Below are 60948 nucleotides of genomic sequence, written 5' to 3' on the forward strand. Positions count from 1 at the left end.
CGGTGCTGAAGTGGTGGTTTTACGGGCGGTGATGGGGCCGCTGGGTGAAAGGTGGGATGCTGAGGGTGGTAGAGGTGGTGAGGCTAGGGATGGAGGTGACTGGGCAGTGTTGGTGGTATGGTGATCATGAGGTCAATGGAGGAGGTCAAGGCAGTGATGGCTGCCATGATGGGAATGACAGTCACCGTGACCATGGGTGGAGATGGTGGTCACTGGGTCGTTGACGGTGAGGTGGTGGTAATGGTGTTAGTGGTGATGCTGTTGGCAGTGGGGCATGCAGAGCTCAAGTTCTGGAGACTTGGGGGTAGGGGTGGTGGTGAGGTGGTCCTTCTAGTGATGGGCGTGGTGTTGGGGTTGGTGGGATGGGAGGAGGGGACTGTGATGGTGATGGTGGGCGGAGTGACGGTGGTGAGGATAATGGTGGCATGGCGATGTGCTGTAGCTGTGGGCCTGTGATGGTGGTGTTGATGGCGATGACTGTGGCGGTGGGCTGGCCTGTGGTAGCTCACACACAGGACGCTCACCATTCTGCCGGCACCTGAGCCATTCATGAGAAAGCAGTGGATTGTAGGGGGGCCCATTTCTTCTTAGACTCTCAACCCCCGCAGCAGCACCTGGAGCGCACAGTCCTGCTGGGGAGGCTGCAGACACCTCCTCCTCCCTCCCTCAGGCCCAGGCTCATCTGTCCTAAGATGGCATTTTATGTTAATTTGGGAAAAGATTCCCTTGGCGTGAGGTTTCCTTGTGGGGTGGCTTGGCTATACACCCAGGGTCGGTCCTCCATTTGCTCCTCCTGCTGGTGGAGGGGGGCGCTGGAGGAGAGTGGCTCCTGGAGCCGGGGTGGTGTGTGCTAAACCACACAGCTAACGAAGCTGCTCCGAGCTGGATCACCTGGGGTCTCCATCTCTGGCCTGGGCATGCTCAGAGGGGCATTCCTCTGCTCCTCCCTGGGAGGGTGGTAGTGCCTGGGCCCAAGGACCCCATTGCCCACTGGTCCGGCTGCCATCCAGCCTCCTCTTCCCTGATATCCTCTGCCCCAAGCATGGGAGGCCTGACTCCCCAGGGTGGGGCTGTGTCTGGGGCTGCTAGAAGTTCCCTGGATCTCCCCAGGCCTTGCCTGGGCCTGGTAATGAGGCATCACAGACCAGAGGAGGACAAGAGCCCTTACCAGCTCCTGCCATCACCGTCTGTGGCTGGCAATGAGCCATGGGGACAGCCTGAGGGTACTAGGAGGTCTGATCACACGGGTGAGGTAGGGAGAGCAACTCAGTGGCCTGGGTGGTGCTGATACCCCCTGATCTTCCCACCCACCTCAGGCTCCCTGGAGGGTATATTGCTCTAGGGCCAGTGGGCACAGGGATGGGGTGCTGTTCCACCACGGGCCCCCAGCCTTGCCCAGCACACTGCAGGGGGCCCCTCCTATGGTGGCACCCACAAGGAAATCTGGGTATGTCCACTCCTGGCACCTTCTAGGTGCTCAGGAGGCTGTGGCTGTCCCCACCTGTTGGCTCCACATCACCTCGGTGCAGAGCCTGGGACCCTCAGCTTGTGGGAAGCTGCCTGGGACAGCCACTCCTCCTGTGATGGCCGAGACCTTCCTGGGCCTGACGCTTTGGGGTGCTGGTGGATAGCTGTGGAGGTTCAGGAGCAGGGACCTGCTGCTGTGGCCACACAGCTGCCAGAGGCAGGGGCAGGGGCGCGGCTTCTGGCCCCTCAGCCTGGGACTCTGGCCTTCCACTGCTGGTGGGCGCGGCAGGAAGGGGTCTCTTTAGGGCAGCCCCAGCAGCGGCGGCTGACAGGTGGCGCAGAGCCTGCCTGCGTGGGGAGCTCCTGGCTGCGTCACAGCCGCTATTCTCAGCAGCTCTCCTTTTATGGCTCCGGAAGTGAGCAGCTGATGCAGGCTGGCGGGGAGGTATTTAGATGGAGATGCAGAGCACAGCGGGAAGGGCAGTCGCCAGGGTGGGGGCGGTGGGCTGCCCAGGATGCCACCTCCCTCCCTGGCACGGGCATCCCAAACCCCCAGCTCCGGGGGCGTCCACATAGGCCAGCTGGCAGCGAAACCCCCGTCCTGATGGAGGGGCCCCCACCCTGGGGATTCCTGCAGCACGATCCAGGCTGGGTGGGCATCCAGGAGGCGGCGGGGTGGGCCTCAGCCTGGCTGGGGGCCCAGTAGGGCAGGAATGGGGTGGCCACCTGGCTCCAAACCCTTACCAGACCTGCCCCCAGCCAGTGGCTTCTGATGAGTCCTCCTCAGGCCCTGCCCATCAGGCAGCTCTGCTTAGGCTCCCCAGCTCAGCACTAGCCACCTGGACATTGGGGATCCTAGTGTCCCCTCATCTCTGACCCTCTCAGCCTACTCCCCACGACTGGAGGCAGCTAATTCAACTGGAGTATTGACCCTGAAGCAACTCCCCATCTGCCTGTCCCTCCCTGTGCCCTTCTTCCCAGGTCACAGTGTCTCAGGTCCTGGCTCAAGGCCTTCATCTGGCCACGACGAGGTGGGTCCTGCCGTTGTGCCCCTCTCTGGTCTCCTCTGCTCCTCAGCATCAGCCCTGATGAACAGGACCCGGCAGCCACGCTGCTCCCCGCTGGCCAGCAGTGCCCGTGCCCCTGGGCCATTTCCCCTACCTCATGGGCAGGAGCATTTCTGACCCACAGACTCTGAAGGCCAGAGCAAGCCCAGGGCCGGCAGGCAGTAGGTGTGCCCGAAGGAGGCCCACCAGGGGACCCATGCCCACAGACACCATCAGGCCCTGGGCTCCCAGGAGGTGCACACAGGGGAGGGCGAGGCACAGGGAGGGCCCAGCAGTGGAGGCAGTGACACTGAGGGACCGCCACTGGGCCTGTGTGTGTCCACTGAACAAGGGGTGGTGGGAAGCAGGGAGGATGGGCCAGCCCCGTGTGGGGAACATGGTGGTCACAGGTGCAGCCGCGGCTCCTCACCCCGCTGCACGGCCCACACTGAGAAGGGCCAGGCAGCCCTTTAGAGCAGCATGCGGAGGAGGAGAGGGAGGCCAAGGGCAGGGTGGTGCGTGAGGTCCCACATACCCCAAGGAGGACCAGGGCAAGAGGAGTCTGCTTACCACCCCTGACCCTCGGCCAGCCGGAGGGGCTGGCTCTGCTGAGGGGCCATCTCCCCTCGTCCCATCCTCACCCACCTGCGAGGCCAGGGCCCTTTCTCCCTCCTCCCAGCCTGGGCACTGCCAGCCAGAGGGCTGGCCTACTTCCCGGCAGAAGACCCCCAGGAAGCGAACACCCACAAGTGTCCTTTGGAGAGCTCTGATGCTTAGAGCAGGGCCACCTGCTGGTGCTGATGGGGCAGAGGACAGTGGCCCTGCTGGCAGCACAGGTGAGGGCCCCTGGTAGGGCCACTTAGGCCAGGGAAGGGTGAGGGCTGAGGAGAGCTACCCAAGGTCCCAAGTGAAAGTGTCCAGGGGGTGTGTCTGTGTCCCCTGCCCCTCCCATCCTGGCTCTGGCCCCCTCCTCCTCTCAGGGCCCCCTCCATTTCCCTTTTGAATGAAAATTGGGTAGTGGGTGGGAGCAGCTCCTTTGAGGACAGCTGCGCAAGCCCTGTTGCCCAACAGGCCAGCAGGGGTGGCCAGCGGGGCTCCCTGGGCCTCTGGGCTCACTGGGATGCCAGGGGCACTGGGAGCTGCAGGGCTGCGCAGGACCAGTGGAAAAATACCACTCTTCCCTCGGAGGCTGGACGGGAGGCACCGAGGCAGGCGGCAGGAAGGAGGAGGGTCTGGTGTGTGGGGGCCTGGAAGGCACAGGCTGCCTGTTCCGGGGACAGGGATGCGGCACACAGCCTGCCAGACGGAAGAGGAAGGAAGGAAGGGGGCAGAGAGAAAATGTTCCCGCAGCTCCGGGAGGCGGGGCTGGCTGGGGTGCTGGAGGCCTCCTGTTGTCCCCGCACCCGAATGGCCAGCCTTAGCCACTTGCCAGTTCCGCTGGGGCAGGTCCCCCACCTCTCAGGACCTCTGTGAAAACATTCAAGGCAGTCTTCATGAGAAATTAGTGAGAACAGCCTCTTTTCTGGATCTTTCTCTGCCTCCCCTTTCCCCCACCTCCACCTTTCTTCCTTCCTTGGTCTCTTCTCCCAGTCTCAGCCCAGGCCCTTGGTGGGGTCTGGACCCTCACCCCTCGGTCCCTGGGCCTGGCCTCCCCCGCCCCCACTCCTGCAGCCCAGGCTGGCCACAGAGATGGCAGGGGGCTTCTGTGCGGGGCTGTGGGAGGTCTTCTGCAGTGACCCGCCCCGCCCCCGGGTCAGTACCAACAGCCAGGGGGGCAGAGGCAGTAGGCAGGATGTACCCGGGGCCCTCCCTGAGGAGCCAGGTGAGCCACCTCCCCGCCTCTGTTCCGGGGTGACATTCTGAAGGGGGCTCCTGGCAGGAGGCAGGAGATCCCTGGCTTTCCGGGCGGCTCCCTGTGTCCTGCAGCCTTACTGGACACCTAGCCCTGGCACTATGACCCCTTCTACAGAGGGAAAGGCTGGGCTCAGGTGAGCACCTACCAAGTCCTCTGACTAGAAAGGGAGGGAGAAGGTGCCTTTCTCGGTTCCCCAGACTCTGGCCAGGTGCCTGGTCTGGGTCAGGCCCACTCCCGACCCCAGACACAGCACCTTGGGAAGCCCTGCCCTGTGCTGAGGAGGAAGGGCAGGGGCTGGGGGCAGGTTGTGGGCCGAGGCCAGCAGGCCTTGCAGTTGGGACCCCTGGGCAGGACAGTGGAGAACACCTGGCTTGAAGCAGTGGCCTGGAGACCATCTCCAGATCTGGGCCAGGACCCTGGGCTTGGAAGGGTTCTCGGGGGGCACAGGGTCAGCCTGTCCTTTTCTCCCATCCCCACTGGGCAGTGGTTGGCAATAGAATGAGGCCACCTCACCTGACCCTGCAGGGCAGCAGGACTAGGGAGCCTGGACATGGGGGCTGGACAAGAAGTTCAGCCAGAGCCAGGGCCAGGAAGCCTACATGCCCAACCCCTGTGCACCCCCCACACCAAGATGTAGGACCACTGCCATCATCTGGCATAGACAGACCACCCCCACCTCCCTGGCCTCCTGCTTGATGAGGACTGGGTTGGGGGGCTACAACCCAGGCCAAAGTGGGCAACAGGGGCCCTGGAGCACAAGGCAGTTGACCGGGGAGTTCCTGATTGTACACATACTAGTATGAGAGTATACATGTGCATGCACACATGGCCAGCCTGCCTGGGCACAGGCTGAGCGTACACACCTGTGAACATGGGCATGAGATGTACACACATGTGCGGGTGCCCTCACGGAGTGTCTTCACACCCTCGGCTGCTCCACAGCAGGGTCAACAGGAGGAGCAGGCTGGACTTGGAATGGCCCCCTGGGGCTGGCCAGGTTGTGTCCAGGCCATAGCCTGTCAGGGAAACACCTTCCTTGGAGTCAGGGAGGAACAGCTGGGCACCCCTACAAAGGGGCTGGGAGCAGCTTGAGGAGCGTGTGCCCTGGGGAGTGGGGGGAGATGCAGGAGATAGGCAGTCCCTCTGGGGGCCCAGGCTGTGGGGACCCTGGGGGCAGGTGTGAGTCCTATCAGAAAGCATGTCACCAAGCAGACTCAGGAAGGGAGGAGGCTCTGGAGATGGGGGTAGAGAGGCCAGACACTGGGGGGTGAGCTCTGTGAGAGAGGGAGAGTCCATCTTAAAGAGGCATGTCAGCGTCACAGGGTTAGAGCTTGGTGCTAGGCACCTGGAACCCCGGGGGCAGGTGGGGAGAGTAGCTTGAGCCAGGGGCATCTAGATCCTAGTGCTGTGCAGACCCTCTGTGGCCACTACCTCGACCTCTCCCCGCCCTGGGGCACCTCCTTCTTCAGACTAGACCTGAAGAAACAGCCCACTTTGGCTCTGGGAGTGAAGGTCCCCCAGTCCCCTCCCAGGCCTGCTGGGGCTGGGGGTCAGCATTTGGTGCCCTGCCCTCTTGGGGGTGGACAGCTGTGGGAGTGCAGGCCCTGTGACAGAAGGCCCATGCCCAGAGGCAGAAGAATAGAGCCCCAGGATCCAGCCGGAGTTTGCTGAAGGCTTCTGGGGTGATAATTGGGCAGCGATTAAGTGTTCCCAGAGCAGCTGCTATTGCCTGTCACCTGTCACCTGTCACTGCAGGACCTGCAGTTCAGAGCTTCTGCAGACGTGGTGAGGGGGCGGGGACTCCTTTGCCACCAGCTTTTGTCCTTGTGCTGTACTGACCAGAGTATGCACTCCACCCACAAGGTCTGCCTGGGGCCACCTGTCCAGCTCTTCAGTGGTCAGGGGAGGGGTGTGAGTGCCATGCGTCTGAACACACGACATCCTCCCTGGGCCACCTTGAGCACTGCCTTCCCTGTCCAGGCCTGGCCCCGGGGGGACTGGCCTTCCAGACCAGCACCGCAGGGCTCCATGCCTATGGCCATCCCAATCTTTGCTCCCTCACCCCAACCTCCCACTCTGGGAAGCCTGTCTTTGGCTTTGACCTAGGGTCAGAGTAGAGAGGGGAGCTGGAGACCCCTGGGGGCTAGAGGCCTGAGAGCCATCCACCCAGGGCCACATGGTCAGGCCTTTAAACATGGAGGCTAGCCCTGGTCACTGAAGCACTGGCTCCCACACTCAGAAACAGGATCGGTCTGTGTCCAGCTGATTCATCAGCTCAACCCATCGACACTGTCCTTTGGTCCCCTTGGGGACCCCTGCCCAGACCAGACATCTCGGGGTCAGGCACAGGACCTGTGGCCTCCTGCTCTGGGAATCCTCGGTGTGAAGACTCAGGGTCCCTGTTCTCGCAGCTTCTCTGCCTGGCTCTCCCTCTCAGCTCCGAGGTGCCCCTCCGCCCTCCCTTCTCTGCCCGCCCACTTGCCTTTAATTAGAAATGCCAGGAGAGCCATTTTTGGGGAGTTTTTTTTTGCCAGAAAGACATTCCCCTCAGGGGCGGAAGCCCAGGGGGGAAAGGAGGAGAAGGCTGGCTGTGAGGGGGGCTGAGGCTCCAGAGACAGGGGGTGGGGGCAGAGGGTTCAGGCCAGGCATGGAGATTGCAGCCAGTGTGTGAGCAAGACAGCGTGGGGCATGAGCGCGTACGGGGCTCTGAGTGGGGGGCATGAGTGTGTACATGGGTGCTGAGTGGGGGGCATGAGTGTGTAAGTGGGTGCTGAGTGGGGGGCATGAGTGTGTACGTGGGTGCTGAGTGGGGGCAAGTGCTGGGGGTTTCTGAGTGGGGGGCATGAGTGTGTAGTGCATGAGTCTGAGAGAGGGAAGGGAGTAGCAGCGGGGGATAAGGTATCCTGGTTGTCACTAAGCATCTGTGGCTCTCTGAGGGGTATTAGTGTGTCACCTGCTTCTAGGTAACATCAGAGGATGTGAGAACCACACTAACCCATCCTGCATTGGAGTAATCCAGAAAGGATGTCCCTCCCCCACGGCACTGCGGTTGCCAGGGAAGCGGAAGGGGCCTCCCTCCCGAGGGAACCGCAGCTTCCGGAGCCCCGTTCCTTATATGGTTCTTGCTTTCCTCTGCATCTCCGTGCTGCCAGCATCCCTGCCCCTCCTCCCTGCCCCTCCTCCTGTCCCATCCTCAGTCTTGCAGCTTCTGGACAGGTTATGGCTGTAACCTGGGGCTTTGGGGTCAGCACTTTGGGAGGCTGAATGACCCCGCATCTCTTCCAACCTTCATCCCTTATCCCCTGGTAGCAACTTCCAGATCACCTGGAGGCCCAAGTAAAACCTGTGGCTGCACCAAAGACCTGGCTGCGGGCACTATGCAGTCCTGTTCAGCCATGGCCACGCTGCTGGGTGTCACACAACCAGTGCCCAAGCAGACTGCCTGGGTGCATGTCTCACACAGAGCTGGGAGGACCAGGCCAGCACCTGGACTCAAGGAAGTGGGGGCAGGGACGGGCAGGAGTGTGTGTGTGTACCACTGAACCCGCAGGTGAGGACGGAGGGCTCCCCAGGGAAAGGGTCCTGCAGGGCTCTTCCGCTGTCGCTCATACTGCAAAGCCACGATGAGCAGGGGCAGAGGCAGCGAGGATCTAGAAGGGCAGTGTCCAGCGGGCCCCGCTGCTTTGAGGTAAGATATTCTGAGACCTTGGGTGGTCGTAGCGGGTAAACAACCCGGTCCTGCCCACCCTCATTGCCCAGCGCTGGCTAGGGCGCGGGGACTCGCTGGTCCCCAGCGCATCCCCCGAGTGCCCGCAGGGTGAAGGCGCCTGCGTCTCGGGTGGGAGGTGCGCAGGGGAGCGGATTAGTCACCCCGCGTGCAGAGGGCGGGTCCTCGCTCGGCGCCCGCCCGGGAGGTGCGAGTGGGCGCGGGAGAGGCGGGGCCTGCGGCGGCGGGCGCGGGCGGGACGCTGGCGGGAGCCTGCGGCTGAGCCAATGGGAGCCGGGCTCGGCAGGGGCCGCCCACGGGCCGCGGGCAGCATAAAGAGCCCGCGGCAGCGGGCTCGGCGCAGAGCACGGGCGCCGCGTCCTCTCTCAGCCTCTGCCGCAAGGTACCTGCCGTACCTGCCGCACCTGCCGCAGCACCGCGGCTCCCGCACCCGGGCTCCCGCCGCTCCGCAAGCCGCCCCGCGCCCCGCCGCCGCCGCCGGCTCCCTGCGCTCTCACAGCGCCTGTCCCAGAGTAGTTCGTAGCCTGTCCGGAGCGCGGCCACCTGCGAGCAGATGGAGCTGGACCACATGACGAGCGGCGGCCTCCACGCCTACCCTGGGCCGCGGGGCGGGCCGGCGGCCAAGCCCAACGTGATCCTGCAGATCGGTAAGTGCCGCGCCGAGATGCTGGAGCACGTGCGGAGGACCCATCGGCACCTGCTGACCGAGGTGTCCAAGCAGGTAGAGCGCGAGCTGAAGGGGCTGCACAGGTCGGTGGGCAAGCTGGAGAACAACTTGGACGGCTACGTGCCCACGAGCGACTCGCAGCGCTGGAAGAAGTCCATCAAGGCCTGCCTGTGCCGCTGCCAGGAGACCATCGCCAACCTGGAGCGCTGGGTCAAGCGCGAGATGCATGTGTGGCGCGAGGTCTTCTACAGACTGGAGAAGTGGGCCGACCGCCTGGAGTCCATGGGCGGCAAGTACCCGGTGGGCAACGATGCAGCCCGCCACACGGTCTCCGTGGGCGTGGGGGGTCCTGAGAGCTACTGCCACGAGACTGATGGCTACGACTACACGGTCAGCCCCTATGCTATCACTCCGCCACCCGCTGCTGGTGAGCTGCCGGGTCAAGAACCAGCTGAAGCCCAGCAGTACCAGCCCTGGGGGCCTGGAGAGGACGGGCAGCCAAGCCCCGGTGTGGACACTCAGATCTTCGAGGACCCACGGGAGTTCCTGAGCCACCTGGAAGAATACCTGCGGCAGGTGGGTGGCTCTGAGGAGTACTGGCTGTCCCAGATTCAGAACCACATGAATGGGCCAGCCAAGAAGTGGTGGGAGTTCAAGCAGGGCTCTGTGAAGAACTGGGTGGAATTCAAGAAGGAGTTCCTGCAGTACAGCGAGGGCACCCTGTCCCGAGAGGCCATCCAGCGGGAGCTGGACCTGCCACAGAAGCAGGGTGAGCCACTGGATCAGTTCCTGTGGCGCAAGCGGGATCTGTACCAGACCCTGTACGTGGACGCTGAGGAGGAGGAGATCATCCAGTATGTGGTGGGCACCCTGCAGCCCAAGCTTAAGCGCTTTCTGCGCCACCCACTGCCCAAGACCCTGGAGCAGCTCATCCAGAGGGGCATGGAGGTGCAGGACGGCCTGGAGCAGGGGGTTGAGCCAGCCGGCCCCCAGGTGCCCACTGAGGACGAAGCAGAGGCCCTCACTCCCGCCCTCACCAGCGAGTCTGTGGCCAGCGACCGGACCCAGCCTGAATAGAGGGCAGCCCAGGGCCCCCAGCCTGCCCACCACAGCCATGCTGTGGCTTTTGCTAACCAGGACTTGATCTGGCACTGATACCCACTGGGGCATTCCTCATCCAACAGGCACCCTCAGCCTCCAGGCCCTAATCACAGACATGCCACCCAGATGTGTGCAAAGCCCTGAGCAGCCAGGAGCCCCTCCCCTGCAGGGCTCCTGCGTCACCCCACCTCTGTCTTCCTGGCCTCCTGCCTGGGCCTGGGGGCAGCCCTACCCTCTGCACTCAGGCCACTGCAGAACATCTCCAGCTTCCTCATTCTGCTCCAGTGCTTCTGGGCACACAGGAAACCAAGTGTCCAGAAGGCAGAGACCGCTCAACAGGGCACCCGGGCAGAAGGCAAGGCAGAACCAGTGCTGAACCTCAACTTCTGGCACACCACCCACTCCTGGCAGACACTGCAGAGCCAGCTGGCACTCCCGTCGCCCCCCCGGGGCAGACGGCCAGCCTTGGGCAGCACAACTCCCTTCTCAGGGAGCACCTAAGTTGCACATGCAGCAGCAGCAGCAGCAGACCTGACATCCTGGCGCCTCCTGGCCCCTAGGTGAGTCCCCACCTCTGTGGCATCTTAGAGCTGGGAGGGTCAGGGCCCAGTTCATTCTCCAAATGAGCCCACTGAGGCTCCGAGGCAGCAAAGATGGGGTCGGGATGGCATCGTGGGGGTGCAGAGAGACCCCCAGAATCAGGAGTGGGCTGGGGTGGGAGGCAGTGCTGAGGAGCTGGCTCATCCCGCTCACCGGGACCCTGTGCTTCTCATCTCAGATAGTGATTCATGCCAGACGCGCAGGGTCTGAGCTCTGCTCAGTGACTCAGCTGTGGCGGGCACACAGTCCCAGAGGGGCCAAGTCCTCAAATCCGGCTGAGGCAGCAGCCAGCACTCGGAGCCAGGAGAATCACAACAGGTAACAGAGCCCCATTCTTCCTGCCTCAGACTGCCCCTCTGCCATCCTGCCCAGGCAGGCGCTCACCCATCCCCTGGGAAAGCTGAGAGTCTGTGCCTGGACCCTGGGGGCTCCAGCCCAAGAACCTGCCCCCGGTCCTGCCTGTGAGCCCACTGCTCTGTTGCTGATGGCTGTGCTTTCTCTCCTTCAGGTCTCTGACTGCCTTGGAGTCTTTGCTGCTGAGCCTGGCACTGTCTTCCCCTCTCTCGAGGCTGCCAGCCCCAGGGCAGCTGAGAGAGGGCAGCTGCAGAGAGGAGGCGTTCTGGCACTGGGCAGCACCCCAGCTCGGCCTGAGAGCTGGTGGTGAGGATGGACCGGCGTGAGGGCCAGGGCCTGCCGCTATGCCCGCCCCGCTGGCTGCCAGCTCCCTGCCCCTAGAGCCACTGCAGCCAAAGCCAGGGTCCACTACCCTGGCCCTTCCAGCAGGGAGTCCCTGCGTGCTGTGTGGCTATGGCCTCCTGCCAGATCCTTTTAGGAGCCCCGAGGCCAGGGCCCCAGCCCCTCCAGCAGCCCCCAGGCCAGCCCCAGGAGATCCTGAGGCCTTTGCTCCTGGGCTGTCCCAGGCTCTCTGTTCTGCCCTGGCCCTGCTTTTGCTCAGGCTAGACCCTGGGCCACTCATGTCTGCAGCTGGAGCAGCCCGGAATGAAGTTTTGGAGGTTCCTCTTTCTGCCTTGCCCATTGGGGTTCCGGATTCTGGGGACCAACTCTGCACATGATCTGATGAATCCTCCACCCTGTGCCCCTGCCCGTCCCCACAGATTTTATTTTTGCACATAAGCCATAACTCATACTCATTGGCCAGCACAGGCTGCAGGGAGGTCCTGGGGCCTGGGGAGACCTCAGAGGGTGTGCCTGCCCCCTACACAAACTACGCCTTGAAAGTCCTGCCAGGCCTGAATCCCTGCCACCTTACCTCGAAGACAGACTGTTTTTATAAGATTTTGTTAATAAAACACTGAAACTTGTGGAGTGTTCCTGCTGCCTCTCTGGGGGTGTGGGCTGGCTAGAGGGGAGCTTCGAGGGAGGCCCTGTGGCCTGAGGGGTAACTGTGGATCCTGCATGGTGCAGGGAGGGTCTGGGGGCAGGGGAACACTGCTACATTTCCCCCCTGCAAGAGAAACCCCAGGGTCCTGTCCTCAGCCTTTAGAAACCTGAGGGCTCCACCCCAGAGACCATCCCCTGCAGCCCCAGGCCCGAGGCAGTGGGGCAGGAGCCCTGTTCACGCTGAGCAGAGGACAGTCCCCAAGTCCTGCAGGAGTACAGGCTGTGCCAAGGCTGGATCCACAGCCTGCTCAGGCCCTGGAGCAGGAGGGGTGTGGCCAAAGAAGGGTCCAGCCAGGAGGGGCCCTCGGTCCTGGCTGTGGGATCATGACTTGCTGTCTCTGGGCTTCGTTTTCCTCCCCTACAAGGGTGAGCTCTCCCTGCGAGGGGGAAGCCAGCCTCCTGGCCTTTGTGAGGAGGGAGGGGTGGCCTGTGGGGGCTGTGCTGCTCACACCTACCGAACACTTTCAGGGCCCCGCTGGATGAGGGCTTGACTGACTGACCACCAGGTCATCTGTAGGTACTGCTCTGTGTAGGTGCTGACCCATCTGATGGTGTTTCTCTGCTCACAGGGGTGCGGAGGGGGGCAGCCAGGGCAGGGCAGCAGCCTGCCCTGTCCAGCCTGGGTAGAGCTGGCCCTGCTGGGTGCCTGGCCATAGCACAGCCCTCGCTGCACCTGCTGAGGGCAGGATGAAGCCTGCGGGGACACAGAGGAAGCCTGGGGGCCAGGGCACAGATGGAGTGTGTGTCCTGGCCACCTGCCACCAGGAAATGTCACCCTCCAGGCAGGGCTAGCAGGCAGCCCTGAGTGTAGCTCTCCATGGTAAAAGGGCTGCCTCTGTCCTGTTCGCCTTCGTTTCTTTTAAAGAATGAAACTGCTGACAAGAATGGGGAGAGAGAGTGACAGGGACAGCAGGAGGGCCCCCATGGTGGGACAACACTTTGTCCCCACAGGGACTGCTCACACGAAAGGTGGCAGCCCAGGACGCAGCGTTCCCTGTCGTCAGTCACCCCGTCACCGACGAGGGCTGGAGGTGCAGCTCGGTGCCTCTGCTCCCAGAGCAGGCAGAGGGCCTGGCCGCAGGGCGTGGGGCGGGGTGGCCCAACTGCCCACGGACCTCCCAAGTCCTGTGGCTCAAGTCCCCAGGCTGGAAGTCTCCCCAAGTGGCCTCCACCCTGGTCACCCTGCTCATGAGCACCACTGGCCACTCAGCCTCATCTCACTGTGGGGCAGGGAGACTGGGACACAGAGAGGGCCACCTGCAGACCTAGTTTGGTGGGAGGCCTCTGGCCAGGTGGGCACAGGCATAAAACCCTAGGGCGGCCCCATGCTGTCCAGTGCTTTTCTCTAAAATCAAGTCTGCCTCAATGAGCGGGCAGCAGGATGAAAGGGCGGGCGTCAGGCTGCGCGGGGCCAAGGGTCTCACCAGCTGTGCCCAAAGGTTCAACCAAGGAGCCTCCTTGCTTGCTGGAGTGAGGCTGTGCACTGGCCCTACCTCTGGGGTCTGTGAGAGGGGGCAGAGGCGCCAGGCCAAGGAAGGGGCAGTGCCACGAGGCCCCGTGGACCCGCAGACAGCTCCTGAAGCAGGCCGCGTGGTGGGGCGGGGCGGGGGTGACGGGCACTGTTCAGAATGGGAAAGGAGGTGCAAGAGAATGCTGTGGGGATCCCAGGTGGGGAGCCCAGGCCAGGAGGGGCAGGAAGCCATGGCCCAGTGGGCCCAGTCCTGGCTCCCCACCTCGACCTGCTGCAGATATGCCCTCTCCATGGAGCCAGGGCCTGTGGGCACAGAGACCACCACCCAGGATCTGGCCCTTCAGAGTGTGGGGCTGAGTGTTGGGCTGCCCCCTCAGTGAGGGTGATTCTCTGAGGGGTACAGACTGGGTCTGCAGGTGGGGAACCTGGAGGTGAGCTGGGGGAGGAGGAGAGAAAGAAGAAGGTGGACGAGGGAGGGGGCCCAGAGAGCAGCATGGGAGGCCATTTGGAAACTGCATGCTAAACCCTCCCTGGGTTTGGCAAGACCAGTGCACCCCAGGGCAGTGAGGGTGACAGGGGAGAGGCAGGGCTGCAGAGGCACTGATGTCCTGTCTGAGTGACAGGTGATGAGCGCCTGCCATCAGTATGCCCTTCCAAGCAGAGCCCCTTCCCAAAGATCAGAGAGGGCTGGGCAGGCCCTGCCCCTCCACCAGGGGTCCAGTGATGCTCGGAGGCCACGCCTGGCCCTGAAGGTGCATAGCTCCCCTCTGCTCCTCCTCCCCAGATCACACCAGCGCTTGGCTGGGTCCCACAGGCCGGCAGAGCCACGTCCAGTCAGGATTTGAGGCTCCACTGTTATGATCAGCCACTGCCCAACACGGAGGGAGGGGCTTCATCACCAGACTCCTGGGCCGGCCCCGCACTTGCTTCCTTGGTGCATGATGGGCCCTGACAGTGCCCTTTGGAGGTGGCACCTGGTGCTCTGTTTTGGGGATAGAGGAGGTCAGTCCTTCTCTGCAAGGACAGATATCTGATGAACAAATCACAAGGTCTGTGTACCCAGGTCTGATCTGTTGACCTGACTCTCCTCACTGGGGCCCAAGGTCAAAGGCCCAGCACTACCCAGACAGATACAAGCCCAGCCTCCCCTGACCAAGGATGGGGCAGCAAGGCCACAGAAGCAGGTGGAGGTGTCCAAAGAGGCCACCGTTCCCTGGCTGGCCTGTGAGAGCAGCCCTAGCAGCTGCTGGCCCCTAGGTGATCCTGGCCTGTCAGTGACCCGCTCTGCTGCCATCGCTGCGGGTTTGGGGGACTCGGTGCCTTGGGAGGTGGTGTAGCCCATGGCTCACCAACGTGGGCTCAAAGGGCCTACCTGGCCCAAGGGGAGCAACTCCAGGGCGCCCTGACACCAGAGCCGCCCAGGATGGCCGAGGAGCCGGACGCCCGCCTGCCCCTCCCTCCCCAGCCCATGCTGGAGACCTGGGCTCTGCTTCAGGAGCCACCGCCTGTGCCCCTGTCCTGGGCTCTGCTTCCCGGGAAGACCGCCTAGGACCAGCAGGAGGAGGCAGGCAAGTCTTGGTTGGGCACAGGTATGCGCAGCACCCTGGGCCTTGGCCGGGCAGTCAGAACACCCGAGGCACAGCAGCAAAGGTGGTCTGGCTTGGAGACTGTCCCCCAGAGACAGCAGTCACCTGAGGAGGGAGTGACACCTGCCCAAGGTTATCCAGTTGGGGGAGAGTTGAGACCCTGCCAGGAGGGCCCAGTGTCTCTTCAGCTTGGAGGAGGCTGGCGGCCACCACTGCTCCAAACTCTGGGTGTCCCCTGGGGACCTTTGAGCCCTTTTTGTGGGGAATGGCCACCGTCTGACGAGCTCCTCTCTCCCCAGGGCCCTGCCCTCGTGCTTCCTCAAGGAGACCAGTTCCCACCCAGGTGCCACTGCTATGCAGCGGGCACCCCGGACCCCGCTGTTTGGACTGACCCCCCGAGGAAGTCCTTGGTGCCCCCACCAGCAGGATCCCGGAAGTGGCCTCACAATGAGGCATGTCCCCCTCTCTGGCCGGGACTCCAGGCTCTGCTGCGGGCTCTTCCCTGGAGGAGGCTATTCTTAGCCTCGGCCATCCCTGTAATTATCTTGCCTCTGCTTTGCCCAGTACCTGGTAAGATCTTGCTGGAAAATGTCAGTTCATCTCTCCACACTCAGGGCCACTGAGGAACAAGCCTCCCCATCCCCACTGGAATGGGAGTGGGGGGCTGTGACGGGGGCCAGGAACCTCCTCCATTCAATGCCCCCATCTCTGTCCACTCCAGAAGACACTGGCCCAACTTAACAACTCAGGAGGACTTCCCAGGAGGCTCTGACACCCCCTAGCAAAGGGGCTGAGGAGAGGGTGGTGCCCCAATAGCCCTTAAAACAGGGCCTGCACTCAGAGAGCCGAAACTCAGATTCTGGATGAAGCAAGAGGCTGGTGATCCATTCGGACCTCCACATCTCTGGGGCCCTCTCTGTGTGCAGAGAGCAGAGGGGGTGTGGGCTGAGCTTCCTGGGCTGGTAGTAGGTCCCTGGGGGAAGCGGGACCAGATGAGGCAGGTTTCTCAGCCAGAGAGGGAAGGTGGCCTGCTAGTCCCCAGCAGTGTTGACTGGCAGAGTAGGGACCTGGATCCACCAGGGATTCCGATCCAGCCCTGGACCACAAGGGCCTCCCTGGCATCTGGACCTGCAAGACTGTGGGTGCCCGACTCCCTGGCTCCCAAGCCTCAAGGCCCACCAGGTTGCCTCTCCCCACTGGGCAGTGGGATCATCTGCTTCAGGCACATCCCCATGGACTGGTCTCCCCCTGCAGTCCTCCAGCCAGCCTCTGCCCCTGAGGCCTTCTGCCCAGGCCAACCCCTGCTGTGCCAGCCCTGTTGCAGACCCCTGGGTACTGCCCCTAGCGAGGTCCCCTGTCCTGCACTCCTACCTGTGGTGGGCGGGACAGCCCCCAGCATCCGCACGCCCCTCCTGTCGGGCTGCTGGCCTGGCATGACCTTGAGGTCAGGAGCCGAGCCAGCCCCCTGGCTGGACCCAGTGTACTCACCAGGCCCAGGAGAAGGGCATGGGAGACCGTGAGAGCTGGACTGAGGACAGAGCCCGGTCAGAGCATTCCCCCAGACGCCACGGCTTCCCGTCACACACGGGGAGCTGCCTGGGCCGAGTGTGGGCCACTCTGGAGGCTGCGGAGGTTGGGGGTTCAGGTTCAGGCTCTCCACCGAGCCTCCGCAGGGAGCTAGCCAGCCCTTCCACTGAGCCCAGTGGGGCAGGGCAGGGCTGACCTACAGACCCCAAGAAGATGGACGTGTGTTCTACAGGCCACAAGCTTCTGTCTCCTTTGTTAGGGAGCCCGGGCCGCCCTCGAGGCCTTTTCTGAGCCTGGCCGCGGTGCCCCTGCTAAGTGTGGCCACTCTGTGCTTCACGCTCCTCATCTGTGAAGGGGGTGATGACCACATTGGCTCGTGGACAGCTTGTCAGCAGGCTGGTGTGTGCCCTCCCGTCTCCCCGCCGCCAGGGGGTTGAGGTCTGCCTCCCCTGGCCTGGCCCAGGCACTCCTGGGGGGAGTGGCTGCCCTGCCCGGGCTGCGCAGCCCTGCGCCTGGTGGCCTCAGCCCAAGCCCGGGGCTGTCCCCACGGCTGTCTCCCCTCTGGCTGTTCAGTTTGAAGCCGTTGATCTTTACGAGAGATCTCTCTGCATTTCCACCTTCCCCTCTCTCCACCATCCAGGCGTTGCCATGGGAACCAGGCTGGGGTACCCACGGCATCCCTGATGGATGCTTTTAGGTCCCTGCAGGGCCACAGGTATGTGTGGTGTGCGTCGCAGGCACACACGTGCGTGGGCTGGAGGGTCGGCAGCCTGAGAAGGGTTCCTGGGATTTCATCACAGGGCCAAGGGCAGGGTGATTAGAAACAGCCTCTGCCGCATGTCCAGCCCCCCACCCAGGGCACAGCCCACACTCCCTTTCCTCACGGCCACTCCTATGTCACCCCTGTGGGTGGCATCACTGTCTGGGGACACCCCAGCACAGCAGCCTTGACTCCCTCCCTGCTGCCTGTCTTGACCTTGCTTGACCCCAGCATCCGGCTGGGTCCTGCCTCCTGCCCACCAGGTCCACTCACTTCACCCTGCTGAGTCTTGGCCTCCCCAGCAGTATGACCCGACTCAGGGCCGTGACAGTGGCCTGGGTCCTGCAGCTCGTCCCTGTGAGCCACCTCTTGGCCCCACCCTCTGCCTCAGTCTCCCCATCGCCGCAGTGGCAGCAATTGGGCTGTTTTCGGGTCACCAGAGCCCACCTGTCCCCAGTTGCACACCCGCTGGCCGCTGGGGGAAGTGGGTAGCGGCTCTGTGCCAGGCACCTCCCAAGGCCCCAACTCTGAACACTGCTGCCTTAGGGACCAAGCCTTCAGCCCATGAGCCCTGGGGGGACAGTCAGACCCAGAGCGTGACACAGTCAATGTCACCAGCATCTCTTTATTTTCTGCTGGGGCTTGTGGGACATGCTCAGTCTCGTTGGGCTCTTTGCATTTCTGTCGTGTGGTCCTGCTGAGGCCGCCCCTATGTCCTTGCCCTCAGAAGGCTGGTGGGGACAGCATGTGGGGCTGCTCTGGCCCCAGTGAGCCCAGAGATCAGGGGCTGAGGCTGCTGATCTGGACTCCCTGGGCGGCCCTGGCACCCCACCCACAGCTCCCTCACCCCTGGGCCAGGCAGGTGCGCTGGAGAAGGCTCTGCTCAGGCTCCTGGGCCCTGTGGGCCAGTGCGGGTGGCCTCTGAGGCCTGGGGTCGTGAGGTGGCCAGACAGATGAGAAAGTAGGGTGGGTGCCATCTCTGAGGTCCTGAGCATCGTCTCCAGAGACGGTGCCCGTCTGCGGCGCAGGCCCCGCCCTGGAGCTTGCCTCGGCTCCTGCCCCAACGCCACTGACCTTGGTCTCCCCTCTACTAGATGGGCAGCTTAGGGCCAGACCCGCCTCTGTCCTTCACAGCCATCAGGGCCTGAGCCAGACTTTGTGGACAGTCAGGGACAAGACCAGGCCAAAGGACAGCAGGGCCTGCAGCCGGAGTCCATCTCTGGCCTCAACAGTGGAAAAGAGATGTCGGAAGAACGTCTGCGTAAAGTAAAATCACACTTCATTCCAACATCAAGGGCCATGCTGAGGCCTCGGACTGCTAGTGGACAGGAAGCCCATCAGAGATGACAGTGAACTTGGGATCTAAAAACCCACAAAAAATGGTCTCTTACAGCTCTTACAGCTCCACAGCCACAGCCCAGCCAGGGTCCAGAGAGGGGCAGCGCCGGTTCTGCCCTGTCCACTCCACAAAATGCAAGAGGGACCATGCCTCATCCATCCTGCCGCTGGCATCCCTGCTGCCACGGCCACTCAGGCAGCACTGGGAGGAAGAGCCGGTTCATGCTGACCAGAACCACCCGGGGAGGAGGCTTTATTTTGGCTCACGGCTTCAGATTCAGTCCACGGCCGGCTATGGGCCCCAGGCGAGGCGGAACAAAGAGTGGGGTGCAGGAGCGCTGGCCAGAACGCGGGGGGTGGGGGTGGTGACAGAGCAGAGCACCCCTCCAGGGCACACCCCATGACCCTCGACTCCAGCCACTTCCCACCTGCTTACAGCCACCACCCAGTCAGTCCCTTCAAACCAGGATGGACAGATTAGACCCAGCTCCCACAGTCCCCTCACTCCACCTCTGAACGTCCCAACCAACTCAGGAGCTGCCTCGGGCATGAGAGCAAGAGGCCCCAAAGGCTGTCTGAGGAGGCAAAGGAAGGCTCGGAGGAGGAGGAGGAGGTGGGAGGAATGACCTGTCCACCCTGCTTGAAGTCACTGAGCAGCCAAGAGGCTGGTCTTCATGGAGGGACTGACAAGTGACAGAAATGACAGAACTCACCATCCACACAGTGGCCCCTTCTGGTCCTCTCTGCTGAGTGATGGAGACCCCTGTGAACCTACTGGGCCGCCCAGTGCCCTGCCCTTGGCTGCATGCCCTGGGGACAGGGTGGATGGGGCAGCCCGGGGACCCCCCGGTGGACAGCTGTGGCTTTTCCCCGAGGTTGCCTGAGACCCACCTTTGGCCCTCTGCTTGGTGAACCTGGGCAGCTGTCGCCGTCTCCGAGCCGCGGTCCTTTGGAAAGCCTCCTCTGTGCACACAGTGCCCTCCTGCCACCCGGGCTCCAGCCCGGCCTCCCCAGGTGGGCAGCGGCAGCGAGCAAGCCCTTTCTGTGGTGGCCCGTTCATCCACCCAGCGCACCCAGCATCGCAAAGGCCCAAGGAGTGAGACAGATGCTTTTATTGCCAAGGTCTTCACATCCTGTGCCAGAGAGACTGAGGGAGGACCTCCCTGGGTGCTGGGAAGGGAGGGAGGGCTTCCTGTTCTCTGCTCCAGGCCTGGTGGGCACCCTTGGGGCCCCGGAGCCACCTCTGCTGCAGAGGGCTGGAACATGGGAATTCCTGAGGGCGGGGAGCCCAGGGAGGCCGGGGAGGCCAGGGAGGGAGGAGTCCCAGGCTCAGCTGTGTCCAGGCAGCTGTCCCTCTGTCTCCACCGCCTCCCTCCCTGGAGTGCCCGCACCAGCTTCTGCCGCTCAGGGTTGGAAGGCCCAGCAGTCGTGCAACCGGAAGCCGGGAGCCGCTGGCTCTGAGGCCTGTTGGCCCTGGGAGGCACGGCCTTCCCTCGGCTGTGCCCAAGTCCTGCTCGGAAACTCATGGTAGGCAGAGGCAGGCCCCCACGGCAGCTGGGCCGTGGCCTCCCTCCAGTGCTCTGCACGCCCATGGCACATGCTTACTTGTCAAATGCACAGAGGCAGCAAGAGAGTAGAGACTGTCCTTTGTCCTGCAAAGTGGCCTGTAGGCCTCTAGCTGCCCCCCAGGCCCCCCAGGCCCCGCCTCCCCACTGCCCATGCTGGAAGCCCCTCCCCTTGGGGCACAGCTGTTCTGTCCCCCTTCTGTTACCTGCTCGGGCGTGGTCCCCCAACCCGAGGGCAGCAACCCTGCGGCCAGCCCATCCCAGGTGAGGCTGGCGCCTGCCCTCTCGGCCCTGCATTTCCTCACAGGGAAAGGCTCAGCGACCTCCTCCTGGCCCCACGAGCAGGGTCTCTGCTGGAGGAGCTGAGAACCAGCACTCGGCACACGGCCCTGACGGCTCCAGGCTGAGCCCCGCCCCTGGCGGCCTGTGTCCCTGCCGGCTGTTTGCTTTCAGGGGCTGTCACCACAGAAGTTGGAAACTGAGGGCTCTGATGGCCACCACCCAGCTGTCACCTGAGGGGGGACTCTGGATGCACTCTCCCTGGTCCCGGTGCCATGTTGGGGACCCTGGACTCACAGCCTCATCATAGTGACAACACCACGGCCTGTGAGAGAGCCAGCCCTGGTGCCCGAGTCGCCTACCTGCCCCAGCACAGCTGCAGAGGGTGTGGACATCACACGCCCCTCACCAGGTGAGAGGGCCAGACCCCCGACCTGGGGGAAGGCGCTGCAGACACTGGCGAACCAGCCCAATTCCCTCTTAACATTGGGAGCCATCTAATCACAAAGTCATGAGAAGTTCGTGTCTGTTTCACTATAAGTTACTGCGATTTCTAAACTTGCTTGGAATGCCTGCCCGTGCCTGGAACTCACCCACGCCTGGCTTTCCCCGACAGATAACCCTCTCTGAAACCTCAGGGGTGCGTCATAAATCCTGGGCTGGGATCTGAACCTACACCCTGCCTTGAAACGTTGAACCATGTAGACCTTAACCTGCTCCCTGCCTGGGTACTGTGCTCGCCCAAATCCTGTCATCTGTAAGTTCTCAAGACACCCCCCTTTGCAGCTTTGTGTGCTCTAAAAGCTTGTTGTTGGGGAGCTGGGGGTGCTCTCTGGCCTGGGTTTCGGGTGGGACTTCGCTGGCCAGCTGTTGTGTACACAGACACAAGCTGGCTTTGATTTAAAGGTGGAGTCGGGGGTCTTGTATTTGTGTCGGGTTCAACAGCGCAGCCCTCCTTCTCCAGGCAGCGCCCACTGAGAGGAACCCGCGGCGCTCAGGAGTTTGGCTACTTGCCAAGGGCGCTGATTCGGTGAGAAGGTCACTCAGCACTTAGTGGGAGGCTGGGGTTTAGGGCTGAGCTCTAAAGCGCTGTGGGTGTGGCCCCCTTGGGCTCAGGAAGAGGGTGCTGCACAGACTGGCTGCCGGGAGCCTGGCCAGGGTGCCTGGGGACTCCTCACCCCACCCCAAGCCTCCCCAGAGGCTCTGCCTCCCAGCCTCCCTCCCTGCCCGGTCGGCCTGCTCAGCTCTGGGTCTTGGGGGCAGTGAGGGTGCGGGCAGGAGATGGCAGTCGTGGTGGGCATCTGAAGAGGTAGAGGGCCGGCAGGGGGCCCCTGTGGGGCCTTCCTCCTGCTGCTTTCCTGCCACACGTGACTGCTGGCCCAGGGCCACCTGGACGCCTGCTGGGAAGCTGACCTCCGCCTCCCCTCAGCAGGCCTTTTCCCCTGGAAGGGCCCAGGGAGCCTCCTCCCCCTCAGAGGCCTTCCTTTTGCCGTAAGATGCCCTGATTTTAAAGGGCGCTGCCCTCTGTGCCGTGTAGCCCACATGGGCCTCCCATGAGGGGCACACCCACCGTCACCCTCAGCCCCACGAGTGCTGGGTCCTCGCCTCAATGGGCCTCCGCGAGCTTGTCCCTCTGCTGTGGGACTTTTCTCTCCCCACCGCTTGGCAGTCTCCTCTCTGTGCTTCAAACCCCACTTCCAATGCCCCTTCCTCCATGAGGCCTGCCCAGGTCACCCAGAGGCTCATGCCACAGAAAACACAGTGTCAGAGAGGAGTGCGGGGGACCGGGGGGGCTGTGTTCAGAGACCCAGTGGCGGGCAGCAGGGACCTCTGCTGCCGATCGGCTTCTGCTCCTGCAGAGAGCCAGCCGGGCGCCGGCTGAGCGGCTCCACCACGGACGGAGCAGCGGTTCTCAGGCTGTGCCTGAACCTGGGCTGCCCTGGTTATGAAGCAGCAGCCGGCCCTGGGCCCTCCATGCAGAGTTTCAGGGCTGAGGGGCAATGCTCCACACCTTCTTTGTACCAGTCAACACCACCATCTGCCAGGCACAACCACCGTGCGGCACAGACGGATAAATCAGTCGGGCTGCGAGGAGCGACCCAGGAACTTGTCTGCTCACCAGAAGCACAGGCGCACGCGCCTCGCAAACTCAGGGGGAAAAGCAGGCCCGAGAGCTCCCCATGCAGCACCCCCTCACTCGAGGTCCATCAGAAGAAGGGTACCCTGTGACTGTACACCCTGGCACCCTGGCCCCATCCCCTGGTCACTCGTCACCAGCCTGGCCCAGGAAAATCACAAAGAAACTCCAAATCCCTGCCCTTGGGCTTTAGCAGAGTGCGGTTTCTCCTGCCGGTGATGAGCATGTCCAGGCTGACACCCCAAGGTGACCATCCAGGGTGACGCTCTGACACTGCCGACCCCCAGGACCCTGGCTGGGAGGCACTGACCCACTCTTCTGTCTCATGGGGACTGCCACCTCAACTTTCCTCACCGTCCCTTCCGCCATCATCTGCCTGCGGCCTAGTGACCTTGAACTTGCTCAATCTGTGGCTGGTCAGTTGGTCAGATCTATAGCTCATTAACTGTCTTTTACTTCATTTTTGCAAAACAAAAAGTAAAATAAGAACACTGTTCCAGGAACAAGAGGTCTCTGGTCTTGGGTGAGGGATCCTGGGAGGGCTGCTGGCCTTGGGCTGTCTCAGTCAGGGCCCTGACTGTCCCTCTGTTCTGACTTGCCACCTCAGCTGTGACATGCGTCCTCTGAATCTTTGGGGCTGTGTCCAGATGTAATGGACACTCCCCATCTCTGTCCTGGAGCTGAGTTCCTGCCACAGTTCACCAGTAGCTCCCCCAGCCTGAAGACCTGTAAGACCTGAAGACCACGTAGACACACTCAGGCCCCGGCCACTGGGCCTGAGCCTGCCCCCAGGCCGGACCATCTCCCTTCTCCATGGCCCAAGGGAATCACAGGCTGCTGGTGCCTGGGAAGAGGAGGCCCACACCCCAAGACCTTGCCAGGGGGGTTGACCCTACCACAGCCCCTGAGCACGCTTGGCATCACTTCTCAGAGGGGGAGGGGGAGGGCAGCTGGACTCCGGGCTGCGGCAGCTCCTGCCCTCACAGGCCTCTGCCAGGCCTGGCGGGAGAATGAAACCAAACCAGCCTCTTGCTGCCACCACCACAACCCCGCAGACCAACAGGTGGTGTCCAGCTGCTCCTGGACTCCTTGGCAGCCATGATCGTAGATGACCAAATCGCCCCGTTTCCCTGGCAGACAGTCGGGCTCTTTTTACCTTAATGTGTCAGGTCAGAGGACCAGAGCCACCAACCCTTCATAGGAGGCCCCTTGGATTGTGCCTCAGGGAAAGACCAACTCTGTACACAAATTTGGGTGCAGATAAAAAGGTCTCTCAAACTGCACCTGGTTCCCCCTTTCTTAGGCCTTAGGTAGTCTTGACCTCTGAACTGTGCACCCTAGGTCCTCCCTGAGGAGGAGGAGGACAGTGAAGTACCATGTCCCTGGAGCCCCTCGGCATTCCCACAAACCTGGCCAAGTCCCGGGAACCGTGAGTGGGTCTTGAGTGACACTGTGAGAAGCAGGGCAGCTGGTGCCATCTGTAGAAGCTGCGGTCCTTCACGTGGGCCAGAGCACCTGCCCTTGGAATGGTGGCCAGGCAATGGGACTGAGAATCTTGGTGAGGCTGCTGCTTACATGGCCGGACCTCGAGCCCTCCCTGCAGCAACTGGCAGGGAACAGAGCACCGTGGAGAGGGCAGGCGCTGCGCATCCAGCCTGCCACCGCCGGACTCTCCCCAGCAGCTAGTCAGTGGGTCTCAATTTGCTGTAAGCCTTGTACGTCCCCAGATATTGTCTCTTAGCAAACTACCAGTGCCCTAGTGCCGCTGGGCTGCGGATGGGACATCCTTAACTGCCTGGTGTCCTGGGTTCGTTGTAGATTGGAGGCCACAAATCTCCAAGCAGTAGTTGTTCAGGGGCAAACAGATCGAGGTTTCCCCAGAGAGTCGGCAAACTCACGTAAGGCTAGCAACAAGGGGCGTCCACTCCCAATCAGGACTCTCGACCAGTGTCCCCACTCAGCAGAAAGCAGTTTCAGAGGAAGGACCTCCATCCCTAAAGCCTCGAGGATGAGGGGTAAAATGTCTCAGGAGGGGGTGTCCTAGCAGAGAGCGTCTGGGAAAGGAGGCTGCGACTCCCTCCCCACTCTACCCCGTGTCCCGGCATAAAGTCCCTGGCAAGTCTCCTCGAGTTGCTTTCCAGACGGAGTGTTCTCAGGAGCAGGCACCAGAGACCCCAAAGTGGACCTTACTTCACGGTGACACCCAGAGCTCCACCAGGGAAGAGCAGCAGCCTTGGTCCCACGACGTGGGAGGCACACAGGACTGTCCCCACCCAGGGGGTGACGACTCCGCCCTCCTGAGGACGCGTCCCTGCCCAAATGAGCCGCAGCGTGCCCTGGTTTGGGGTGGTGGTGGTGGAAGCGATGGCCTGTGGTCTCCTTACGTGCTACAGATCAGCTCCTTTCCCTGTGGTGTTCCGTTCGGGTTCTGTTCCCGCAGGAGGGAGACCCAGTTCCAGCTTCTGGGCAGGGGGGCACTCTTCTCCACAAAGCTCCTCAACATGGCCTAAGCCACTTGAGCCAGTTGCCCAGAGGTCCTCATTGTGAAGCTCTCTGTGGCTCAAGACTGGCCTTCAGGTCCTGGATCCTTGGTTCTCTTCAGAGCCTGGGTCCTCTCTCGGGGGACAGACTGGAGGTAGTGACCCTGCCTGTGGCCCTCTGGGGGCTCCCTCAGGTTCCCCTCACAGCTTCCAGGGTGGCCACGGATTCTGTCCACCAGCCTGCCCTGATCTCCGTGGAGGACAGGTCCGGCCCTTGCTCTCCTGGGGCAGCTCTAGACCAGGGACACCTCCACACCCGAGCAGCTGAAGCCGCAGGGTCTTTTCTGCCTCGGATATGGACAGCCGTGCCGGCCATGGAATTCCTTCAAAAGACCTGAGGCCAGGTACAAGGCTGCCCTGCCTTCCCCAGAGGCTGCTTAAACTGGGTTCTAGGCACATGCTCTGCCCCGGAGGAGCCACGTCTCCAGCTGGGGGTCATTCCCAAGGCTGCCCAGCAGCAGTGGCCAGGGCCCTGAGGGAGGGTTCTCCTCAGGATGGTGACTGTCCTCACCCTGCCCAGCTGGGGCATCTCTCACCAAACGTCTGAGTGGCGGTTCGCGGGAGAGCTCTGGGATCCGAGGGTGGCAGTTGGCCTAGCCACACCCTCTCCAACTGTAGCTTGGACTGTGGGTCCAAGGGGGCCCTTAGATGAGCACAAGGGACAGTGCCTGTGGCCTAAGGGCGTCCGCAGGAATTTACTCTTGGCTCTCAGGACTTGGAGCACTCTCAGAACTTGATCTGCAGGGTCCCCGGGAGCCGAGCCGTGGGAGGACAGCAGTCAGCCCAAACCCGTGGAATGAACTCAGGCTGCGGAGCTGGACGAGATGCTCCAAGGCCTGCTCGGGGCAAGCCCCCTCCCACTCCTCCTGCTGGCCCTCAGGAGACCCTCCTCGCACGATGCAGGGCTTGGGAGGCACCAGCGTCATCAGAGCCATCACCAGGGCAGTCACCTCGCATGCTGGGAAGTTCCCTAACTGCCCTCCACGTCAGTTGAGGGCGGAATTCTCAGGGCTGAATGAGCCTCTGGACCTGGGGGCCTCCAGGAAGTGACAGTTGGGAACTAGTCCCTGAAGTCTCCCCTGGTCCTCTGCTGGGGCTCTCTCTGGACGTGATCCCCACTGAGCACTGGGGACAGTGACTCGCTGATTCAGACTTGAAGAAGGGCCTCTCTTTGGGGAGGTATCTGCCCCACTCCCACCTAATGACAGTTGTGAAGCTGACCTGGAGCAGGCCTGGGCATGGTCCAGTTTTACGTCCTGCCAGGACACCTTCAAGCCTGTCCCCTGCCCCCAAGATCCAAACACCATAGTGGGGGCTCAGGAATCCTTTCAAAATGTTCTCCGCGGGCAGCTGGTGGAGCAGAGGTCTCAGGGACACATTCCTGCCTCCAGCCCTCGATGGGGGCCCGTTCCCACCTCTGCCTTTCTGCCTCCAGCCCCTGACTCCTGTGGTGTGGACCCTGCCCACCCGCCCACCCAGTGTCTCTCCCCGCCCTGGGGCCTTTCTGAACATTCAGATGACATTCAGAAAACCCCACCAAGTTGCTCCATGGGGGAGTGTCAGTCCTGTGGCCCGGGCTATTGGGCTCCCTGCAATGGCGGCCCTGGGAACAGGTGCAGAGAGAGCCCAGAGGACAGCCGCCTCCCACCCTCTCCCCTGGCAGCCCTCTGCCATCTCCACTAAATCCTCCTGGATCTCAGCACAGCCACAGAACACACCCGGACACCCGAGTGCTCAGCAAGTCTGTCTACGGGCCGAGGGGCAGAGAGCCCGCGTCCGACTTGCCTGGCCCCTGCTGGCCAGGCAGCTTGGCCCTGGAAGGTCTGAGCCTCCCATCTTCCCCTCAGGCTGCCAAGGTCACCAGGCCCGGACCTCAGGACTGGGCAGAGCCCTGGGCCAGGTGCTGCTGCCCAGCTCCCCGTGGGGCCAAAGGTAGTGAACGATGGCGTCTCTTTCCTGTCTTTTGAAATCTCGCGTCCTTCTGGTTGTTAAGTAGCATTGTTAGCTATTTAGTTTTACTGACGAGAGTAAGTCATGCTCACTGTGGACCCATTGGGAAATTTCAAAAAAGATTCAGGGGAAGAAAACAAACTGGTCTCCTGGAATCCAAGCCCTGGAGAGAAGGTGGATCTTGAAGTAGAATCCCATGACCTTTCCTTGCCTTCTTGAGAATCAGGACTCCCAACCCTGCCGTTCTTGCCATTTTAAGCGTGTGGCTAGTTAACCTGGGGAGAACCTGTGTCGGGGCTTTCTGGGAACTTCTAATTTCTTCTACAGTTTAATTCCTAGCAGTGGGACTCAGGGCCCAGCCAGCTCTGCCCCTGGCTGGGGGTCTCTGGCAGCGCAGGGACCCTGGGGTGCTGGTGGTGGTGCTCCAGGGCCTCATGTCTTTAATAACGTCCACGCCGTCTGTGCTCAGGGGGACACAGCGTTCTTTCTCTTATTGGCCTGAAGGTCGTGGAACACCCCCTAAGCCACCTGGGCAGGGTGCCTGTCCCTTTCACGGGCCTTGGGGAGCTCCTAGCCGAAACCCACCAGCAGCCACCACTCCAGAGACAGGAAGGGAGCAGGGGAGAGGGCAGGGCCGAGGGTGACCAGGTTGGCCAGGACAGGGAGCAAGGGGTGGGGGCCGCCTGGAGAGCACTTTCCTGGTAGTGGCACATGGGAGCAGAGGTGCAGGGCCGGGCCCCAGGTGCCGCCTACGGAGACCTGAAAAGAAGGCTGTGTCCTCAGCAGGTCGGGCAGAGCTGGCCAGGGGAAGGGCAGGGCTGTGGCTCTGCAGGTGGAGGGAGCTGGCCGTGGACCGGGCTGCTGGTGTGGGCTCCTCTTCCTGAGAGCAGGAGGGAGCTGGGAAGGGTCTCGGGCTGTCTCTGGGTCACTCTGGGCAGCTGGACCAGTTCAGGGCCTGGCTGAGAGAAAGGACAGAAGCTCAGTGGGCGAGCTCAGGACAGGCAGGACCTGTGTAGGAAGGGCAGAGGCAGCAGGTAGCCTGGCCCAGGCGGAGAGGCTCGCTCAGCTCCCTGCCCTGGACCTCCTCTGGCCAGGGTTTTTTTGGGGCTCAATTGCCTCAAGCCACCCTAACCCCAGCCCCTCAGCTAGTTGTCCTGACTTTGGGCTCCCTGGTCTCATCTCACCTCCTCCAGGAAGCCTTCCAGACCCACTCCTGCTGGCATTCCAGGTTTGGAATGCAATGAATCAGGGACGGTTTTGCGCCTCCATGAAAAGCATCCGAGGAACTGGTTTCCAGAGGGATTTTGACCTCCCAGGAAGACCAGCTCCTCCAAATATCCAACAACCCCTGAGGGGAGACCTAATGGAGGCCCTTGAGACAGGTGCCCAGGCCTCACCCGGCAGCTGAAGGGCAGGGGCCATGGGTGCTCAAGAGGGGAAAATGGAGGGATCCATAGAGGCCAGGCATGAGGGAGCCGAGGCCAGGACTGAGCAGGGAACAAGCCTGTCCCTAGGCTATGGCTCCTGAGGGGTTCAGCCAGTGCACCTTGGAAAGCAGATGGACAGCTCAGACTGGGGTGGACAGGGGCTGAGAAACCTGGGGTGGGTGTGGCGTGGCCCAAAGGCCTGGGATGGATAGAGAACGGAGGTTCTGGGGACATGGAATGAGCTTGGCTTATGGAAGAGGGCACCGAGGTCCTCAGCTGGCAGGACGGTTAGTGCCGCTTAGCCAGGCACCCCACGGAGGTGCCCGTGCTGCAGGGAGGTGGACCTGTCCTCTCACTGGTGGCCCTGCTGTCACCTGCTCACCCTCGTCTCCCACACATGGGTCTGCGCCCCGCACTGCTGTGCGTGCTGAGTCCCACCAGACCAGGCGCTCTGCGGGGCACAGACCTGAGGTGACCAGGCCCAGCTTCCACTCCCGGAAGAGGCAGGGGCTCAGCGGCTCCTAGCAGAGAATTCGTGTGGGGGCTGGGAGCACTCCAGGTGGTGGGCAGGGGTGCTAAAAGCTGCCTGGGCCACCAAGCAAAGGGCTGCAGAAGGAGGCCGTGGCCGGGAGCAGGTGGCTGAGTGAGGGCCCGGGACAGGGGGAGTGACCGAGGCTGCCAAGGCCCCACTGGGGCAGTGTTTTTGCAGGGTTCAGTCCCAGGTCAGGGTGGAGAAGTACCAAGGAGGGACCTCAGGAGACACATGAGGGCTTTTGTTGGGTGGCAGCAGGGGTGCCAGGTGGACAACTGTGGGCTAATTCGTCAGTTGGACGGCCTGCTCACCTAGGGTCGAAGGCAGAACCTGGCCTGGTAATCCTGGCTGAGTGGGCAGGGGCTCTGGACCCTGAGGGAGGCCACCCAAGCATGGGTGTGGTCTATGGCCAGCACCTGGGGCAGGTGTTCAGAGAGTACCGAGGGCTTGCAGTGACCCTGGATTCCCGTAGGTCCTCCGGCGGCCAGTTAGACATGCAGCTGCTGGTCAGACCACTGTTGCAGGAGGACATGCACTTTAACCCGGTTCCACGTGACCCTGCTGTGCCCGGGGGCAGGGCGGACCATTCAGGGAGGGGCTCAGGGGGACCAGAGGAAGGTGCTGAGCAGAGCCCTGATGGACATCAGAGGAGGGACCAGGTGACCAGGTGGAGGCCAGGACATTCACCTGGGTCCAGGGGCTTCTGGCCTTGCAGTGCCCACAGATTGGCCCTGTTTCTTGGAGATGCTGGGCTCCTGCCCTCTCTCAGCTGCTGTGACCAGGAGATGGCTGTGTGAGTGTGCACCCTCGTCCCAGCCAGCAGACCCCAGGCCCGGGCCTGTGAGGAGGGCAGCACGGGCGCCTCCCCTCCCCCCCAGGTCCTCCCCTGCCATGGAGGCTGAGGGGCCTGTGGACACGTTTGGGTAACTGAGGGAGCACTGGTCAGGAGCAAGGAGGCCGGGGTGGGCCTGACCAGGGGGGTGCCTGGGGAACTCACGTGGCCTGGCTCAGGGTAGGGTGCAATGCGTAGCCTTCCTGTCCCTGCCAGGTCCCGAGGCATTGTGCTCCATGTTGGCCCCCACCAACGATGTCTTCCACCGGCCCCTCTGGTTGTCCAAGCGCCTGTCACCCAGGGAGGAGCAAGAGCTGGAGCTTGGTGAGCAGGTGGGCAGCGGGCAGAGTCTGGGGTAGGGGCACGCTGATGGGCACCAAGGCTCCCAGGCTCATCTGTTCCCATTGCACTGTGCAAGGCCATCGCTGTCCCTTCAGACCCTGCCTCCTGGTAAGGGGACTGGGCAGACAAGCCTGGGACAGCTTCAGTGACCCCCAAGGGCCTGAGGTGGGGTGTGCTGGAAGGCCCCCTTCTGGCCCCTACCTGCCCAAACTCACTCCCCCTGGCAGCTGGGGGCCGGCCTTCCCGGCATCCAGGGACAAAGAGGGCTCCGAGGTCCTGGAGCAGGCAGGGCCGGCTGGGGGCCACCTCCTAGCCAGCTTCACAGAGAGCTTGCTGCTGATCCTTGGGGTCCTTGAGGCTTTGGGGACAAAGGAGAGGTGGCATGGGTCTTCCAAAGGCCATTACAGACTTAAACATCTATGCTGACTGGCAGCCCCAGGGCTGACCAGGGGGTAGTCAGGGATTTTATGGGATGAATGACCACATGGATCTATGAGCAAGAGTTGCAGCCTACCACACAGCCTCCTGGCCACCTGCACAGGTCAGGGCGGGCAACACTCTCAAACGCCCAGAGCAGGCTCCTCCTCAAGATGGCACCAGGCCAGGGCCAGGGGTTGGAAGGTGTGGGGGCTCCCTGAGGCTCAGGTGAGTGTCCTGTCTGGCAGTGCTGATGCTCAGTCCCCAGGGGGTGAATGGCAGGGACTGAGTCTGTTCATTTGCAGCACACCAGGTGGGGGCCATGGGCCACTGACCCAAAGACCGGGTTGCGTGGCTGGCTCACAGCCTTCTTCAAATGGAAGCAGGGCTGATTCTCCTGAGAGCCCCAGGGCCACATGGTGTCCACACCGTCACTGCCACGCTCCCAGGAGAGAAAAGAACCCTGCGCCTGCAGTTCTGAGCGCACTGTTATTTGTGCTTTGGGACCTGCGGTTCAACGACTTGTCACCCTTCTGGGGGTGAGAATGGTTTCTTCACACTGCCTTGTGTTTGTAGGGCTCTCCGTCGGGCTCTCGTAGGGTCTCTGTTCTGTAGGGCTCTCTGGCCTTGGTTTGGGGTGCAGAGGGGATCCTCTGCTGCACCTTGGATGAGGCTTCGGGGTACCCCTAGCCCCCTAGGTGTGTGGCAAGCACCTTCTTAGCTCGTCTTTGCCGCGGGGGAAGGTTTATGTGGCTCATTGCAGAAGTGGTCTCCCTGTGGCTCTGTCGGTTCCACATTCAGGAAGCCTCCGCCACCCTGGGTCATAGACAACAAGCCCACGGCTTCAGTTCTGCCCTTGGGAAGCTGCTGCTCTTTGCTGTTGGTTTTGGTGTGAGGAACAGGAGGGAGCCAGCTCAACTTGTTCCAAACGATGGGAAATTACATGGCACCCTGACCCACCGTGTTTCCCTCGCTGATCTGAAGTTTTGAGTTCAGGTTGTGGATCATGTCTCTGTGCCCTGGGCTGTGTCGGAGCCCTGTGCCCAGGTCATTTGGCTGCACACTGGCCCTACTCTGAGCTGGTCACTGTGCCTCTGTGACATGCCCCCAGCACATGCTGCACTTTCAGTTCTCTTTATTTTAAAGCAAGTTTACAGGTCCAGGAAGGGTCCTCGCGGGGACAGGCTTGCCTGGTAGGGGGTCTCCACTGCAGCCCAGTTTCCCTTGGCTTCCGCGAGGGTCGTGGTCCTGGGTCTCTGGGACTTGCGGCCAGACTGCACTGTTTCTCTGCAGATTACTCAGACTCGAGGTTCCCAGGAGACACAGGGAAGCACTGGACCTGCGACCCATCCTGGGAGGCCCACCTGGTCAGCAAAGCCAGGGCCATGCTGGTCACTGAGCAGAGCCTGGTGTTGGACACCATCAGCATCTACCTGTATGCTCAAGGCCAGGTAGGCCAGAGTCGCTCCACCTGACCAGAGTGGGCCTGCTGACCCACCACCTCCTGCCCCTGAGCCACTGGGCCAGGGAGGAAGCCTGCTTCTGGGCGCATCTCATGGCCATCCCCAGCATTCGGCCGTCCCTTGGCTCCCGTAGGCTTTTGCCATCCCTGAAGGTGCCAGGTGTGAGGGAGTCAGGGCACAGGAGCGTGGAGGCCCAGAGACACCTGAGGCCCAGGGTCCTGCCTGCTCAGGGCTCCTCCCGACCTGCCCGCTAACGCTCACTAAGGCTCCCCGGCTCAGGCCTCCTGCAATTGTGGGATGGGGGGCAGCAGAACCCAACTTACTCCTCCTCGGGGAGGCCCCTGCCCCAGAGGGCCACCAGAGGGCCACCAGAGGTTCCTGAAATGGATGAAGTTGTTCTGGCCCCAGCCTCCAATTTCTGCTCCAACCTTGGTTTCCAGCCTCTGGAGGCTGCTGGCCACACCCTTGGGCCACTCAGGAAGAGACTCTTTGAGGTCTGGGGACGACAGAGGCAGGAACCACATCAGGGCCATGGCTCACAGAGGGAGGCTGCCCCAAGCACTCCGCTGGGTATGAGGGCTGCCAACCTAGGCTCAGGGAGCTGGGCGTGGGAAAGCGTCCAGTCCGAGGGAGCAGGTTGTGCAGGGACCAGTATGGAAGCAGCACGGGGGTGGGGAGCGCTCCCGGAGCAGGCAGGGCTTCCGGCCATGTGACGGGTTCAGCCACTTTCCTGCCCTGGCAGGGTGGGTGGAAGCGGAGTGGGACTGAGCACTGAGCTCTGCCCACAGCTGGTGGAGAAGCATCGGATGTCAGACTCTGGCATGGACATTCAGAGGCTGCTGGAGTTCCTGAAGATGGACCCCCAGAAGGCTGAGGACAAGGTCAGTGCCTGGGCCAGCTTCTCAGGGCCTCCCTCTGCCATTCAGAGGCCCTCAGCAGGGTGACCCCCCGGGCCCCACACTGCTGACGGGACGCAGGAAGCACTGACGGGAGTGAGGGCTGACCTGAGGTCTCCACCCATTGTGTGTTGGGGACCCAGAGGACAGGCCTGGGCTAGGGCCTGAGCTAGGGCACTGCTGATAGAAAGTCTGGACATCACCTGCAGTAGCCATTACGTGTGAGGCTCCCACAGCAGCAGGAGCAAGCTGACCCCTCCCGTTGATGGCCATGTACTGAGCGTCCAGCTGGGTGCTGCCCATGGGCCAGCGCTCCCGTCCCTCTGCCCAGGTCTTCCTCTTCCAACTGTACGGGATCTTCCTTCGCGAGTGTGCCGACATGGAGCTGGTGAAGTGGCACCTGACCTGCCTCCTGGAGTCCTCCCACCTGTCCTGCAGCCAGCGAGAGGTGGGTGGGCACTTACGGGCTTCCCCTCTTCCAGACCCTGCCTCATAGGGCCCCTGTCACTTCCTGGCCCTCAGCCCTTGCTCCTGGAGATCTGTGTGGCTCTCGCAGTGGGGGACCATTGCATCAGGTGCTAACTGGTCCTCCTGGGAGGACTGGGCCTGCAAGGCTGGGAGGACCAGGGCCCTGACCTGGGGCCACTCACAGGATCCTCTGCCCACAGGGCATCGCCCTCTCTGTGGGCTTAGCATCCACCACGCACCTGGAGGAAGCGTGGGCCCTGCTGGAGCACATGGGCCGTACCAGGTTCCTGAGGTGGGCCCTCCCGTCCCCAGACAGCCAGGTAGAGAGTCCCCAGAGGCTGCCGGTGTGGGGGTGTGGGGCTGGGAGAGCCTTGGCCTCCAGCGCTCACGGGTGACATGAGGGTTCTGGAGGGGCTGCTGTGGGGGACGCAGGCCAGCGAAAGCCCTCGTCCCTGCTGGGCAGAGCACCTGGAGTGAAGGGCTCCCCCGACCCCAGGGGCTGTGTGAGGCCTGGCCACCAGAGCTAGGAGGGTGTGCTGAGAGGTCCTTTCTCCAGCACTCCCTGCCCAGAGTCCTCCCTGGGAATGCAGGCCAGCTTGAGGGGCTTCCTGAAGGAGAGGGCTGGTGCCAGGCCTAGGACTGGCCCCGAGAACCTGGCCACTGCCAGGAGCCAGGCAGAGGACTCGACCCTCTCCTGGGGCAGGAGACAGGTGCAGGCTGGGAGGGCAGCCGGTGGGCCTCTGCTAGAGCCCCCAGGACCAGCTGTGCCTGCTGCCTGCAGCCAGAGGACCCCGACCTACACTGGAAGTGGGTCAGCAGCACCTACCTGCTGTGCTACGGACAGATGGCCATTCATGCCAAGGAGCGGATCCTGCCCTGGGTGGACAACATCATCTCCAGGATGGTGTACTACTTCTCCTGCAGCTACTACGTGAGCCCTGCCCCAGCCCCTCCAGAGAAGGGCAGGGAGGGCAGTGCACCCCAGTCCACGTCGCCCCAGGCCACACTCACCACGGAGACAGGAGACTCAGGCACAGGGATGTGGCCGGGCAAAGCCCACCGCGGGACTGCTTCCCATGTTCCTGGGCCCAGGGCTGTGACTGCAGGGGATGGCGACCAGCCTGAGGCTGGTGGAGGAGGCGGCCACCTGCCTGCACTGTCCTGAGCCACAGGCGAGTGGGAGCACCTTCAGATCCCTGCAGCTCCTGCTGGGCGCTCACACTCCTGGCCCAGGGTGGATCTCACCCCTGCCCAGAGCCGCTGGCACCTGGGGCTGTGGTGTGAGTGTGTGGGTGGTGCACACGGTCCTGGGCTGTGTGCTGCCTGCAGGCTGGCGAGAGAGTGTGTGTGTGCTCTGTGTCGAGGTGTGTCACACGTGTGCACCTGTGTGGGTGTGTTTGTGCATGCACGCGAGCTGGGCCCCTGGTCAGGGTGGCTGCTGGGCTGCACAGCAAGCTTTGGGGGACTCTGTGCCACTGTCCCCTGACCTGGCCACCTTTCAGGATGAAATCCTAGAATCGAGCTTCCTCTCCGCATCCATCCTGCTCACAAGGGTGCTCAGGAAGGAGTACGGCGCCCAAAACTACAAGTTCACTCAGACGCCAGAGCTCATCCAGTGTCTCCTGGTGAGTGGTGTCACCAGGGCCGCCAGGGTGGGTGGAGCAGGCAGGCCCGGCCGCTGGTTGGGTGCCACTGCCACACTGGTCCCTCCTCTACCTTCCCAGTGCATCCTCCAGAAGGAGCCTGACTTCCTGGCCACCCTCTGCCGGCAGAAGATCATACTCATCATTGTGGGTCTGAGGTGACTCCCCCTGGGGTCCAGGAGCAAAGACAGGCCAGGTCCTCGAGTGGAGAGGTCATTGTGCAAAGGACTCGAGCTGGGGCAGACCCCAGGGCTGGGCCAGGACACGGCCCGTGTGCAGGGCCGGGTTGCTCTGTTCCCAGCCCAGAGGTGGTTGTGCGGGCACATGCTGAGCCCTGACCCTGGTCACACAGTGAGCCCTGACCTGTGGCACGCTAAGTTCTGGTCCTGGTTTCGGGCTGATCCTTTCCCCACACAGAGCCCTGATCCCAGTCACATGCTGAGCCCTGACCCTGGTCAAGCCCTGGCCTTGTCACCCCTTGAGTCCTGACATGGCCACAAATCAAGTTCTGATCTCGGTCCACTCACAACCCTGACTGACCCCAGAGCAATCCCTAAGTTTCTCACAAATACCAAAGAACCCAAGAGAATGAAGCCAATGAGGATGGCCTGCTGCAGTCCCTGTCACCGGGGGCCTTGCCAGTCCAAGTAATCTCCGTTTCCCCCATGCCTCCCCACCCTGTGCCAGGTGTGTTGCTGTCCAGGTCCACTCCCAGCCAGGCTTTGGCCCCAGCCCACTAGTCCTGCAAAGCCTGTTCTTCTCTGGTTCCTTGCAGCAACCTGCGGCCCAGCCTCAAGCCCCTGGTCAAGTCCAGGATTCTGCAGACCTGCCTGCAAAGTGTGTACCTGCTGCCCCCGATAGAGGAGCTGAAGAGCAAGTCCCCTCTGCCGGAGCCAGCCCCGGATGTCACGGTGACCTTGTGCTTCTGGCCATTCCCCTTCTTCCTTCATGGTGGGTGCCGGGTACTGGCCCAACTGTCCAGCCTTGCTTGGTGAGGGCAGGAGAAGGAGTTAGGGTCCAGTCTTGGTTCCATCCTGGCTGACTTTGACCTTGGGGAAATCCTGGGTCTTGGCGTCCTGCCCTCCCCAGGGCCAGGGTGCTGTGGTGTCCCACGAGGCGTGGCTGCCCAGTGCCCACTCAGCAGCCTCTGCAATGCTGGCAGCACCCACAGCCTCGAAGCACTCCTTATCCTGGCCCCTGAGGCCCAGGTCTTTCCTCTCCAGGACCCTAAGGCAGGGACAGACTGATGGTCCCGCACAGACCTCGATTGCTCCTGACTGGACCCAGGATGCAGCAGAGCCACGTCACATTCGATGACCCAAAGCATCCCAGGGTGTACCCCAGGCTGGGCCAGGCCCTTCTGTCCACAGGACAGCAGGGAGGTGCAGTTGAGCTTAGAGGTGGCCTCAGGGGCCAGGTTGCCAGGGCCAGTGGCGGACTAAATCCTGGCCGGCTAGGCTTTGTTCAGTGGAAACAGCAAAGCCAGTAACACACCTAGTGACCAGGAAAGCCTGGTTAGCAAGGACAGTTGAGAGCCGCGGCCGCAGGCCAGGTTGGGTAGCCCTGTGAGCTCCAGGCGGGGTTCCCCTAGCAGACCCTCAGGTCATCCGGGAAAGCTGCAGAGAGCAGAGGAAGGCGGCTAGGGCCTGGGGAAGCCCACCTCTGTGTGGACACAGACCATGGTGGGCAGCACCCAGGTCCCACGGCAGGAGAGTGGTGTCGGGACCCTTTCCCACCACCCCTGTCTGGCTAGTTGGAGCCAGCTGCGTCTCAGCAGGCAGAGCTGCACGTTGAGGGTATCAGAGACAGGGCCTGGGATGTGGCAGGCAGGCAGGGCTGTAGAGGTTGCACGAGGCACCACGGTTGAGCACACACCTGTGCCCACTTCCATGTGCAACTGTGAGCCTGTCGTCCAAGACACACCTGCTCAGAAAGCCCCTTCGTGCCTGAGGGGATGCCCCGCTGCCTGTGGGTCCCTCCCTACACCCTGGGCATGTCCCTGTAGGACCCTCTTCCGTCTCTCTCCTCATGCCCTGCCCACCCATGCTGTCCCACGCAGGTCTGTATAAATGGGACCCTGGTGACGCTGTCTGGATATGTTACACGCACTGCGAAGGTCTCCAGAGCTCAAGTCCTGGCTCGTCAGGCGTTCACTCCTGGTACAGCTGGGTGGCACCAGGCTGTTCCAGTTTGGGGCTGTCAGCCAAGAGCATGTGGCTGGGTCTTTCTGTTGAGTGTCTGGTGAGGTCACTGGGGAGGTTCAGGGTCACCTGATGAATGAGCCATCAAATTGCTTCCAGAGAGGCAGCACTGATGACGTCCACCCAGGGTGAGGGCAGGCGCTCCTGGTCCTGGCCAGAGGCATGGGCGGGCCTCGGTTCTCAGCCCCCTCCCCTCTCGCGCGATCCCAGCCATCTCCAGGTTCTCTTTGGAAGTCACCCGAGTCACCTCTGTGGTTCTTATGTTTAGAGGCCCCTTTGTTTCTAGATGTGAGCCTCTGTCCTCTGATATCTGATCTGGACATATTTTCTCCCAATTTGTAGCTTCCTCTTCTCTTAGTTGAGTCTTCTGGGCAGCGGAAGTTGCTGATGTTGAGGAAATCCAGATGGGTCACGCTTTCTGGTGGGATGTGGAATAGTGCAGCTTCTTCAGAAAAGGGTCTGGCTCTCCCGCCCCAGGTACTTGCCCACAGAGGCGGAGCCTGCGTCTGGACCAGAGCTAGGCACAGGCTCCGGTACTTTGGGCCTGGTGCCAACCACATCCGCTGCGGCCTCCGAGTCTGCCGACAGCACGTTTCACAGCTTCTCTGCTTTCTGCTAGAAGTCTTGTTCTTTTGGCGTTGACACCTGGCCCCTGTCCAGGTCTGTCTGGGCAACTGTAACCAAGTACCGTAGCTGGTGTTTCACAAGCCACAGAAATCTGCTTCTTGCAGGTCTTGAGGCTGGGAGTCAAGATGCGGTGGCAGGTGGCGGCTCTGGGGAGGCCTCGTCTAGACCCCGGTAGCTGATTTCTGGGTCCTCCCGTGATGGAGGGGCTGGAGTGCCTGGAGCCCCTTTCATGAGGGCACTGATCCCATCACAGGCACCTCCCCAGGTCTCCCCCAAGGCTCCCTCCCTCGGATGGTTCAGTCACCTTTGCTGAACACCAACCTGCAGGGACCCAGGATTCCATTGCTAATGGCTTCCTTCTGCCCCGTGATCTGTGCTGTGCCACCGTCACACTTCCTCGATGGCAGGGCCAGTGGACAGCATGCTCAGGACCCGCGAAGTTCACGCTGGTGTCCAGTCCTGCGTGACAGTGTGATGGGGGTTGGAGCCCTCGTGGACACACAGGTGTCTGAGAGCTCGTCTGCTGCTCCTCCTGGGGGGACGCGGTGACAGTGGACCCTGGCTCCTGGGCTCCCGGAGACACACATTCCGGGGTGGGTAAGCACAGGCCGTCTGCTCCCACAGGGCGCTAAGGGCTTCCTGAGCCCGAGGCCGGGTTCTGCAGACCCGTCTGTCCTTCTTGGCGGTTGCTTCTGCTCTCGGGGTTCTGCCCGGCGTTTCCAGGGAGGTTTGGAATCGGCTGCCCTCCGCACACTGCGGGCCTGGGCCGGCACAGGCTCTGGGGCCTGTGGGGCCCGCGTCTTCCCAGGGCCAGGCCCTCTGCACTCTCCCACCACTCTCCTGCCCATCCCTCCGCCGGGGCTTTCTTTCCTGTCTCCCACTGTGGTGACGTTTTCCATGGTGTCTGGAGGCTTTAGGTCCCCCAGCTCCTTGCTGGTACACAGGAAGTGACCTGTGAGGCTCCACCTCTGCCCGCCGGGGCGCGCGGCTTCCTCTCGTGAAGGTGGCCCAGTCCCTCCTTCCTGATTGTGTCCTCCCTCTTTATCCTCAGCCTGCTGTGCTCGCTAGGGTCAGGGTCAGGGTCAGGGTCGGGGCCCAGCGCAGATGGGCAGCGGGGTGCAGGCCTGTCCTGAGGCGTGGCTCCCAACGCTGGGGGGTGCCCGCCGCTGCCCGCGCTCTCCCAGGTCCTCCACGGGGACCGATTTGGATCTGTTGTGTCTTCATCTTCACTCGGTTTGATGCCCAGACTCTCTGATTTCAGCTGTTACTCTTTGGTGCGCCGATGACTTAAAAGTGCGCCCATCGTCTTCACAGGAAGCTCCATTTCTGTCAGGAGAGCACTTTGCCCAGATCCACTGGCCCACAAGGCGGCAGGCGCCGTGCCCAGCTGTGTGCGCCTGTGAGCGACCGTCTTCTGCCGTCCCTCGCGGACTTGGTCCACACACCCTCAGTGAGGGGCAGGGCCACACGTCCTGGCCGCAGGGCACTGTCCCCCCGCCCCTGACCCGCTATGCCGGTTGCCACTGGATTTCAAAGCTGTTCTTAGGCCATAAAGACGGAGGCCTCTGTCTTGCTGGAGTCGTGGGAAAGGCTGTCTTCACCGCTGGCCTGGCGCCCAGTGCCTGCTGCCAGGTCCCTACACCTGTGTGCCTGTCCCGGCTGCCCCTGCCCAGGTCAGTGCTGGGCCTTGCCCCTGGCTGTGCGGTCAGCCTCGGCACCGCCGTGGCTGAAGTGGCTTTTTGTAGGAAGCCTGTGAGTAGGTCTGGCTGGATGGCGTTGGCCCCTCAGGTGGCGATGGCCCATCAGGTATCTGTCCGGCACGACCGTCTGGCTGGCCGTTCCCTGTCCCTCTGTCCTTGTTCCCCCTTGGTGTCTTTCCACCGTTGGAGTCAGATGAACCTGTGGTCCACATCGTCAGCGCGTCTCTCTGTCCTGCTGGTCCTCACACCTGTATCAGTGCCTGTGTCTGTGTCACGTCCTCTCCCCCCGGCCACCTGCCTATGCGCACACTTCTGTCTGGCCTTCCATCTCAGTCCTTCTCTTGATTTTGAAAACGTGTCGTTCCCAGGAGGCCCTGGTTTGCCCTCTGGATTGAGTGTGCGTGTGTGTGCGTGCGTGTGTGTGTGTGGGGGGGGGGTGTACGCATGTGTGTGTGTGCGTGTGTGTGTGCTTGCGTGTGTGGGGGGTGTGTACACATGTGTGTGTGCGTGTGCATGTGTGTGTGGGGGTGTGTGTACGCATGTGTGTGGGTGTGTGCAGGTGAGGTTGGCACAGGATGTGGACAGCAGTGAGACTGACAAAAGTTCCAGCAGGTGGCTTGCTCAGCCCAACCTGACCAGCAGCGTGCCAGCACTGGTCCCCTGGCCCCAGGGTGATCCCCACGTGCCCTCTGCAGCCCTGCCCGGCCGCTCTCTGGACACCGTGCCTGCAGCTAACATGGCACCAATGGGAGGGAGGACGAGGGAGGGGAGGACCTCAGTGCTGTGAGGAGCCCCGGCCCCCCTAGACTCCAGGGAAGTGCTATCCACTGTCTGGCCACTCTCCTCCTCCTGACATGGATGCACCGGTCTCGCACGCACCCGTCAGACCTGTCCCCTGGACTGGAGATTCCCACGGGTGCTCGCGCTTCCGCGTCTGTGCTGGGTGATTCTGTGGGATGTGCCTCCCCCAGGCCAGGGCACACCAGCAAGCACCCGCCTGAGAGGGAATCGTGGCTAGGAGGTTGGCTAGGGAGGCCCGTCGGCAGGCGCCCTTCTCGCCTGCGTCCGCACCGTCTGTCTCCCTGGGTGAGGCCCTGGCAGAGCGGCAGTGGGTCTTCAGCCGGTCACATCCGCACTCACCATGATGGCTGACTCCCTCACTCAACCTTTCCACAGTCGCCGGGCAGCTCTCAGGGCCCAGCGGGCACCAGGGCGACGGGCGGCAGGTCTGGGGTGACTCTGGACCTGCTGAGTCCTGCGTATCTGGGGCCGTCAGTCAAATAGTATTCCCAGGAGAAGGGCGCGGGTCCAGGGAAGGAGGACTCCGCCTGTCCTCTCCTCGGGAGCCCGGCGCTCCAGGGCAAAGGAAGGAAGGCGTCTGAGAGCAGAGGCAGAGGGCAGCAGGGGACCGCAGCACCAGCCAGGCCACACACACGGTCGTCTCCTGGACACAGCGGCAGCCACAGCCTGCCCGTCCTGCCCTATCCTGGGCGGGGGGCTCAGCCCGAGGGGAGGAGCAGGGGCTCAGGGCAGGGAGGCCTGCTGCCACACCCGCTGACCCGTGTCCGCCAGGCGCTGTACGGGAAGACGGTGAGAGCCCTGGACCTGCTCCTCCAGAACTTCTTCCTCGAGAACCCGGGCGTGGACGAGCTCTCCTTCCTCCTGCAGGTGAGGCCTGCTCCAGCCAGCCTGCCCCGCGTCTCCACACCTGGGGCCCGAGGTCTCTTCCTGGTCAGTGCCCCACAATGCCCGCCGGCCAAAGTCACTGTCTCGGGAACCAGAGGCCTTCTTCCCCACTGCGGTCATGGAGTGAGAACCGGGGACTTGGGGGAGAGTCCCCAGGTTGCTAGCCTCCGTCTCCTCCTTGCTGGGCAGGTGGGCAGCGGTCAGCGGCACTGCTGAAGTCCCCCGCAGGGTTGGCAGCAGCGTGCTGGCCCTGGGCTCTGTGCTTTGCAATGATTCATCCCTCCAGCCCAGAGGTATCCCCGGACCCCTTTGACAGATAAGGGGGACGGGCCGGGGAGGGCCACCTTGCCCCTGACCTCCCAGGTGGCTCGGTGTGGGGCCAGCACTGTCCTAACCCAGAAGGCAGCCCCATGGGCTCAGGTGTGTCCCCAGGAATGCCCTGAGACTCAGAGAGGCTGTGGGGCCAGGTATCTTCCTGGTGGGGGCCGGGAAGCAGCAGGGTTGGGGGGTGGGAGGTGATGGGGCGCTGGGCCCCCGTCGGGCCCTTTCCTCTCTGCCCTGAAGGACACTTGTCCAGAGCTGTGCCGTGCTGTTCTGTGATGTCTGGGCCCAGGGCGGGGTGGGGCTGGAGGCTGGAGGTGACCGAGGCCCACAGGGGGTCAGGCAGAAGACGGGAGCTTCAGGCAGGGTGGCCGGAGGGAGGCGAGCCACGTGGGTGCCAGCCCTCCATCTGGTGGAAAGTAAGTTCTGGCCTGAGCTGTGGGACGTTGACAGTGCCAGCCGGGCCCATCAGCCACTGCGGACCCTGGCGGGGCCAGGACTGCTCAGTTCAGGCCAGAAGCACCCCCCTGCCAGGCGCTGTTGCCGGAGCCCTGCGAGGGCCCCTGTGGGAGGGAGGTGTGTGTGTTAGGGGCCAGTGGCCGGCACCCGTCCTTGAGAGTCTGAGGTCAGGTGACAGGGACAACATGCACGCAGCTGGGATCCCTCCTGGAACCTGGGCCTCCAGGGACAGGAGCGACAGGGAGAAGGGACGGGGCCCCCAGGACAGAGGCAGTCCCTCTCCAATCCCTGGAGTGGCTCAGGAATACAGAGGGAAGAGCGACCACAGGTCCTCCCTGGTGTCCCCCTGCTCCACACCCACATGCTGACCCAGCAGCAGGCCCTGCCAACCAGGCCCCCGGACACCTCCCGAGCTGGCCCCGGCCTTTCTGCACATCCTGGAAGCCTGGTGCGGCCTGTGGTGGTGAGAGGTCTGGTCGTCAGCCCCAGCTCCTAGACCCCCAGGCTGCTGTGCCCATGGCCACTGGAGGCTGTTGCCAGGGGAACCAGCTGTGACTGGAGGTCGCCTGTTGCCCCCTCCCTGGAGAGGCGAGGGGCGCTGAGCCTGGGGTCTCACCGGCCAGCGCTTGCTCCATGACCCCAGGCTGGGCTCGGGGGGCTCGCCCTCCAGGAGCATGCGCGGGGCCTGCAGGGCTGTGTGGGGGCAGGGGCTGGTGCCGCTTGCCCTTGTCCCTCTCTGTCTGGTGTCGGCTGCTCCTTTGTCATGCCCTTGATGACAAGCGGTGAGCGGGCTGGTGCCTCCTGAGTGCTGAGAGTGGCTCAGAGGTAGCAGAACCCAAGGAGGCACCGTGGGTGGCTCGGCACTGAGTGGCCCCCACGCTCTACCTGTGGAGGTTTGACTGCCATCTGAGGTGGGCCCGGATCCACAGTGGTGTCGAGAGGCCGCTGGGCGGCTGCGACAAGGACTAGATAATGTCCTTAGGGCAGGGCCCAGGGCTGCATCCTACTAGCTTCAGGAGCCGAGGGATAGAGACCAGAAGAGACACAGATACACACGTGCTCTGTGTGTCTTGCCGTGTGACGCTCTGTGCTGCCGCAGGACTCTGCCAGCAAGCAAGCCATCATCAGGTGTGGCCTCTTGACCTTGGACCTCCAGAACTGTGAACAAAAGTGAACCTTTCTTCTTTATGGAAGTACCTACCTCAGGTATTTCACTGCAGTAGTGAGAGATGGCCCAGTGCATTGGATTCATAGCTCATTTGGGTCGAAGCAACAGGCCACACCTGGGGCTGGCAACAGGCATCTGATGTAGGGCCATCTTGGGGCTGAGCCCTAGTATGTAGGGTCCAATGCCACCTCCAGGTAAGTGATGTTGGAATGAACTGAGCTGGAGAACGCCTGCTGGTGCCCACTGCAGGATGGCTTGGTTGGTGTTGGCTGTGAGAGGAGGAAAGGTCCCTGTGAAGTGAACATGCTGAGGAGCAGGGTGGGGGCGCCACGGAGGCCGATGGCCTGGAGGCCCCTGTCAGCAAGCCGCCGCTCGGCCGGGCTGGGCTAGGTGGGTGGAGGAGGGCCGCGGCAGCGCTGCTCACCCTGCCCTCCCGCCCCAGCACACGGAGCGCTGGCTGAAGTCCGACAAGAGCCACGAGCGCCAGCGGGTGGTGCTGTCCATCTTCCTGCTCCTTCAGTACGTCGTGGACTCCCTCAAGTTCACCGTGAGTCCCCGTCCTCCCTCGGGGACACCCCGGTGCGGGGAGGACCACCAGGTGGACGTCCCGCCTCATGGAGCTGCCCAGGATTCCTGTGGCCAGACCGTCCGCAAGGGAGGGGAGGGCAGGTCACGGTGGGTGGTCTGAGGACACGGGGCGGGAGACTGGCAGCGGCCAGTAGAGCTGAGGGGGACTCAGCAAGAGCGAGCACCCGAGGCAGGGTGCAGCTCCGTGGTAGAACCAGCACGCCTGTGTTCAGCGTCCAGTACCGGGGCAAAGCTGAAGGCCGACATGCACATGATAAAGAATGGATAAGGAGCATCTAGGGATACATGGCCACAGGCAGACATCAGACCAAGTCCAGGCTCTGAAATAAAAAGGCGCTGGTCCGTTGTACCAGCGGGTCAGGTGCTGGAGAAGAAGAGGGAAACACCAGTGGATCTGAAGACAGGACAAGAGACCCCAGGGACACGAAAGGGAAAGAAAGACAAGAGAAGGATGACCAGAGCCCCAGGGATGGGGAGTCCCAGGGCAGGGAGGGGGGCACAGGCAGGAGGACCGGCCAGGTGACATGAAAACTTCCCAACTTGGTGAAAAATATGAACACATGGGTCCAAGAACATCAGAACCAAAATTGTTAAAAATCAACGTTAAGTAGGAAAATCTTTAAAAGAACCCGAAAGAAAGCAGTACTGTGTGCACACGTGTGTGCAGGCACAGGCACAGGGTGTGGTGGCCCCCGTGTAACAGGCACCTGTGTGTGTGCGTGCTCAAGGGGAGGCAGCAGCAGGCCCGCCCTGAGTCCCCGTCACACATAGTGAACAGTCCCCTTTCCAGATGGGGACACTGGGGTCAGGGAGGCCAGGGGACTCCCAGGCTGGCGCAGGCTCCTGTGGGTCCGGGGCAGGCGTCCCCAGGAGCAGTGCAGGAATAGACAACAGAGGGCCTGTGTGGCTCACCGGTCCCCTCCACAGGAGGAGGCCACGCCCTCCGTGCTGGGTCACCACATTGGCCTGCTGACTCTGCTGTGTCGGGACAAGGACAAAGTCACCAGGAGCCGCTCTCAGCAGTGTGTCTCGCTCCTCCTCCGTCTGGTGGCGGAGCAGAAGGGTGAGCAGCCAGGAGAGGGAGGGGATCGCTCCCGGCCACCACCCTGGCGCCTGGGCCCCTGGGCTTCTCAGACTCAGGCCTGGTCTGTGAGTTGGGAGACAGGGCTGGGGAGGGGGGTGCTGTACCCCAGGCCAGCGGTTCCCCTGAACCTGAGTCTCACGCAGGGAGGGCGCTGGAATTCATGCCCTGGAACAAGGCAAAGCACTTTGAGGTCAAGGTCTCCAAGGAGCGGGAGATGAAGCTTGGCCACATGGTGAAGGTGAGCCCAGGCTGCGCGGGGCCAGCCCTCTCACCACGCTCCCCACCGTGGCCCAGGCTTCCTGAGAGCTGGAGCTGGCCTGGCCGCCTCTTCCCCAGCCCCCTGTACCGACAGGCCCCGGGGGTCCCGGGCGACCTGTGCAGCTCAGGGGAGCGCGGTGGGCAGGGCCAGGATGAGGGCCCCGGACACTGCCCTTTCCAAGGAAAGTCCCCGCCTCAGCCCTCACCTTCTGGTCTGACCGGAAGCAGGCCTCAGGTTGTCACAGGTGTCTGCCTCTCTCCAGAACTTTCCAGGGTGGCAGCCGCGCTTGCCTGGCGGGGACACATGGCCTGGCACTGCCCTTCCAGCCCGTGCAAGCCAGGTGCTCCTGCTCCCTCGCCTGGCCCACCCTCCGCAGGCCCTGCCCGTCAGTTGTCCCTGGCACCGGGCCAAGCTCTGCCCCGGCGGCTGGGCTGCCCTGGGCGTGCTATCCCACCTTTCTGGGCCTCAGTTTCCCCACTTCCAAGTGAGGGTCCCTCTGCTCCCAGAACAGGATGCTGCAGTGGTGGTGGCAGGGTGGTTCCCTGAGAAGGGCACTGGCCGAGCCCCTCCAGGGGACAGGGGCATGGCAACCTGGGTGCAGGATTCACTGAGGACATTTTCTCAGCACGAACAGAGGAGGGAGTGGGACATGGCAAGGGAGGCCGCTGGCAGCAGGCGGTCCAGGGACTGCACGTGGGCAGGGCAGCCAGTCACCAGCTGCCGAGCGGGCCAGCAAGGCTGCTTGCTCCTGTTGTCCCCAGGGCAATTCTCCAGCCAAGAGGCAGCTGGGAGCTGTGGCCACCGTGCTGGCCCGCGGCAGGTCTGTGCCCGCGGCAGGTCTGTGCCCGCGGCAGGTCTGTGTGTGTGACGTTTGTGGGGATGTTCACAGGGTGCTCATTCCTCCCGGAAAGGGCCTGGCTCCTCCCTGGTCGGGCTGGGGCTGAGCAGAGCCCCTCCGTCACAGGCCTTTCGCCAGGACCTGACGGTGGCCCAGCACACGCAGCTGGTCCTCACGCTGCTGCACGGCCTCCACAGTCACAGCCACCTGCGCTGCGACCTGGCCTCCAGGCTCCTCCTCACGATCTTCCAGGACGCTGGCATCAAGCCTGAGCAGGTAGGGCGGGCACCAAGGCCCCTCTGGGGGACAGGGCCCATATCCTCCGCTGGGAGGGAGCCTCCCTGCAGAGACCCAGAGGGGGGCAGAAGGCCACCGTCCCAGGGCTGTGTGTGCACACGCCCAAGGCCACACCTCTTCTCCACGACAGACCCCCTCCCTGCAGCAGTGCACAGGGCCCTGAGGTGGCCTCTGGCAGCCCTGCTCCTGTCCTGTGCCCCAGAAGGTGGACCCTGCCACTGCCCTGGGGGTCATGGGTCCCCTGGTGTCCGTCTGTAGGTGGCTGCAGCTCTAGCTGCCCTTCAGTCTGGGGAGACCAGCTTGACTCAGGGCTCACACACACTATTGTCCAAGGGGCTGCCAGGCCCCACCTGCTCGGGCACCCCCTGCGTCAGCCACACTGGTCCCCCACAGCCTGTCCTCCCACCCCGCCGCCACCAAGGAGTGGAGCACAGGTGTGCAAAGGGGCAGGCGGTGCTGTGAGCCGCGGAGCTGGGTCCCACCCAGGGACTCACAGGGGCCCTGCTGCGGACTGGCCATGGACTGGCCCCCCCTGCAGGTGGCCGAGATCCTGCACAGCCTGCTCCAGGAGCTGCCAGGCATCCGCTTCAAGAACGTCTACAAGACCACGATGAAGGCCATCGCAGCTCTGGGAAGCCAGCACACCCAGGAGGTGGTGGAGGTGACCCTGTCCCTGAGCCACCCCTTCGAGAGGTGGGTCCCCCCTCTGCCCACAAACCCCAGGTGGACGCCAGCTGCCACCCGCTGCCTGCCCTCCAGCCACAGCGGCCCCAGGCCCCAGGCCAGCCTCAGGCTGAAGCAGCCTGGCCAGCACAGCTCCTGCCAGGGGCCTGCTCCCAGGGCCCAGCCTGGCCGGGGCCTGCAGATGCCCTGGGCTCGCAGTCCCAGGAAGGGCCTTCAGCTTGGAAGGTCCTTCAGGCTCAGAGAGCCCCGGAGGCCAACCCAGTGCTCTGAAGACACAGGGTGTGGCGGTCCCGAGCCCCTGGCTGGCTCCTCCTCGGTCATCACTGGACCACAGGGCACTTGTTAGGAAGGCCGCCTCCAACCTGCCAGCCCTGTGGGGTCAGAAGCTAGTGCAAACCTCATGGGATGTGCAGCACTTTGCAGTCTGAGGGCGCTGGGGACCTTGGCCTGTCCCAGGGGACCCAGCCTTTGATGGGCAGCCCAGGCAGCTCAGCCTGCTGCGCGTCCTGTGCTCCTGTCCACCCCCCTCAGCTTCTCGCTTGCTAAGAGGTGAGGCAGGTTGAGGATGGCGGCTGTCAGCTTGGAGCTGGGGGCGGGGTGCCAGGGGGAGCGAGCCCAGGTGTCAGGCAAAGCTCACTTGTGCTCAGAGCCCAGCCAGCAGCGACCAGGGCCCAGACTCAGAACCCACCTGTCACCACTCCTGAGGGCTGGCTGTGTCCATTTCAGGACACCCGGCAAGCTGTCCCGTTGACAGGCAGATCAGGGCCTTCCGGGAAGGCCCCCCAGGGGCCTCTGGGCCCTTAGGCAGCACAGCCCAGGTGCCCAGTGTGGCCTGCAGTGGCTTGGGTCACTGTCTCCCCAGGAAGATCCTGTTCCTGTGGAGGACCCTGGCTACCAACCAGCAGCTGGCCCGCAAGGTCATGACGATCCTCTACATGAAGCTGAAGCTACGGCCCTCCAGAGAGTTCATCCAACCCACCCGCCAGGCCCAGCTCGTCTGCCTGAAGGTGGGCGCCTCTGCCCCGGCCCGGGTGGCCCTGGTGCCTGCAGTAGTGGGCAGATCACCGTTATCTGTGAGGGGGCTGTGTGCCCCACCTTCTCACAGGGAGTCCCTGCCCCTGTGCCCTTGGTGACACCAGGTGTCTGGGGCACCAGCACACTGATCAGCTGCCCCTGCCAGGGCCTGGCTGCTGCCTGGCACTGGTTCTCCATGGGGATGCCCTACCCTGTCCATTCTGCCAGGAATGTCCTGAGCACTCAGAGCAAGTGTCCCCAGGGAGCGCCTAGGGGACAGCAGGGGAGGGCCTGGCTGCCACAGTGATAGAGGGATGGGGGAGACCTGGGAGGACAGTGTGGCGAGGGCGGGAGGTCCCAGTGCCCCCCAGCTGTGGGTAAGGGGTGACAGCCAGCCCCGAGCTCTCCTGCAAGAGCCACTGGAAGTCACAAGGGTTTGGCTCAGGAGTGACCAGTTGGTCTGCCCTTGAGAGGACCCGGGGTGGGGCAGGAGCAGTGGGCTACACTGCCCTCAAGGATAGGGCAGGGCAGGGGTTCCATGGCCACAGGGCTGACTAGAGAACTTCAGGGGACAGAGGGGCCCATTCACAGTCCCGCCCTGGGAACATGGGGCGGCGCGGGGATGGCTGCCCAAGCCAGGGCCAGGAAGCCAGCAGGACCAGGGGTGGCCTTCTCCAAGGGGGTGCTCTGGAGAGGACTGCCACGCTAAGGGCACCTGGATAAAGGAGGCAGGTCACTAGAGGGTGGAGGCAAACTGGGGCAAGGGAGGAGGCCCAGGGTGCAGAGGCCAGGCAGGGCCGCAGGGCCTCACGGCCCAGCGAAGCCCGGCAGTCGAAGGGCACCTGCTCCGGCCTCAGGCTGCTGCAGGTGTGGGGGTGCAGCCAGAAGCAGCCACGGGCAGCTGCTCCACGCCCTGGGCCGGGGCAGGTGGACGGCTGGGGCTGCAGACAGAGTGGCCTGCCCTCCCCCGCTCACCGGCCCCCTGTCGCCTGCTGCAGGCCCTCAACACCATCTACGAGCCGCTGTACACCCAGGAGTACAGGGGCACGGTCCGCTGGGCCTTCGCAGGGGTGCTCATGGGCCTGCTCACGCAGCTGCACTGCCTGCTGGAGCTGGGCATGGTGGAGGGCCTGTCAGACTACCAGGAGGACATCCTGGACGACAAGCCCCTCGGGCCCTGCAGGTGAGCCGCCGGCAGGGCCCAGCCACCTCTCAGGGCCCCCTGGCCCCTGCCTCACGCCCACAGGAGTCCCTGGTGGGCGCGAGTGGGGCTGGACGCTCAGGACCCAGGAAGGAATGAGCTCGGCTCTGCAGGGAGGGGGCAACCAAGAGCAGTGACGATCCTGAGCCACGGGCAGTCCAGGAGGTGGCAGCCTGCCCAGGCCCCAGGGGACCCTCCCGCCTGGGCCCCACTCCAGGACCTGCCTGGAAGCGCTGAAGGGCCTCTTCTGGACCACGAACTACTGGGAGGTGTTTGCCCACGTCAAGCTGCTCCACGGCTGGGAGTGCCTGCAGTGCCTGGAGACCTACCCCCAGGGAGTGACCCTCTTGGCCAGGTAGGTCCCAAGCTGGGTGTCCTCTTCTGCCTGGAAGGAGCTGGAAGTCAGCAGCCCAGGCTCAGGCCACACCCCACACCGGACCCTGCACTCTGGACTTGTGCTGGAAGATGTCTGGGCTGAGTAGCGTGGGCACCATCAATCTACCCACCAACCACAGTTACCAGGTACAGTCAGTAGCACAGCAGGAGACTCTGGAGTTAGACAAAAGGAAGCACTTTCAGGCAGCAGGCAGATGTGAGGCGGCAGGTGAAAGTTAGCTGGCAGCCAGTGGAAAAGTCTGTGTGGGTGGGGGGTTGCCTAACCCTCCCCCCCACCCATCTGGGCCTGGCCCTAGAGTGAAGCACTCAGGGATCATGTCTGCCTCTTCCCTTGGACAGAGCTATGTCCCACTATGACTGCGAGGTCAAGGCCATCCTGGGGCAAGCCATCATCTTTCTGAAGAACAGTGAGGAGCGAGACAACCTTGTGGCTATCCTCATCATCTCAGAGGTCAGCTTCTCCCAGCCACCCTGACCTGCTCCTTACATCAAGGATAAAAAGACACTGTCCTCTGATAAAAGACATCCTAACTTCGGTCTGATACACCAGATCTGCTTCCTGCCTGAAAGTGCTTCCTTATGTTTAACTCCAGTGTCTCCTGCTGTGGCGCTGACTTTACCTGGCAGTTGCAGGTGACAGGTAGATTGATGGCGCCAACCCTGTTCAGTTTCTCAACAGCCCGGATGTCTTCCAGCATGTGAATCAGAGGTCCATGGTCAACTTCATGAACCTGAACCTGAAAAACCCCAACCCGCTGGTGCGGGCCATGAGCCTGCAGGCCCTCAGCAGCACCCTCATGCACCCCAAGAAGGTGAGAGGGGGACATGGGGGAGCTTGGGGACACACCCATTTCCATCCTAGGAAGACTTCAAGGAGAAGGAGGCACCAGAACAGGGCTGCCGGGGTAGAGTCTGGAGGGAAAAGGTAGACGGGAAAGAGGCTCAGGTCTGGAGCAGGAGAAGGTGGCAGTATTTGCTTAGGACAGGGGACTCTGAGGCAGAAGGCCTCTGAGACCAGCACCTTTGACCTCCTTCCAGGTAGGAGGCCCCCACCTGCCAGCCACCTGCCAGCTCCTTGTGCTCCACCCACCTCCTCCTGCCCTTGGCCTCGGGTCACAGGTCCATTCCCCTAGGACCACTGCAGGGCTGGGTCGGAGGCCCAGATGCACCGCCTGACTCTATCCATTCTCCTGTCCATGTGTAGGCGAAGCAGCCCGTGGCCACTGCCTGTGGCCGGTCTCAGCCAGGCACTCTGTCCTCCTCGGTCCCCAAGAGCCCTGCTAGGTGGGGTGGGTTTGGAGATGCGCAGGTACCCTGGTCAGAGAGCCAGGAGTCCAGCTGCCTGTAAGAGCTGTGATCGCAGCCGGCAGCAGGCGACCCGCGTCACCTGGGGAACCTGGAGACACCGGGTGGGTCTCCTTGCAGATGGCCCTGCTCCAGAGCCGGCTGCTGGAGCTGCTGGACAGCTTCCTGCAGCCCGAGCCCAACGATCCCCTGGGGCTGATGCAGATTCTGGGTGACATCCTGCACCGCCTGGGCGACCAGGGCGTCGGCGCCGTCATCCTCAAGATCGCCCAGCACCTGCGGCTCTTCTTCGAGGACGTGAGCCGACTGGAGAGGAAGGAGGAGGGGGCAAAGGGCGGGACGGGCATGCGTGGGACGGGCTTGACAAGGAGCAGGCAGGGCGCCTGCGCAGTCTCTTCTGGCCCACCAATCAGAGAAGCCCCTGCCGCTGTGCGCGGGGCTGGCGGACTGTGCGGCCCCGCGGACGGTGCTGCCCGGCCCCGCGGACGGTGCTGCCCCGCGGACTGCCCGCCCGGGGAGGGGGGTTTGCGTGAGGACCGCGTTCCGTTCGCCCCAGGTGACCCAGGTGCTGCGCTGCCCTCGGGCTTCCCGCCTCCCAGGGCCGACGAGAAGAACCGTTGGTTTGAAAGGCGGGCGCGGGCAGCGCCTGGAGTGAGCCGGGCGGGCGCGGGGCGCGGGGACTCTGTCTTGGGGGGCTGGGGGTGTGGACGACGCGGAAGGACCACGGCCGACCTGGCCCGCTCGGTGGAGGTGCAGGGACAAAGACAGTAGTCACCTGCTGTCAGCAAAGGCGACGCCAGGTCGCACAGGGAAGGAGCCTTGCTAGGGTCACGGAGCTAGGAAGTGACGGACTGGCCCTAGCCTGGGCGGGGGTGTGTGCGGCTGCTGTCAGGAACCCAGACGAGGGACATCTAGGAGAGTAAATGAAAGGCTGCCGGAGGTCCGGGGGTGGCAAGGGGAGCACGGAACCCAGAGAAGACCTAGCAGGGGGCAGAGAAAGGGCAATAGGAGCGACCCTCGGGTGCCCAGGGTCCACCGGTCGGTGGGGTCCCGGATGGCGTGGGTCTGCCCTGAGCAGCGTAGAGCCAAAATGAGGCGTACACGGGCGACTTGAGATCATGGGCAGAGAGGGAGGGGTGATGGTCAGCGGCTGAGGGGCCGCACCGGGGGTGCAGGGGCTGCCTGAGTGGAAGACTTGCCCATGTCTCCCAGGTAAGTGCCGAGGTGCGAGGGTGCGCCATCTGCCTGTTCGGGGATGTCATCCACAGTGGGGGCAAGAAGTTCCGGCAGGCGCTCAAGACCTTTGCCTTCCAGGCCCTGGTGCCCCTGCTCTTCCACCTGGCAGACTCCTGCCCTGAAGTGGTCATGGTGAGCAGCCCTGGCCTGGCTGGGGTGGCCGCGAGAGCCAGGTGTGGGGAGAACCCATCTGCTGGTGGGCTGGAGGACTCGGCCCTGTAGGCAGAGCACAACAGGGCACCATCCTGGACCCATCCAGACGGGAGAGGCCACACCTGGCCCTGCAGGTGAACAGGCAGATGGAGAAAAGGAAAGGACTCATCCCAGAGATGGTCCTGGCTTTTGGAGCTCCACTGACCGCAGCCCCCTCCCCCCCACACACCAAAAGTAAGCCCAGCATTTAGGTCCCCCTGCTCCCTTCCCTGGGCCAGGGGTGCAGACCATGTCCTGCACAGGGGTACCTGCTTTCCCAGAGCCCCCTCCCCAGGAGTTCCCCACATCCAGTTTCCACAAGGATCCACAGGGTAGCCCTGCAGTCCCTGGATTTGTCACATGCTCTCTCTGCAGACCACTCCTGTAGCGTTAAGCTGTCGACCGTCACCTCGGGACTCTGAACAGCCTGGCCCAGGCTCCTTCCCCAAACGGTGCAGGCCCTTTCTCTGAGGCAGAGTGCCCCAAGCTGACTTCCTTGGATGCCCCTCTCTGCCTGTTGCTCAGCCTGTGTCCTTCCTAGCTTCAAGAAGGAGGCCTGGCAGCCAGGGTGACCACTGGCCTCTCCTGAAGCTTCATGTGAATTAGAGCAGGGCACCAGAGGGCTCAGGGAGTGGAGGTCCCTGGTGTGGTTGCCCCCTCCTCTGGCAGCAGTCTCCCCACCCCAGCAAGGTGCATTTGTCCTTGGGTGTTATCCTTGCCGAATCCTCCCCTGAGGTCTGCTTGGGGGGAATGTGGTGAGGCAGAGGCAGAGTACCCTGGGGTGACCCACCTGCTCTGCCTACAGAAGACCAAGCTCACCTTCCTGCGCTGCGTCATCTTGCTAAAGTGGGAATTCCGGAAGGAGCTGTTCAGCAAGTTGGCGTGGGGCCGAGGACTGGGTGCCGAGAACGATGTTTTTATCTACATGGTAAGGTGTGGGCACTCCCAGAGGTGGGAGGGGGAGATGGTTGTGCTGGTCACCCCAGCCCTCTGAGTGGGGTCCATCAGCAGTGGAGAGTCTGTCCTGTGTCTTTCTGTTTAGTGTCCTTGGTCCCTGTCCGCAGTGGAGCCCAGGTCCTCTCCAGTGGCTGGGGGAACACAGCTCTCACACCATGTACCCGAACTGTGTCCAGAGCCACTGTGCAGTGGCCCTAACGGTGTGATGGAGAAAGGGCCAAGGTTCTACCTGCAGGCGCAGCTGGGCCCAGGAGGGGTGCAGGAAACACTGCCCCTCTCATTCTCAGCTGCCAGTTCAATCTCTGACCCAGCCTCTCCTGTCCTCCCAGTGGCCTAGGCTGTCCAGATGACAGTTTCAGGGTTTGGGGCAAGGCCGAGGTCACCAGAAGATGCAGCAGGCCTCCTCAGGCCTCCCTGATCTGGCCACAGCCACCAGGGCCCTGCAAGCTGGGGACACTGCCTGTCTGTCCACGAGCCTCCTGATCTCTGCTGTCCTTGCCCTGCCATTCCTCAGCCTTGGAGGATCCCTCCACTGTTCAGAGTGACCGCGGTGTCCTCAGGGTTTGGGTCTGTGGGACGGGAAGGCAGGAGGTATGCAGCTGTGTCGCCCCGCCCTCTCCTCCAGGGGACGCAGGGCAGCTGTGGAAGGAGGGAAGCCAGGGGCAGTTTTCTGAGGCTGCCAGCCAGGCTGGTCTTGGCGCTACCAGCAGGCTGCGCGTGGTGGGCGTGGACAGGTGGCGGTTGGTCTCCAGGCCCAGGATCAGACGCAAGGCCTTCCTGCTGCGGCCGGCCCAGCCCAGGCTGGCTCGGAGCTCGGCTTCCCTGGGGGAGCGACAGCTCGCTCCCCAGCCCTGGGCCCAGGTGTTCAGTCAGAAGGGCCGCTTGTCCTGGGACCCAGTCTTTCACTTAGCGTGGATGGGGCTTCCTGCCCGCAGGTGTGGGCTCTTGGCCGTTTCTTCACATACAGCCAGTGACGTGTCCTTTTCTGCGCTCACCGTTTCTGGCTGTGTGGAAGTTCTGGTCTCCCGAGGTTGAACGGGCTCCCCTGACTGGCCTGGGCTTTCCCCTGCTCCATGTGACAGGCCGGCACGGGGCAGGCCCTGGAGGGCTGAGCTGAGCCTGTGGAGGGTGGGGGGCATCCTGGGCTGTGCCCGTGGACGGGGGTGGCATGGTGCTGAACTCAGTGCCCACGGAGCAGGGTGCTGCTCACCCAGTGCCTGTAGCGGCACAGTGTCACCATGGCACATGAGTGCGACAGTGGCGTCTGAACACAGTCCTGACCATTTGGTCAGTGCGCTGTCAGGCCCTCTGGAGACAGGCAGCAAGTGGCTGTGTGGGCAGGAGTGTTCAGTGTAGCTGGGGAACAGGGGCGGCCACCAAGAAGTGAAGAGGATCCAGGACACAGGAGTGGGGGACCAGCGGTGCAGTGCAGCAGGCTGTGTCTCACGTAGGCACCATCCCCTGAGACCAGGGAGGCCCGCCCCATGGCCACAGGCCTGGCGGGGGCCGACGGAGCGCACTGGGTGCTGGGAAGAGCCACTCTGGGGAGACACTGAGCACACCCAGGAGCCCTGGGGAGAAGCTGCCACCGTGCTCCGTGACGCTGCACACCTGGCTGGCAGCCCCTCCTGCAGGCTCCCTCCATGGCCATCTCCTGACCACACTGCAGGGCCAGCTGGCAGAGGGATGTGCTCAGGGCCCAGAAACTGTTTGTAGAGTCGGCTCAGTGGACACGACTGGAGGAGGAGGCAAGGAAGGAGGTGTGCAGTGGTCGCCAGACCTTGCGCGTGCGCTGTGTGCGACCTCCTCTCCGGGTGCTCCTTTTCTCGCCACGTGGCTGCCGCGCTCTGGGCTGTGTCCCAGGGTCATGGCCCAGTGCTCCAAGGCTGCCTCTGTCCACCTCTGATTCACTTGAAGACCTCCGTTGCCTGTCTGGGGTTGATGGCTGCAGCTCGTGGTGTGGATCTGGAGTGACCCCAAGGGGTCCCCCGTGAGCAGTGCCCAGAGGTGGGCTTTTAGGGAGTGACTGGATCATGAAGGCTCTGGCCTTGTCAGCTGGTTGAACGTTGGAGGGGTTAGAACTTGACTGGACTGCTGGGAGGTGGCCCGAACTGTGGGCCGCGGGACATGGTTGGAGGAAGCAGGTCCCTGGGGGCGTGGCCTCGGGGACTCTCTTGTCCCTGCCCCTTCCCATTTCTCTCTGCTTCCCAGCTGCCATGAGCCAAGCTGCTCTCCTCTGGTGCCCCTCCTGTCCCGTGCCCCTCCCATCCTGTGTCCTCCTGTCCCATGCCCCTCCTGTCCCGTGCCCCTCCCATCCCGTGTCCTCCTGTCCCGTGCCCTCCTGTCCCATGTCCCTCCTGTCCTGTGCCCCTCCCATCCCGTGTCCTCCTGTCCCGTGTCGTCCTATCCCGTGTCCTCCTGTTCCGTGTCCTCCTGTCCCATGCCCCTCCTGTCCCGTGCCCTCCTGTCCCATGCCCCTCCTGTCCCGTGCCCCTCCCATCCCGTGTCCTCCTGTCCCGTGTCGTCCTATCCCGTGTCGTCCTATCCCGTGTCCTCCTGTTCCATGTCCTCCTGTCCCGTGCCCCTCCCGTCCCGTGCCCTCCTGTCCCATGCCCCTCCTGGGCTACCTCACGGCAGGCCCAGAGCAAGCGCCCCCCCCCCATGGACCGAGATCTTCCAAACGGAGACCTCCTCCTCTGAAGTGTCTTGTCAGGGTTCTGGTCACAGAGACAGAGGCCGGCACAGAGGGCCTTGACCGTGTCCTGTGTGCACCTTTTCTGCAGCTCTAGTCATTTTAGAAAGTGCTCAGCTGCCTCTGCTCAGCGGTCAGCTCGGCAGTGCCTGAGGAGTCCACCACCGTCCTCTTGCTGACGTGGTGCTGTGCATCAGGGGCCCTCTGGGCATCCTGCAGCGGGGGTGTCTTCTGCTTGCTGAGCCCTGGGGTGACTTTCCCTCTTCCTCACCTTGGACTGTCCTAGGCAGGCTGTGAGTCCACACGGTAGCTCCAGCCTGCCATGCCCTGGCTGGGCTGGAGGTGAGCGTCTCTGGCCTCTGCCTGTCCTTGGGGCTGGTCCTCCTTGTGGGCACTGAGCTCAACCTCCGCATGGGCAGACAGCCTGCTGCTTAGGGCAGCCAGCGCGTGGGCTCTGACCTCGGTCGATTGCAGTCCTGCCCTCAGGAAGCATTATTCTTTTCCGCTTGCTTGAAGGGTTTTACGAGGGATTTGTTGACACTTTCTTTGATCTTGGAGCTGTGTCCTGCATGGAGGGGCATCTGCATGACCATTTCTATTTTACCTCACATCCAGTGTGCTGATCTCATTCATGAAATCCACCTTTTAAGCCTTAAAAGTCAACACTACTAACATGACGTTTGCCCATCAGGAGGTCCACCCATAAATTAAAACTTATCTAACTCTGAACTTCCTTGAATAGTCACGCACATGACGGACTCACGGACACGGCTCTAGGTACTTAATCAGAGTCCTACATTTTGGCATAAGGTTCTTGTGTTTGCAGCACTGAAGCGAGGCATGGCGGGTGCCACCAGCCCCGTGCGGCCCTTTGAGTGCTGTGGGTGGCCTCCCTGCTGGCCTTCCAGAGCTCCCCAGGTTCAGACCTTCCTAGGCCTCTGTAGTTCCTCAGTCGCCCCAGTGCTGGTGGCTCCACGAGCTGTTTTCCACCTAGGCCCTGGTCACAGCCACCGTCCCTGCTTGCTGGGCACAGGGTCTGGCTGCAGTGGCCTCTCGCCACCCTAGGGAGCAGACTTTTCTTTTTTTTTTTTTTTTATTACCAGGGATTGAACTCAGGGGCAGTTGACCACCGAGCCCCACCCCAGCCCTATTTTGTAGTTTATTTAGAGACAGGGTCTCGCTGAGTTGCTTAGGGCCTCACTGTTGCTAAGGCTGGCTTTGAACTTGTGTCCTCCTGCTTTGGCCTTCCGAGCCGCTGGGATGACCGGCGGTGGTGCGCCTGGTGAGCAGACCATTTCTGAGAGTCAGCCCCTTCCTGTCTGCCCGCTGTGAGCACAGGTGGCTCTTCGCCCAGTGCCTCGTGGGCCAGGGGTCATCGTGTCATCGTTAGTGTGGTTTGTTGCAAGGGCCCCATGAGGCCTCTCCTGCTGGTTGCTGGGTAGGGACCCAGAGCTGGCCCAGCCCCCTCCAGCCCCGCCTAGATGGCCAGGTGGTCCCCGATTCTGCGGTGGGAGCAGCTCCCATCAGTGCTTGGTGTGTGAGAGTGACGAGCCCCGGCCCTGCCCTTGGGTCGTCGCCTCCTCCCCTGCTTCAGGGTCCTCTGCTCTGTGGCCTGCGTCCATCTGCTGGCACCATTGCCGGCTGACAGGCAGGACAGCCAAGAACAGGGTCACCTCTGCGGGAGCAGCGCACTGCCCTTGGGACGTGCCCAGGAGGCCTGCTCCAGGCTCCACAGCTCCTTGGTGCGCAGCAGCACCCCTTGGCAGGGTGGTCTCCCCCCTGCCCGTCTCCCCTCTGCCCATCTCCCCCTCTGCCCGTCTCCCCCCTGCCCGTCTCCCCCCCTGCCCGTCTCCCCCCTGCCCGTCTCCCCCCTGCCCGTCTCCCCTCTGCCCGTCTCCCCTCTGCCCGTCTCCCCTCTGCCCGTCTCCCCCCCTGCCCGTCTCCCCCCTGCCCGTCTCCCCCCTGCCCGTCTCCCCCCTGCCCGTCTCCCCTCTGCCCGTCTCCCCCTCTGCCCGTCTCCCCCCTCTGCCCGTCTCCCCCCTGCCCGTCTCCCCCCCTGCCCGTCTCCCCCCTGCCCGTCTCCCCCTCTGCCCGTCTCCCCCCTGCCCGTCTCCCCCTCTGCCCGTCTCCCCTCTGCCCGTCTCCCCCTCTGCCCGTCTCCCCCTCTGCCCGTCTCCCCCTCTGCCCGTCTCCCCCCTGCCCGTCTCCCCCTCTGCCCGTCTCCCCTCTGCCCGTCTCCCCCTCTGCCCGTCTCCCCCCTGCCCGTCTCCCCCCTGCCCGTCTCCCCCTCTGCCCGTCTCCCCCCTCTGCCCGTCTCCCCCCTGCCCGTCTCCCCCCCTGCCCGTCTCCCCCCTGCCCGTCTCCCCCTCTGCCCGTCTCCCCCTCTGCCTGTCTCCCCCCTGCCCGTCTCCCCTCTGCCCGTCTCCCCCCTGCCTGTCTCCCCCCTGCCCGTCTCCCCCCTGCCCGTCTCCCCCCTGCCCGTCTCCCCTCTGCCCGTCTCCCCCCTGCCCGTCTCCCCCCTGCCCGTCTCCCCTCTGCCCGTCTCCCCCCTCTGCCCGTCTCCCCCCTGCCCGTCTCCCCCCTGCCCGTCTTCCCCCTGCCCGTCTCCCCTCTGCCCGTCGCCCCCTCCGCCTGTTTCTGCACACGCAGCAGGTGATAGAGGGAGTGTTCCAGGAACCCTCGGCATCACCACCCTCACCGCAGATTGTCACATCTTGGCCAGGAGCTGTCCTCTGCCTAGAGAGCCTTTGCTCTGACAGTGGCCCTGGATTGTAAAGCCTTCTTCTCTGGCAACATTAAAACAACCCAGGCCCTTCCTGATTTCTCCCACCCAACATATGGGATCGGTGCCTGCAGGGAGTCCTGGCTCTGGGGAATGGGAGACCAAAGGGCCAGAGCGGGGGTCCTGGCCTGGGCCAGAGTCCCCCGCTGGAGTGGACTCAGCTGGGCAGGCTGCAGGTGGGTGGCCACTCCCAGCGTGTGGGCCTGCTGACAGCAGAAGTGCTCTTCTGTCTGGAGGGTAACTGGGGCGAGCAGGTGGCTTTGGAGGAGGGTCCTTAGGCCCAGGTTGCCTGCGGGCCGTGTGTGGAGGCCAGGGCCAGGGCCAGGCTTGGGCAGAAAGGGTGGCAGTGCAGGCTGCTCTGTCCACTTAGCCAGTGGAAGAAGCCGTCAGTGCACCCTGGGTTGGGCAGGAATGGCCAGGTGGGTGTTAGTGGCTTGACCACGGCCGCTCGTGGGACAGTGGCTGGGTACAGAAATATCCCCAGTGTCCTGTGGGGAACGCAAGGGCTGAGGCCGGAGGCTGGGCACCCACCAGGGTTCTTGTAGCACCAGCAGCACAAAAGCAGGCTCACACAGGCTCCGACAGACAAAGGGGCTTACCAAACGGAAGGCGGTCGTCGCAGCAGCAGCAGGGCCTGGGCAGATGCTCAAGTAGGTCCTGCCCTGCCCCCGAGCTGGCTCTGTCTTGGCTCCACGCAGGCCTGTCCAGGAGAGGTGCACTGTGGCCATTTCCAACCCCCTAGTCCTGCGCTGGGCTGCCTGGGGTGTTGGCCTGGGCTGGGCTGGGCCCCTGGCGTGGGCAGTAGAGGCCTTCTGGAGGATGCCCGGGGTGAGCTTTGGAAGGGGCCCTAGATGAGGCTGGTCCCAATCCTCTGTCACCTGAGGTGGGATTGGGCGGAGGAGCTGGGCCTGCGGGGGTCTCAGCTCTGGTCCCCTCCTGCCACCTGAGGGTCGCAGGTGACCGCCCTTCACTCCCTGGCTGGTGCTGCCATGGGGGCCTCAGACAGAACAGGGCCACAGAGGCCAGGTGCCACCTGGGCCCAGCTTGGCCAGCAGCCACTCCTCTTCCCCCAGATAGAGAGCAACTTTGGCAACTACCACCAGTTTCTCATGCAGGCCCTGACCTACCTGCACAGCCCCCACAGGAACCTGAAACTGGCCGCCATGAGGTTCATCGGTAGGCGCCCGCCTGCACCCTGGCCGCCCCCTGCCGGAGCCTGCGGGTGGGTGCAGGCTGGTATCCAGTGACACTGCCCACCCCCTGCCTGTCCCAGGGGGAATGCTTCAGGACTACTTGGCTGACCTCTGCTTCTACCTGAAGAAGGGTGACATAAAAACCCTCAAGAAAAGTGAGCCACACCCCATGCCCCAGGGCTGGGCAGCACAGGGCCTCGGGTGGCCGACTGGGACCCCTGGGGACACAGCTTCAGAGTCAGACACAGGGTCTCTGCCACAGGCTTGAAGACCCTCAGGGAGGACCCGGACTCCATGTGCCGCAGGTTCTACCTGAACTTCATGGGAGACGTCATGGAACTGTCCCACTGTGTGACCTGACCACAGGCCTCAGCCGCCACCAGGCTCGCCCCGTCCTGGTCCTTGTTGAGTTCTCTCTGTATTAAATGCTGACAGCAGGTTCGGGCTTCAGGCTTTGCAGGCCCCGGGCCCCAGGCATTGCAGGTCCTGGGCTGGGCCAGACTGTCCCTCCGCGGTCGCCACTGGGGACTGTGGAATGCAATGGCCTTGCCATGCCTGTCCTTCGGGGTGTGATGTGGGGGAGCATGAGCCCAGGACTGGGTCATCTGTGCCAGCCCTTTCCTCCCCTTGCCCGTCCTCAGCCCGCCTGCCCCCTCTCGCCACTCCCCAGCTCAAGCAGAGTTGTCTAGGTCCACTCCTGGTCCGTGTCCGTCCTGCCAGCGCCCACTGGAGCCTGCAGCCGTTGCCCTCTCTGGTGGCCCAGCTGGGCCTCTGCGCCCTCACTCTTGCTGAGCCAGCACAGCCTTCAGGGACAGCCCGTCCCCGCAGCTTGGCTGCTGTCTTTGCTCTGTGGCTCCCAGCGTGGACGTCCACTCCTCCCTCTGTAAAGCTCTGACCTTCCCCAAGCCTAAACCACCTCTGCCCACACCAGGCACAGGGACCCTGAGCAGTCGTGGTGCTTTGGGCTCCTCGTCACCACCAGCCAGTGCAGTGACAGTGGTGCGGATGGGGCCCCAGATGGGCCGCTGTCC

At 63.1% G+C, this 60948-nt stretch overlaps 2 protein-coding genes across 2 annotated transcripts; both read left to right on the forward strand.

Annotated features, from left to right (window-relative positions):
* Positions 1 to 8572: 8572 nt before the first annotated feature.
* Arc (activity regulated cytoskeleton associated protein) lies at positions 8573 to 11785 on the forward strand. Its single transcript, XM_027952689.2, has 3 exons — positions 8573 to 10423; positions 10642 to 10781; positions 10972 to 11785. The coding sequence occupies exon 1, from the start codon at positions 8649 to 8651 to the stop codon at positions 9837 to 9839; it is 1191 nt and encodes a 396-aa protein (XP_027808490.1). The 5' UTR covers positions 8573 to 8648; the 3' UTR covers positions 9840 to 10423; positions 10642 to 10781; positions 10972 to 11785.
* Positions 11786 to 29368: 17583 nt separating this feature from the next.
* On the forward strand, positions 29369 to 60356 carry LOC114102841 (maestro heat-like repeat family member 5). Its single transcript, XM_027948335.2, has 26 exons — positions 29369 to 29528; positions 30025 to 30132; positions 31861 to 32018; positions 32819 to 32911; positions 33258 to 33374; positions 33595 to 33714; positions 34897 to 35019; positions 35119 to 35195; positions 35813 to 35948; positions 41138 to 41233; positions 43642 to 43746; positions 44715 to 44850; positions 45015 to 45109; positions 46095 to 46244; positions 46804 to 46962; positions 47816 to 47956; positions 48962 to 49146; positions 49382 to 49519; positions 49900 to 50011; positions 50229 to 50372; positions 50986 to 51162; positions 52078 to 52233; positions 53099 to 53221; positions 59798 to 59900; positions 59998 to 60072; positions 60180 to 60356. The coding sequence occupies exons 1-26, from the start codon at positions 29369 to 29371 to the stop codon at positions 60275 to 60277; spliced, it is 3285 nt and encodes a 1094-aa protein (XP_027804136.2). The 3' UTR covers positions 60278 to 60356.
* Positions 60357 to 60948: the final 592 nt, after the last annotated feature.

This window comes from Marmota flaviventris, chromosome 15 (genome assembly GCF_047511675.1).
Source record: "Marmota flaviventris isolate mMarFla1 chromosome 15, mMarFla1.hap1, whole genome shotgun sequence".
Taxonomy (NCBI): Eukaryota; Metazoa; Chordata; class Mammalia; order Rodentia; family Sciuridae; genus Marmota; species Marmota flaviventris.

What these genes read in the sequence shown, in the direction of transcription:
- LOC114102841 (XM_027948335.2), top strand. Translation starts at nt 29,369, where the DNA reads ATGGGTGTGGTCTATGGCCAGCACCTGGGGCAGGTGTTCAGAGAGTAC. An exon ending in AGCTCTCCTTCCTCCTGCAG is followed by an intron (nt 41,234 to 43,641) that starts GTGAGGCCTGCT and finishes CTCCCGCCCCAG; the next exon opens with CACACGGAGCGCTGGCTGAA. An exon ending in CCTGCCCTGAAGTGGTCATG is followed by an intron (nt 52,234 to 53,098) that starts GTGAGCAGCCCT and finishes CTCTGCCTACAG; the next exon opens with AAGACCAAGCTCACCTTCCT.
- Arc (XM_027952689.2), top strand. Translation starts at nt 8,649, where the DNA reads ATGGAGCTGGACCACATGACGAGCGGCGGCCTCCACGCCTACCCTGGG.